Source organism: Beta vulgaris, chromosome 1 (assembly GCF_026745355.1).
Source record: "Beta vulgaris subsp. vulgaris cultivar EL10 chromosome 1, EL10.2, whole genome shotgun sequence".
In the NCBI taxonomy this organism is placed as follows: domain Eukaryota; kingdom Viridiplantae; phylum Streptophyta; class Magnoliopsida; order Caryophyllales; family Amaranthaceae; genus Beta; species Beta vulgaris.
Window position 1 is genome coordinate 43,131,759 of NC_079202.1, and position 72,089 is coordinate 43,203,847.

Below are 72,089 nucleotides of genomic sequence, written 5' to 3' on the forward strand. Positions count from 1 at the left end.
ATATGATTATTTTAATTCATAATATGATTTAAAAGATGTTTGATATAATATGATTCTTTTAGTTGACCTCATTCTTACAATCCTTAATATGATTCATAACTTCTTTCACTTGATTCTTTAAATTCATAATATTCATGGATTGAAGTATTGGAGTTTATACTAATACAAGAAGATATATTACTAAACTATAACACAATACTTTCATTTCTAATATAATTCAGCGCCTTAAAAGTTCTTGACCTCATTCATCAATTGAAGTATAGTAATACGAGAAGATATATTAATAAACTTTAACACAATACTTTCTTTTCTAATATAATTCAACTTCTTAAAAGTTGTTGACCTCATTCATCAATTGAAGTATTGGAGTTTATAGTAATACAAGAAGATACATTAATAAACTTTAACACAATAGTTTCATTTCTAATATAATTCAACTTCTGAAAAATATGATTCAAGCTCTTGAAAATATAATTTCTAATGTAGATAACCTGATTCATACATTTCCTAATACGAAAGGTACTATAATGTTACTTGACGTTACACAAACATACTTAACATGATTCAACAAAATACATACTTAGATCATACTTAATATGACTTGACATAATACATACGCAACATACTTAGGATTACTTAACTACCATTCCTTAATACAATACCAACATGAAACTTCAAAATGTTCACATCTTATATTAATCCCCTTAATTCATAACCACGTATATAACATCGCCATCAACCACCCCTTCACTAACGAAGGTACCTTCAAGATCAACAACATCTTGTTCATGGTACAAAGTAACCATTGCGGGATCTATCCCCTCCATAGAGGCCCATAACTCAGCTAGCCTACCAATTTTTATATTGTACTTCATGCGGAATACCCTAACAGTGGGCTTAGTTTGCATATCACGCATTGTAACCAAGTAGTAGTCCGGATCAAGGTCCGTATCAGCAGCAACACACTTTCCTGACTGTTTAGAAATTCACCCATACAAATAATTAGAATTCAAAAATATTGTAATTGTTTTTCGTACTTCATATACATATATTTAACTACAAATAATTGAAATATTGTAATTGTTTTTCTTACTTCATATACATATATTTAACTACTACAAATAATTAGAATTTAAATTTTGTAATTGTTTTTCTTACTTCATATACATATATTTAACCACTACAAATAATTAGAAGTGAAATATTGTAATTGTTTTTCTTACTTCATATACATATATTTATCTACTACAAATAATTGAATTGAAATTTTGTAATTGTTTTTCTTATTTCATATACATATATTCAACTACTACAAATAATTAGAATTGAAATTTTGTAATTGTTTTTCTTACTTCAAATACATATATTTAACTACTACAAATAATCAGAATTAAAATATTGTAATTGTTTTTCTTACTTCATATACATATATTCAACTACTACAAATAATTAGAATTGAAATTTTGTAATTGTTTTTCTTACTTCATATACATATATTTAACTACTACAAATAATCAGAATTATAATAATAAATTGTAATCTATCTTATTTTTTCACCTTCGAATAAGCGAGTACAATCTCATTAGCGTCGAACCCGTACACAAAAGACTTTGTGTCGGCCGTAAGTATTGACCCCGGCACATAAGATACAGGTCATCGGCCTCCACCCTACATGATTGTCATAAAAGGAATATAATTTCTGAAGTGGAGTATGTAGACCTAACACATATGGCACACCATTATCAGCAACTTCACCAGATTTTACGTGAACCATAATTTCTTCATTGTCGACCATCTTCTTGACAACTCTCTAATTTTTTCCTCTTTTCCACTACTACTGTTTTGCAATTCTATTCAATGAAATATAATGCATTTCATCAAGTATAGTGCCTTCTATTTGTAGATACACGACTTCACTATAAGAAGTTAGGTAGGTTTAGGTAGGTTTGCTCATTAAATACATTGTTAACTTAAAACCCCCAATTTTATTACAACATTTGTGGCTCAACACTCCCTTATTACTATCAAGATGACCGACCACTGATTAATTGGTGGCCCATAAAATATCTCTTACTCCTACTTTACTACTTTACCACTTTACCAAGCCCACATATCTCCTTACAACTACTTTACTACTTCACCCGGCCCAAATTTCTCATTACAACTACTTTAAGTCTTTACTAAATTACCAGGCCCAAATTTCTCAATAATAATACAACAATACCATGCCATTCATACTTGAAATTTGAAACATAGTTAATTCAATGCAATTCCTACTTCAAATTACAACATAGTAAATTCGATACATTTCCTACTACTTCAAATTAGAATAACATAGTAAATTCGATGTAGCTGTCGAGTAACTTTCAAATACACTTCCCCCATCCTCAGGTGTTACTAAAAGCCTTGTAAAGTAACCTATCCATCTCCATCAACCATTTCAAAACCTCTTCCTCTTGAGATTGATTGTTTCGTCTGAGAATATTCATTATACATAAATACATGATACAATAAACCAGTACTAATTACACAATAAAATTATATATAACCTTACCTGTATAAATACGCCTCCTGACGTAGCTCTAGAGGTACATGTCATAGTACCACTCGTCATGGTCGCACTCGGTGTACATGTCATAGTAGAGATCCCTTCCCCATCCTACTTACAACAATCAACAACAACAATTTCCTAGTTAGTTTCATTATATATTTCATTTCTATTTTTCATCTTCTTCATATAAAACTATAAAAACATTAATTTCTTCTGATTATAATCTTATTGACAATCTCATATTCTGCCTTGGTTTTCCCCCGGCACAACATGACGTTTCGTCGAGCCCTACTGAACCATTTTCCTTCTTCTTCGTCACTGCTTTCTTCTTACTTGCCTTCTCGCCACATGCCTTCTTCTTTCTGGATTCCTCCGCAGCTGTATAGTACCGGACACTTCGGGTTCTATGAGCCGCATTTCGGTTTGGGGGGTCTATGACATTCATCTTCTCTAAAGGATCAACCTCATGCGTTTCAAGATCCATTCTACGTTTCTTCCCCTTCTCCACAGTTGGAGGAGAACTCTTCTTACCCTTCTCCACCTCTCCATTTACTCCATTCCTAATCATCGCAACATTCTCATCAACTCTAATGTCTAATAACTGCAACGCCTCAGTAACTACTCCAACCAAATCCTCATAAACATCAGCTTTCTCACAAATGGGAACAAATAAATCAAACAACATGTCATACCTCCGTACCTCATCCGTTTTCGAAGGGTCATGATAAGCAACCTTAACTCTAGTATGCTTACGTTGCACATCTTTCCTCCATCTCCGTAAAATATACTTCTCCGGAACATCAACCTGATCATGCTCATACGCCATAATCATGTGCCTACACATAATGCCTTGGCACTCAAACATTTTACACGAACAACTAACATCCTTCGACATGCAATCAAAGATTACTTTGTAATTCCGTTTCCTCCTCGACGGAATTTCTTTCTTTGTCTCCCTACATCTAATCCACACACGATCCTCAACTATATGCTCCACAACATTACCCGATAACACATTCTTACCATGAAAAATCAAGTAGTTTGTTCGTGTACACTCCCTTTGCAACTCCTTGAATTTCGCATCGGTGTAAACCTTTTGAAATACATGTTCCACTACAAAATCTGTAATCAGCTGCCTCACATATCGGGTTGAAATCCCATCACGGTCCTTCTCATCATCATTAGCATGTATCTCCATCGCCTCACAATACCTTTCCGCAAACTCAAACAACCTTGTGTGCTTGTTCACATATCCATGAAAGAAACTATTAATACTCTCAACTCGTTGCGTCGTCTTCATTCCTGCCCAAAACATATGCCGCAAATATGCGGGGACCCATATTTCCCTTTCACGGAATAGTCCTTCAAACACCATAAGTTATTAGTTTCAACAATTATTAACATTTTAATCATTTCTACATAATAAGTATGCCACTTCTGATTTTTAAATTACCTACTGATGGAATCATTTCTAAATTACCTACTGAAGGAATCAAATCATACATATACAAAATCATATTACGAAAATACTGATACAATAAAGCACATACAACACAACCAAGTCGAAAAACATAGCACATCACCAACCAAGTCGAGTCAAAGCGGCATCCTGGTCTGTTAGGATTCCTTTCGGTGCCTTCCCACTCATACAACACAACCAAGTCGAAAAAAGCCACTCAAATGTCTCCGTACTCTCATGATACAATAAAGCACATCCAAGCAAAATGCTTTGCCCGTGATGATTTACCCCAACAAAGTTAGCGAACGGAAGCTCATACTCATTCGTCAAATACGCCGAGTAAAAGCACACCACATCACCAAACTCCTCATATGCTGCTCTACTCCGAGCATCTACCCACATTATGTCTTTCAAGGTATTTTTGTCATCCAACCGATGCATATGAAAAAAAATTTGATTATTTGCACTCATCTTTTGAAAATACGCAAGCATTGCATTTGCATCACCATCCTTAAGTTTCAACCGCTTAACCATACTCACCTCATTTCTCAAATCCCTCTCAGTAACAACCCAATTCTCGACACCATTCCTCTCCCTAGCTAGGCACCCATGAATCTGCGGTATCTTCAATCCGGAATTGTAGTCATTGAATAATCTCCTCCTAACATGGTTATACAACTCCTCCTTTCGATACATGCTAATGTGACGGGATTTTGATGGGGTTGGATCATGATTCTCATGTTCAACCACTACTTTCCTCAACACCCACTCCCCATTCTCATTCACACTAGCATATATATTGACCGGACATTCACACTTCTTTGATTTGTTCACATGCCCTTCATCACATTGAACATTATTACTCACAACTCTACTACCAACTCTACTACGACGCCTAACCGGTTTTCCAAAACACTCACAAGTCCACGAACCACTCCGCCTTTTCTTCTCTTCTCCAGATTTAGAGGAGTACGCTTGAGCAGCCCGCACAATCCCAAACCCTTCTTGTTTAGCATATTGCTTGTAGTAACTTTCAACCTCATCATAACTTGGGAAAACCATCCCAACAAATGGTTCACTTACAATCCCATCCTCTCCAATCCTACAACCGCTAACTCTTCCATCAGGAGTCACTGCTACTATCGAGCCTCCCTCAACCTGCACCTCCTCCACAGTATCTCTATCACCCACATACATTTCACCATTTAACTCATACAAATGAGGTGCCTGAAATTATTATCAATTTTAACACATAAAACTAACTTCTCCACAAACTGCATTATACCCTCAACTATAAATAACCAAATTGAATTCAATGGCAACAAAATCATTGCAAATAACTCATATAAATTTTTACCATAAGACCACTATTCATTTCAATGGCAACATATTATGTGTCAATAAATTACATTTATATTCAATAAATGATATGCAAAATTTATTCAAACCCAACAACAAAATTAAATGCCAACATTTACTGAAACCCAACACAATTAAATGCCAATCATCATCCAACATAAAACAACAAAATTTATATGCAAATCATCAACCAAACGAATACAACATCTTCCAACAACATTATTATTGAATTCACAAAAATCAATACCACAACAATAAACATTATCACATTTATTACATATATAACATACTTATAACAGACCACATATATACAATTACAACAAGTATTTGATCATCTCCTTTATGAAACAAAGTTCCATCAACTTACATCTTCTTCACCGCCATCTCCATTGTTGTGCATCTTTCCATCATGTTCAACTTGTACTACTCCCATGCTTGATGATGCTTCTATAATATCCATTTCTTACTTCTTTTACTCGAAATCCAAAACAATTTATTTGTAAAAATCAGATTTCAATAACCCAATTTTACCTAATAACTTTTTCTTTTTGCTCAATTCCCTTTTCTGGACTTCTGCCTGTTCCTCAAACCAAAAAACGGGAATTATTTCCCTTACTTTTATTAAAAACCCTGAGCTTAATTTTAATTACAAATTTGCCACCCGATATGGGAAACTATCAGCCCATATCGGATATGGGCAAATACTTCCTCCTCGAATTAAACCCTCCGATTGAGATTTCTCCAAACTATTCTATGATTGCATCCCCCAAAATAAAACCTTCATTACTAGGGATTATTTTTATTTTTTTTAATATTATCTCTTTCGTTTTTTTAGATGATTTGTTTTCACTTTGACATTATATAATCATATGGTATCAAATTATCAACCAATATATATATATATATATAAATGATGAACTTTTCGAGAGTATAGAGCGCGTCATGGGATTGATATGTCATCAATTTTATTTTTTACAAAAATAGAGTTCTATGTATATTTAAATATGTATAACAAGTTCTGGATAAGCGAAAATTAGAGTTTCGTGTTGAATGAACAACTTAAATTATTATATTATGTAATTTGTGTATAACTTTTACTATATAATTCGAAATATTATAATTTTTGTACCATTGGATAGTGATCAAAATATGCTTCGAAATAATATCCACATACAATATAGTTCTACAGAGTGCGCCACATAGGATAGTCATGTCATCAATTGCTATTTTTATTTTTTTTTACAAAAATAGAATTCCACATAAATTTAAATACACATAAGGAGCTTTGGATAGAGGTGTCAAAAACTGGGTCGACCGACGGGTGAACCCGCATGCGACCTAGACCCAACCTGTTCTGAGCCGAGAGTGGTCGTTTGGAAAGCCGACCCATTCCGACCCAGCGTTCACCCGTGCCCAGTTTAACCCGTGGAATTGATAACCCAACCTGAGTTGGGACGACCCAGTTTGACCCGTGTCCAGTTGCACCCGTGAACAATGACCCATACCCAACCTGTTTCCGACCCAAAATAACTTGCATCCAACTTCACCCGCCAATGATCCAGTTAAACCCATCCAGTTATCACCGAACCCAGTTACCACCCAACTCAGTTAGCACCCAACCCAGTTACTACCCAACCTAGTTATGACTCAACCCAACTATCACCGACCCAGTTCTGACCCAACCCAGTTATGACCCAATCCAATTTCGACCCTACCCAGTCACCACTCGACCCAACTAATCCCGACCTAACACCATTCTGACCCAACACCGTTCCGACCCAAGTAAACCCGACCCAACACCATTCCGACCCAATACAACCCGGCAATGAGTAAATGACTACTCTTTTTGGTAAATTTATATAATTTTTGAACATAAAATATTTCGTAACTACTTTTGGTCAAAGTAATTGACAAATATTATTTATCAAGACATAAATACATAATTAAGATCTCTATTATATATAACCACCTCATTTAAATTTGAAACCCCCACAGCCCCACGCGGTTGTTTTTTGTTAAGTTCTCCACTGTACGAAATTTTAACGATAAACCGTAAACCAAGTGGTATTATTAATGTTTGTTGTTTTGGTATATATGACATAAAAAGTTAAAAGAATTTGCCAAAAGAAAGAACATATATTAAATAAATATCTAATATGTATTATGTAATTGATTGTAATAACTTAAATACTTAATACTTAATAAGTATTGGAAATAAAATAAAATAAAATTAGAATTAGAGTATTAGACAAATAAAAAGAAAATAAAAACAGAATTTGACAAAAGAAATGCCAAAAAATTTCGTTTCATTACCCCTTTCCAAGTTTCCAACATTCATTACAAATCTAAATAAAAAGTAGAACATTACAGCATTACCTAATACTTAGCAATTAGTCATTAATAACATAAAGAAAAAATTACATAAGTCTACTGATTATAATTTACATGGACCAGCAAGGTAGCAAAAAATTACACCAAAAAATTACATCACATCCAGTGTCCCAGCAAGGCAGCAACTAATACGCTCCTCGGACGATCAGAAAACAGTGTTCTTCGGGGTCCCACTTCCCAGTGACGCAAGGGCTCATGCGTATCTCATGGCCATCACCAATGAGGGTGTGATCCCATTCTTCTTGAACCATGAATCGAGTGAAAGCCCCATCCTCACCCTCTACAAAAATCTCCTTGGGTATCTCGAACCCAACCATGTGAACAACACCATCACCAGCCATTTCACCACCACCACCAGCCTCTAAGCCATCACCAGCAGCCTCTAACCCACCACCACCAGCCTCTAACCCACATAAAATCACCTTTGTAAACACATTTTCCTTCTTTTTATTTTTTCCTTCCTCACTAGGTTTGTCATGCATTTTAACACCAAGTCCTCTACATCTTAGAGATGTCCTACAACCCACTCTCTCATAAATCACCTTACCCTTTCCTTTGTCCATTTTTGCAGTTGATGAACCTGAAATTATCAACTCAAAAAATTCTAAATAAAAGGAAATATTAAAAACACAAAGACAGATTTTTGAATGAAATAAGGCAGCCAAAGAATAAATTATCTAAAACAATTGGTAGAAAGAAGCAAAAGCAAGAACATTCAAAAATAAATTATCTTTAAAAATAAGTAATGATATGTTCACAAGCTAACCTCCTCATCGAGCACTCGACTGTACTTGACAACACAACTTCACAACACAAGAAAGCCAACAAAAGTGACACGAGCATCCACAATTCTTTGTCTTTTTAACAATACCAAAACCAATTTTACCAATAAAGTGAATATCATGTCCAATACTCCAATAAAGACAAAATAAAGGTAGCTCCACATCATGACACTTAGGGCAAAACATGTGTGTAAAGTAAAATGTAGCCAAAAACAGTCGCAAACAACCAAAGGGACGCTTTATAAACCAAACCAAACAACCACAATTAGCCATCCCACCCTTTTCTTCCAGACTCTACTCCCGACCAAATCTCATCATTACAAAATATAATTAAATCAATTTAGTCGGGGGCAAAGGTGGAAGACAAGAACGAACAACTACAGCTCTCAAGTAAAAATTTCACCTCATCATCGAGCACTCGACTCCAATTAACAACACAACTTAACACGACAAGAAAGCCGGCAAAAGTGACATAAGCATCAACAATACCAATCAAGTACGTATCATGTTCAATCAAGCCAGCAAAAGAAATGTAGAGATGCATTATGATACTAAGGGAAAAACATGTGTGTGAAGTTAAATGTAGGGGAAAAAAGTCGCTAACAAGTCAAACCCCAATTATCTTTGCGCAAGGGACATTAATTTATTAAGCAAAAGAACATAGAACAACTAAACCAAACCCAAAAATTCTGTTTAAGGCTTTATAATTTAAGGGTTAGGGCTAGGGTTTGAGTCTAGGGTTAGGGTTTGGGTGTAGGGTAAGGGTTTTGGGCTATCATTTAGGATTTAAGGTTAAACCCTTATATGTGATGAATTCTAAACAATAAACCCTAAAGAAATAACTCAAAACACAAACCTATAACATATCAACCCCAACCCATAACACAACAAACTCAACCCAGAACACAACAAACCCCAAACACAAACAAACCTCATAACACAACCAACCCAAAAACAAACAGAAACCCAGAAAAAACAGTAACAGAAACAAACCCAAACCCAAAACACAACACAAACCTAAAACACAGCCATCAACCATTTTCAATAGCCCACAACAAAAACCATCAAACAACAACCATCACCAAAACAACCATCAAACAACAATAGCAACACAGTTTAAGGAATTGAATCATAATCAATATTAGTAGGCTCGGTATCGTTAACAACTTCAAGAGACTTCTCATCCTCAACCTTAGAATAACCAAATATCCAGTTTTGGCAAGTCACAAAAGCCTCAACATTTTTTGGCAACAAACGCGTGCGATACTTTGTTAAAATTCTACCCCCATACTAAATGAAGACTCGGAAGCCACATATGTAATGGGGATAGCCAACACATCTCTAGCCATCCGAGACAAAATAGGATAAACGCCCACATGAGTTTTCCAATAGGCCAAAACATCAAAGTGGTCATCTTGGTCAGCAGGAGCATGTGGGGCATTGAAATATGATTCCATATCATTTTCAATACCCCTACTAGCAACAATATTGGCACCAAAACTCTAAAAAACAGCAAATTAAATAGTATCATCACTAAACTATTACCGAACAACAATCACTAACTTTAAGTAATCAAATGAATAAAATGATACACATAATAGCCAACCTTTCCAAGGTTGGCCTTCTTAAATGGACGGGCAAGCGATCTTGCAAAACTTGGAGTGGAGGACTCAGAACCAGTAGTCATAGAAGATGTAGTGGAAGAAGATTGTAGGTGAAAAAATAGTAGCAAAGTGCATATACAACCCAGTAAAGGCATCAACAACCTCTTTAACCTTACGATTAAGATCTTCGGGCAAATAAACAGTAGCATACAACTCATGAACAGAGTTTTTTTTTGTAATGGGGATCAAGCATGATAGCAATAGTAAGAATCAGAAAATAATTTTCCCAATACTTGTTAAATTTTGCATACATAGGAGCAGCCATAAGACGAATAGAATCAGTTGGGTTTTCTTGCACATAATAAAGAAGACTTTCAATCAAAACAATATTCTCAACATATAAGTTGGCAGTGGGGGTAATCAGAACTAGAAAAAAGACAAGTGATATCATAAATGGGTTCAAGAAAATCACAAACATTTTGGACAGTTTCCTATTCAAAATTACTTAAAGAAACATCTAAACCATGTTCAAGTAAATAATACCTATCTACAGCTTCCCTAACTTCTAAACACCTACGGAGCATAAGAAAAGTAGAATTCCAACGAGTACGAACATCACCAATCAATAAACCAGAAAAACTAGTATTCACATACTTAACACAATCATCAAACCTCTCTTTCCTAATGTTTGAATAAGAAACACATGAAACAACTTGTTGCAACTTCAAAACGGTTTTATCCATAAACTTAAAACTAACTTGGACAATCAAATTCAATATATGGGCAGAACATCTAATATGAAAAAAAATTACGAGAAAAGGCAACAAATTAGTTCTGTTCAAGTCCCTAACCATCTCTTGAATCATAACATCATTGGCAGTAGCATTATCACAAGTCAAAGAAAACATTTTATCTCTAATATTCCACTCATCAAACAAATCAGGTAAACTTACCCAACTCCTTACCAGTGGGGGAACCAGGAAAATGTCTAAAAACAAGAATTTTAGAACGCAGCACCCAAGAGTTATCAACATAATGAGTAGTCAAAATAGTAAAACTAACATTGTTAAGAGCAGACCACAAATCACAAGTACAACACACTTTTCCTTCTAAATTACCTATAGGTATTTTTAATTGAGCTTTAAGAGCAGCAAATTGATTAATTAGTGTAATGCTTAAGCATAGTATTCCTAGAAATATGCTTCACATTAGAAATCAAGTAAGAAAGTAATTCTCTATGTTTAGAATGCTCAACAATCAACAATAGATATCCATGACACATAATAGTTTCAGCAAACATACGACATAAAGTTTTTTGATCATAATTCCCCCCAGGTTGAGCAACTTTTACTTTTAAGTAAGCTTCACATTGTTCTAAGTGTTTGTTTTGGTTATTAGTACCTTGTGTTCCCTCAGCACGATAGGTCTTAACATTACAATGCTTACATGTAGAAAAAATCTTACCATCTTCGGTTTTAAACAAACTAAAGTGCTATCAAACCTTGACCGTACGCCTCCCAAACAGGACAGGGTCATGGGTTTGGGGAGAAATGGTTTCCTCCTCAACAGAAAGGGAATTGGACCCAATAATGGAGTCCAATGTCAATGGATGAACTGAAAAACAAATTAAACACATTTATATTTTGAACAAGATAGAGTCTAGGCATCTAGGACCTAGGGTTAGGGTTAGATCAGGTTTAAGAGTCAAGGTCAGGTTTAAGGGTCAGGGATTAGGGTTTAAAGACAGGGCTAGGGTCGGGTTTTAGGACAGGGTCATGGTCGGGTTATAGGGTAGGGTCAGGGTCGGGTTTTAGGGCAGGGTCAGGGTCGAGTTTTAGGGCAGGGTCAGGGTCGAGTTTAGGGTTTAGGATTTAGGGTTTAGCTCTAACATAAACCCTAAACAATAACCCCTAAACACGAACCCTCAACTCAAACCCTAAACTCAAACCCTCAACCCAAACCCTAAACTAAAACCCTCAACCCAAACCTTAAAATCAAACCCAAAAAACTCAAACACTAAACAGTTAAACCCTAAACTCAAACCCTAAACATAAACCCAAAACACAAAGCCCAAAACATAAGCCCAATATACACAAACTCAGAAATAAAAAACCCAAAAACAAGCCCATAAAATAAAACGCAGCTAAAAAACCCTAAGGCCTAAACAAAACATACCCTAAACACAAACCCTTAACATAATAGCCTAAAACCCAAACCCTTAACATGTCATAAACCCAAAACAGAAACCCAAATCAATAAACATAGAAAACCCGAACCCTAAACAAATCGAACCCTAACAAAAAGGTAGACCTAGATACTTAGATAATTAGACATCAACGAGAAATCACAAACATGTAATATAAATAAAAGCACAAACATGAAATCACAAACATCAAACATGACAAAAAACTGTATTTAAGATCGAAAAATAAATGAAACGTAACATAAAATTATAAACAAACATGTCATTACAAACATGTAACATAAAATTATAAATGACAAAAAATCAGAAACAGAAATCACAAACATCAAACATGTAAAGTTGTAAACAAGTCAGAAACCCTAAACAATTCAAGTTAAGAATTTAATATACAATTATACATGACAAATAATAACTAACACAGTAGATCTCAATTCTCACATATGACAAAAAATAAGATACAAATAAAAAACAGTATTAAGATCGAAAAATAAACATGATATTCCTAAAAAAATTCTATATCTCACATATGACAAAAAAAACAAGTAAAACAATCAAAAAATAAGATACAAATAAAAAATGAGTATAGATCGAAAAATAAACATGATATTCCTAACAAAATTCTAGATCTCACGTATGACAAAAAAAACAAGTAAAATAATCAAAAAATAAGATACAAATAAAAAATTAGTATTAAGATCGAAAAATAAACATGATATTCCTAACAAAACTCTAGATCTCACATCTCACAAAAAAACAAGTAAAATAATCAAAAAATAAGATACAAATAAAAAATTAGTATTAAGAGTGAAAAATAAACATGATATTCCTAAAAAAAAATTCTAGATCTCACATATGACAAAAAACAAGTAAAATAATCAAAAAATACATGATATTCCAGTAGATCTGCAAATTGGACCAGCACATAATCCTACATTCACATGCAAGCAACAGATCTTCCTAATTCTAAAAAAAACGAATTCTAGAACTCTAGAAGTGTAGAAAACTTACCTGGTGGTTGCGACACACTGTTTTTAAATATTAAATTTGCCTTTTTTTAGCTTTTTTTTTTTAGCTTTTTTTCTTCTTTTCCGACGATCACCGTCTTTTTTTTCCGACGATCTTCACTTCTTCACCAAAAGTACAAAACCCGGAAAATAAACCAAGAGAACACAAACCCGTAAACCGTATTTAAGAGAAATGAGAAATTTGGAAATTAAATATGAAAGAAGCGAAGAAAATAAGATAGAGAGAGAGAAAATGAGAGAGTAATAGAGATTGATCGAAAAAAGAGGCGAAGAAATCTCAAAGAGGGGAAGAAAATCTGAAAGAGGCGAAGAATTTTTAGGGTTTTTTTTAAGGTTTGGAAGGGGGAGAGGAGTAGAGGATGAGAGTTGAGAGATTGACAGCCGGAATGAGAGAGAAAATGAGGTGGAGACATGAGGCGTGTAAGGTTAAAAATAGGTTTATATACTAGGGATTAGGGTGGATGTTTAGGGTTAGAATTCTGATTCAATCTCAACCGTTGGATTTAAATATTGAGTGGCTAAGATTCATTTTAATGAGTTAATTTTAGATTTTTAGATTTATGATTTTAGAGATTGAAGAAATGAAGGTTCAAGGGCTCAGATTTAATATTAGCTAATCAATGGTCTCAAACCATGATCCTTGACATATTTTTTTGACCAATGAATATCAAGAGTGACCAAGCACATGGATTTCAAAATCTCAATGGTTGGATTTACTCTTTTTCAAATCAAATGGTTAAGGTTAAGTCTTAAGAGTTGTTAAGACAAGTAATGCTTTTTTCTAGTTTATATTTATAATTTTACATTTTTTATACCGATTGTAATTATAGTATTGATTTGTAAATTTGTTTAGTAATTACTAATTAGTAATATTATAAATTAATAAAAATTACAAATTTTAGAATTTTAATTACTATTTTTAATTATAAACAAGATGATTAATGTAAAAATTATTATGAATGAATAATGATGTATTGATGTGAAAAGTGAAAGTAGAAACAGTTAAGTATGAAACATGAATGTATGATTATTTAAGTAATGAAATAGACGGATTCCTAGTATGACTTTTGATAAAGATCTACAACGATATGTATGATTAAGTTGCTATACGACGATACATATAGCAACTTAGTAAGATACTGTCTTTTAAGATCCAAAACTAAAACATCAACGATGAAAGTCGATCAATCTATTCTAATTTCTAATGATGCTTTATGATTATTGCTAAAACCGTGTAATAACATCGATGATCAATCTTATGATCATTTGATGGTTTTGACTTTTGATTAATGTCGAAGACAATCAATCTTATGATCATTTGATTAATTAATTTATGCCAGGATTGTGAACCTTAACTTAACGAAATTCGATCATGTTCATCCTCTACTAATATAGTGTTTGTCTGTTTGATTATGTGTCATCTTCATAGACATATTGACATATTCGATTAAGCGATAAGTGATTAACGTTGATCATTGTTACTTCACTACTTGTTGAGTTGTTCCATGAACGATGAAAGTCTAACTTTTTTTGTTGCTATATAGTGACTCATTCAGACTTGAGAGTGAGTAAGTCACTAACTAACAAAATGTTTAGATTTAATAGTCTATTGACTCTAACACTATAAGTCTATAATCAATAATCAGTATGGAGTATGGACTATGGAGTATGGACTTATGCCTTAAGCCCTTAACAACTTAAATGTTTAATCCTTATGGTTGTTACTTGTTAGATGTTAGTTGTTACTTGTTACTTGAATACTTATGCAATCATGAATAAGTATAAGTGAATAACCGATACTTAGACAATAGGTCAATAGCCAATGCCCAATGGTGAGTGGCCCAATAATATAAGTATAACTTATATGTCTTACTTTAGTAACATTTAAAATTAAAAATATAAGTATCAAACTATTAATGATTTAATGTATTATTACAAAATTCACAATGACTCAATCACAATTCACGATATTAGTATAATTACTATAAAATCTTTATAAAGTATAATCTATATCACAATATCACATGTTATAATTTTATAATGTTTAAGTTATAACAATCTCGACCCAAATCAATACGCCGCGACGCCGCCAGTTTGATATTTCAGCTTATCCAAGAACCAAGTCCTATCGAGATCCGATTTATTCCAACCCAAGTCATTCCGGAAGCGAATTTAGTCTGACCCAAGTCATTCCGATAGTCGATTTCTTGAATACTCAATTAATTCTGAAGGTCGATTTATTCCGACCCAATTCATTCCGATATCGATTTCTTCCGACCCAAGTAATTCTGAAAGCCGAATTATTCCGACCCAAGTCATTCCGAAGCTGATTCATTCGGACCCAAGTTATTCCGATATCGATTTCTTCTGACCCAAGTAATTCCGAAAGCCGAATTATTCCAACCCAAGTCATTCCGAAGCCGATTTATTCCGACCCAAGTTATTTCGATATCGATTTCTTCCGACCCAAGTAATCCGAAAGCCGATCTCTTCCGACCCAAGTCATTCCTAAAGCCGATTTCTTCCGACCCAAGTCATTCCTAAAGCCGATTTCTTCCGACCCAAGTCATTCTGAAAGCCGATTTGGGCCGACTTCACCTTATTCCATTCCGATCCAAATTCACCCAACCCCAATACCCGCCGACCCAGTTCAAAGATCCCCTCACCTAGTTGAACCCGACCCAAGTTCACCCGACCCACCCAGTTCCGACCCATGACACACTCTCACCCAGATTATTCCGACCCAAACCATTCCGACCCAGCTTGGGTCAACCCAAACCCAGCCAGTGACCTAGATTGACACCTCTAGCTTTGGATAAGCGAAATAGAGTTTCGTGTTGAATGAACAACTTAAATTATTATATTATATAATTTGTGTATAACTTTTGCTATGTAATTCGAAATATTATAATTTTATACCATTGGATAGTGCTCGGATTATGCTTCGAATAAGATCTATATACAATATAGTTCTACAACTATGAAAAGAGAGTACCATGTAGGATTGACATGTCATTATTTTTTATTTTAAATATAATAAAAAAAATAGAGTTCTACACATATTTAAATATATAAAAGGAGTTTTGAATAGGGAGAAATTTACGTTTAGTTTTGAATAAACAACCTAAATTATTATATTATGTAAATTGAATATAACTTTTGATACCTAATTGAAAACATTATCCTATACTTCCTCTGTATTTTTTTATCTTTCTCACTTAGAATCTTGACACTGTTCACAATTAGAGAGAATCTTTTAGATTTTTCTCAATATATAAGAAAAAAATATAGTCATGCGGGGTCTTGTTTTATTCATCTCAATGAGTACTTTATTAATATTCAACTATTATAATTTTTTCTTATATGTAATGAAAGATATTTAATGTAAAATAAGTGCATTGACAAACGTGCAAAGTCAAAATAGGAAAGATAAAAAAAATACAGAGGGAGTATTTTTTACAATTGCAGAGCGCTTGAAATATTCTTCAAAAGGATAACCATCTACAATATAGTTTTACAACTCATGAAATATATTTAATTAGATGAATTATAAGACATTTTTCAGTGTTTCTTTTTTATAAATATAATAATAATTAAGCTATAAGTATAGTGTATAACATGTGATTATAGCATTTCGTTATAGGTCCAATTTACTAGATAGACATATTATCTTTCAAAACCTCATCCTTAATTGCTCCTTGAACCAAAAAAATTTAGTATTGCAACAAAATTTATTATGTAAAATTTATTGTTACAACAAAAACTAAAATCTATAGCGATAAAGTTATATATGTATTAGAATTTTAGATGATGAAAAAATTGGAGTTTGATATAAAAAAAAAAAACCTTAAAATATTATAGAGAGCTCCATCTAAGCATGTCATATTATTGTTTTTAATTTTTAATTTTTTTTTAAAAAAAAAATTGTGTTCACTATAGATATAAATACATATAAGGTGTTTTGGATAAGTGAACATTAGATTCTGATTTTAGATAAACAACCTAAATTATTATGCTATGTAAATTGAGTATAATTTTTGTTACAAATTCGCAATATTATAATTTTTTTAACCACTAGAGAGTGCTCGAAGTATGCTTCGAAATAAGTTTCATATACAATATAGTTTTACAACTTATGAAAATTTATTTATTTTGGATGAAAAAAAAATGTATTATTTATTCTTTCTTTTAATTACATGTAAAAATAACTATAAAAATAGCGTATTATATGTGACAATATCAAATATATCTTTGAAAATCATACTTCTAAAAATTGAGTTATATAAAGATAAAAATACATATTTATAATTTTTAACATATAGCATACCATGGTGGCATTCCATGAATCAAATGAAAGGTTGTCAACGACATTGCAAATGTATTATGCAATTCACTAATTATTTTATTCATAGAATATTTATTGTATATACAATTATTCATGTTTGTCTTTTCACATATATCTATATGTCTGATCTTATTCTTTTCTCCATGAACTTGATTCTACTAAACTAATTGGAAAATCAAGGTTCGCGTTTCTAGACTATTTGAGGTCACGGATCATAAAAAAAAAGTTTGATAAGTCTTGATATGGTCATGATTGATGAATATATTTTCTCTCTTAAATAGTAATTTTTTCTGTCTTCTTTTACTGCAACAATGAGTTTGCGCATGGTTTGTAAGAAAATAAATAAAGGATAGTTTAGCGTAGAGGGTTAAACTAGAATAGGGGATAAGTAAATCCTTAATAAAGTAAACGCGACTTTTATGAGACAATTTGAGTAATTAATGATGGTTTTATTAACATAAAGTAAAGACGATGTTGTCAACTATAGTTGCTTTTTTCACCAAAAGTGAATTGATTCGAATAGATGAAACTACTCAAAGTGGTAATTGTTGCAATATAAAAAGAATGGAGAAATTATATAACGATTGTGTTGAAAAATCTCATTTCACATCAACAAAAAATCAACAATGTTAACAAAAAAATTGCAAAAATAAAATAAACAATAACTCGTGCAACGCACAGGCTTCAAAACTAGTAACGTATAAAAATAAATATCAACTCACGAGGTCGCGACATTTGGCGTCTTCATTGGACGCCACATGTTACGCTTATTAAGTGCCATGTCACTTTTCCTAAAATAAATAGTGTTCCAAATTAATTAAAAATACATGTATATAGTTGAGGATAAGAAAAAATAAGGTTGGGTTCACAATGAAAAACTTAATTATAGTAAATCGATTATAAATTTTAATATAGAGTTTTGAAAAATATAATGGGAAATTTCCTCAGGTACCCCTAAGGTTTAACGTAATTCTCAAATTACCCTTCAGATTTGGGAAATTCCCCAAATACCCCCAAACTTTGACTTTATGCTCAAAATGCCCTTACTATTGGCGGAACCCTAACGTTGTTAGGGTTTCTTTCTCTTTTTCCTCTCCATCTTCATCTTCTTCATCTCTTCTCCTACAATTATCCATTAATGACACCTTAAACCTTCAATTTTCTCCTCTCCTTCCACCTACATGCCTCTATCTCTCCTTCCCATCTTCATCTTGTGAATTTCCCCATTTTTTATGATGGTGAATTCAATTATCTCTCCTCGTGAATTTTTCCCAAATTAATGATGGTTATTGTTGTCGTTCTTATTGTTGAAGTTGCCATGAGAATTTCAGGGTTTTAGAAATGGGTTTTACACACCATTTTAATAGATGTAGTCATAGAAAATTGGCCTAGGTTTTATTTTCCTCTTCTAGATTTTGGGGAGTCGGGTTTTTCGGGTTTGTGCTTGAACAGTATTATGAGAACAACAAGAAATGAAGTTAAAGGGGATGTGAAGTTTAGGAGAGAGAGAGAGAGATGAAGAAAGGGTTGAAAAAGGATTGATGGGAGACATGAGCATGAAGAGAGATGAAGAAGATGAAGATGGGAGGAGAGATAAAGGCATATAGGTGGACAAAGAAAGAGAAATTGAAGGTTTAGGATGTCATTAATGGAGGAGTGTGGGAGAAGAGATGAAGAAGATGAAGATGGAGAGGAAAAAGAGAAAGAAACCCTAACGACGCTAGAGTTCCGTCAGTAGTAAGGGTATTTTGAGCACAAAGTCAAAGTTCGGGGGTATCTGGGGACTTTCCCAAATGTGAGGGGTAAGTTAACAATTACGTCAAACCTTAGGGGTACCTGAGGAAATTTCTTTTGCACAATTGGAAATTATTTAAACAATACTTTAAAACAAGATCCATTTACAATATATTTAAACTTTATATTAAATTAACATATAAAAAGAAATATTTTCTATAGTATGTATTAAATAGAGGTGATCAAATAGCGGGTCGGTCTGGGTTTTTCAAGCCAAAAATCAGGACAGGCCGAAATTTAGGCTAAAATGTATTTTCGGCTTGGCCCGTCCCAAATATGAAAAAAATCAGGGGTGCATTAACACCCAAGTCGAGATTTTTGGAGCTGGGCTGGGCTACTATTGATCAACTCTAAAATACGTTCTAAACTGCAATTAGAATTAAGGCCCAAAAGCTAGTTCACGAGGTTGCGACATTTGGCGTGTTCATTGGACACCATATGTCACACTTATTAAGTGCCATGTCACTTTTTTAAAACAAATAAAGTTCCAAATTAATAAAAATACATATATACAGTGTAGGGTAAGATCAAATACAGTTGGGTTAACAATGGAAAACTAAAGTATAGTTAATCGATTATGACTTTTTGTTGTTGTATGTTGGACAAAAATACGGTCAAATAGGATATGTGAAAATTGCAAAAGTCTACATATTTTGCGTGAAGAAAATGGGCTTTACCTAGGTCACGACATTTGGCGTACTCATTGGACGACATTTGGCGTACTCATTGGACGACATTTGTCGCGCTCATTAAATGTCATGTCATTTTTTTAAAAATAAATAGAGTTCTAAGCTGATCAAAATACATATATAAAGTTTAGGATGAGAAAAAATAGAGTTGGCTTCACAATAAAAAACTTAAATATAGTAGTACTAAATCGATTATAACTTTTAATATATAATTCGAAAAATTATAAATTTTAAAACATTGGAAAGTATTTAAAAAGTGCTTTATATAATAAGATTCATTTATACAATATTTGAAATTTTATATTGAAGTAATGTACAAAAGAAAATATTTACTTGCTGGAGTATTAAAGTAACCTATTGCAACTAGAATTACGGTTTCAATTAGAATTAGGGCTTTTCCACAAAACCTATTCAAGTTAGAATAAGAATATTCATGGTATGTCACTACAAGAAAAGATGATATCAACGACCGCTAAAAACCGTCGCTGATACTCTAAAAACCGTCGCTAAACCATCAACGACGGCCAACCGTCGTTGAAATACAGTCGTTGAAAATATGGTCGCTGATTTGGGAATCAACGACCGCCAAGCCGTCGGTGATGAAATCAACGACCGCCAAGCCGTCGGTGATGAAATCAACGACGGTTTTCTTACTTATCAGCGACTGTTTATTATACCAACGTTGAAGATACGCCAACGACCGTTTAGAGCTGTCGCTGAATCAACGACGGCTTTAAGCAGTCGGTAAATCAACGACGGCTTAAAGCAGTCGTTGATTCAGCGACGGCTTAAAGCAGTCGTTGCACCTTTTAACATCTGCTTAAGGCGGTTGTTGATTATTCAAGCCTTTTATAAAGCTGAAGCTTTATAATTTGCATAAAGGAAGAACTTAAGAATAGAAAAGAATGAGGAATAACAATTGAATACTCAGTCAATTAGAGAATCCAACGCACTGAAATTATTTCAACCAAGAAGAAAAGGATGGAAGAACAAATCAATATCCCAAGCAAAATTGTAAACAGAAAAAAATTTGCCATTCCACAATAATGGTCAGAGTACTTTGGAAACTAAATAACTAATTTACACAAAACTCCCTAAAAATCAGAAGACGCAAGATTGAAGATGAACACAAAGAAGTATGCTCTAACAACAAAAGCTTCAAAGTCACATTTCTTCAGATATTCTATATTCAACTCTCGTAAGCCACTTCCCTTGATGGCTTGCTGCATCATCAGATAAATAACGGGCTCGTGTATGTATAACCTGCCAAAGTTGAAATCACCCGATGATTTATCGCAGAGGTCAAACCATCAATAAATTGCTAACAAATCACATTCAAGCGTAACCACAACAAAAAGTGTTCCTTGAGGGAACATGATGATTCTTTGAAAGCCCTGTATTCAAGTCACTTCACATCATTCCTAATATTCTAGATCTGATGGTTCAAAAAATCTGTCATCTTTTTTGATCGCAAATTAGTATATTTGCTCGCTACACATGCAGGTAAACTATACTTGCAGGAGACCTGCAAATATACTTCAAGAATTAACATTGCACACCCGCAGAAGTGATATCTCACAAACTTACCTAACAAGAGCATCTCCATTTTCCTGCCTTGGATGAAGTTATAGAATCAGTTGCTTCTTTCTGAAGTGTGACTTGGAGCATCTCCATCTTATAAAAATAAGATGAAAGAATATAAAAAATAGTGTATTAAACTGAAGGGAAATCATTTATAAAAATAACGAACCTTGAGAGCGTTGCCCACCATCTTAGAGAAAGCAGTGATTGTGACATCCTTCCCTTGTTGTTCTACCTATATTAAGGAAATAATAAACAAATCGTTGTACTCAAAGTTCAGTAATGGATATTATCATTGAAGAAGATCATCAAAAAAAAAAAAAACCTTCGCTTTCCCAATTGGAAGGGGGAAATTAGCGTCAAGAACTTCATCTGCAACAGGAAACGATTCACCATATCTACATAGGAAAACATCAAGATTTCATCAATTACACAAACAATCCTCATATTTTATGATATAGAAGCATAATTAGTCACTTACAAAAGCTCATTTTCTAGAAAAACAACAGGGTCTGGATCCCTAATGGCAGCTTTGAGCAACCCTCGGGCATCCTCTGCTGAATATGGAGCAAGTACTTTCAAACCAGGGCATGCACCAAACCATGTTGCATAACACTGCAGACAATAAAAGCATGAAAGTAATGTAATCATATCAAAAAAGCTAGGTCTTTGGATTACATTACTTCCATTAACAATCCTTTTTTCAGATCTTGTTTATTTTGAGTGGAAAAGAAATCAGCTTGTGTATGTTTCATGTTTCTACTTCTCACAACTAGAGGTATTCTCCAATTCTAAACTAGCAATTCAGCGTGATTAGAGACTGAGCAGAGTTGCTTCTAATCTCAATACCATAAAACATAGTATTTATCAATTTATGCTCATAAGCAAATGTAGGCAATACAATGTATTCAACTGGAGCCCCAAGTTCCTTCACTAGCTGTCATGAAACAGCAATGGAACCATAATCAACTCCCATATTCATTGATTAAAGTGGATGAAGCAACTAAAGACATAGCTAGTAAACAAGATATGTAGATGGAATCATATAGACTAATGATCAATTCTTCCGCTAGTATACATGTCAATTTTCTACATGTAAACATTTCACAAGGGAGACAATAAACAAAAATAATTAAGGAAGAAGTCAGACATCAATTGTGTAAGTCAACTAAAAATGTTCTGAGAATATAAGAAGCTATTAAGCACAAGCATGCTTCAATCGATATAGGTTAAACCACCTTTTTTTATGTCCTGTATTTCTATCAATAACCAAAAAAATTAAAATAATTTGACAAATAAAATCATATTATAACAATTCTACTCAAAATTGAACAGAGAATTTACATATTGAACTACAAAATGTCATGATAACTCATGGAAGGCAGTTAGGAAAGAAGATGAATTAACTTCGCCAAAATTTTCAGATTGGTATATCTCTTCGTTTCTCCGCCGACAATGTGACAGATTTTCAGTTTGGTATCCCCAAAAAAATCGAAAAAAACCCTGGAATTCGATGAACAGAAAAAAGACGAAGAAAAAAAAAGATAAAAACTTGAAATCAAAATCGCTTACCTTCTTAGAGATGGAGAGTTGAAGAAACCCTTTTTTTGGATTCTTTTTTTTTCTTGTTTCACTTTCTCTCTCCTCAGTCTCTATCTGACTATCTCTTCAATAAGCGTCCGTTGCTTTGGTGGATTGAGAGGGAGGGGGAAGGAGGAAGGAGGAAGGAGGAAGGAGGAAGGAGGAAGGAGAAAGGAGGAAGGAGCAGATATGAAGAGGAGAGAGATGAAGGATTAGGGTTTACCGGTTAAGGAGAGGGAGGAATGAGGAGAGAGAACAGGCAACTTTACTTTGTCTTCGTTTTTTTTTGTCATCAGCGACCATTTAATACAGTCGTTTAAAGTAAAAAAATCTAAAAATCTAAAATAAGAAACTCAACGACTGTTTTAAACGGTCGCTAAAAAGTAACGACTGTTTATCCGTCGTTGACCACTCTAAAAGCAGTCGGTAGGCAACGACGGTTTTAAACAGTCGTTGACTGTAAGAATAACGACCGTTTTTGTAACCGTCGCAGTGAAGCCGTCGTTGTTTTGGCTTTTTCTTGTAGTGTGTGAAAATTTCAATTGAACGAACATTTGCCAGCCCACGGGTCGTGACATTTGGCATCCTCATTGGACGTCATGTCACGCTTATTAAGTGACATGTCACTTTTCTTAAAATAAATAGAGTTCCAAATCAGTAAAGATACATGTATATCGTTTAGGATAAGAATAAATAAAGTTTGGTTCACAATAAAAAATTTAAGTATAGTAAATTGATTATACCTTTTAATATATAGTTGAGAAATTTATAATTTTTGTACATTTGGAAAGTATTCAAAAAATATTTCAAAATAGGATACATTTATACTATATTTAATTTTATATTAATGTAGTGTATAAAAAGAAATATTTACTCTACTAATGCATCAAAGTTACAAACTGCAATTAGAATGGAATTATCTTTTCTAATTAAAAGAATTCTAAGTTCTCTCTCTAGGGTTCTAGGGTTTGGGAGTAGTGTCTAGGGCATCCTCTCCTTTGTCTCGTTTTTCGTTCCTTTTGATCCCTTGTTGGGATTAGCGTTACCATGGCTGACGAGATCATTAGTAAATGCTCTAATTTGCGAATAACTGAAGACGAAAATTTTGTGGTCTCTTTGGAGGAGACCGTAGGGGACGATTCTTCCCATGCACTCGACTTAGCGATGGTGGGCAAAGTTATTGCGTCTCGATCTTTTAATTTTGATGCGTTAAAGCGTACTATGAATCAGATATGGGCAATTTCGAAGAACGCCTTATTCCGGCAAATTGAGGAGGGTCTTTTCGTAGTACAATTTGCCAACATGAGAGATAGGAATAAAGTTCTTAAGGGACGTCCATGGACGTTTGATAATCATCTAGTTATGCTCCAGGAGATTGAAGGGGAGGTCCAACCTTCTAATATTGCGATGACTCATTGTCCGTTCTGGCTGCGGATCTATAATTTGCCAATGGATTGTAGGTCTGAAATTTCCATTCGCACGGTGGCTGGGGGACTGGGGGAGGTCCTAGAGGTTGACTTTGATGGTGTTGGATGGGATAAATCTGCGCGGGTTCGAGTCATGTTGGATATCACCAAACCTTTGCGGCGAGTCCAAAAAATCCGTACTCGCCAAGGCAGCCTCGCCATCCTTGAGATCAAGTACGAGAGACTACCTTCCTTTTGTTTCTTATGTGGAGTGATAGGGCACATTGAGAGGGATTGTGGCTGTGCGGAGGAGGAGGAGGAGACAGTAGAGAGGCAGTGGGGGGCATGGATAAGAGCCTCGCCGCGGAGGGGTAGGCTCAAGATTCAGGAGGAAACCAAGGCTTTCTTAAGCTGTGCTCGCAAGATTCCTTTTCCCCCTAAGGAGAATTATGGAGAGGGGGGTGAGGTTACGACCACGAATCCTCCAGTAACGACTCAGGTGGGGGTGGGAGCGGAATATCCAGGTGGCCGTGGTGAAACAGAAATTGCGGCAGGTGAGGGGGCGAAACAATTGCACCCGCAGGAGTTTGGTGAGATGGAAGATTTTTGTACTGAGCCGGAGCATGTAAGTGAAGCCCCTGTCTTCTCTTTTAATGCTACGAATGTGAAAGCGACTGCACCAGCTCATAGGAAAGTGAAAATCATTAGCCGCCCGAAACTTTTGAACTCTCTTGACACGCAAATGGAGGATGCAGGGTCTACTATTGGTAAGAGGAAAGTAGATGCAGATGAGGTTTGGAGTAGGGAGGCCCTTTCGAAGGAAATGTTAGCAAAGAAGGTTCGAAGCGAAGTGAACGAGGCTGTGTTTGTGAATCCGGACAGTGGTTTATGGACTGTTGAGGCGGAGATTGGCGAGGACCAATCCCGCCCGGCATTATGAATCTATTATGCTGGAACTGCCGGGGACTGGGCAACCCCAAGGCGGTTCGTATGCTCCGCAGGTGGAGCAGGTCTTTTAGCCTATCTTTGGTCTTTGTTTCAGAGACCATGGTTACTAGCACGGTTGCGGAAAATAAAAGGAGGTCACTGGGTTTTGATAGTGCGGTGGGTATTGATAGTGAAGGTAACTCGGGGGGGTTGTGTTTGTACTGGAGGTCCGAGTGTATCACTTTCTCTCTTGTCTCAATGTCCAAACATCATATTTGTGGGGACGTCAATGAGGGGGATGGTTCGTCCTGGAGGTTTATAGGGGTGTATGGGTGGGCTCAAGGGGGTCAAAAGCTGCATACATGGGATCTCATGAGGTCACTCTTCTCCACTACCTCTCCAACGATATTTGGGGGGGATTTTAATGAAGTGCTGGGTGTTAATGAGCTGGAAGGGGTGTCGGGTGTGGATAGGCGGAGCATGTTTGACTTTCGAAACGTGGTTAACGAATTGCAGTTGAGGGATTTGGGTTTTTCGGGTCCGTGGTATACGTGGGAAAGGGGAAGGGTCCCTCGCACAAGGAAGAGAGAGAGGCTGGATCGTTTTTTAGCTTCGGTAAGCTGGATGGAGTTGTTCCCTAAGGCGGAGGTTGAGCACGTTATGAGATACAAGTCGGATCATACACCTATTCTGCTGCGGTTGCGTGGGAGAGTGCGTAAGAAGAAGGTGCGACATAAAAAATTTCGGTTTGAGACAGCTTGGTTGCTAGATGAGGAGTGTGAGGGAAAGGTTCGAGCTTCATGGGAGGGGTCGGTTGGTGCTGTGTGGAAGGCCCGTATTGACACGCTGGGGAATGACTTAAAGTGTTGGAGTTCGGGGAAATTTGGGAATCTGAATAAGAGGATTGAGCGCTTGGAGGCGAAGATCAAAGCTGCCCAGCAGGGCTCTTCGAGAGCTGAGGCTGACTTAGCAGCTTCTTTACAAGTCAATCTTGAGGATTTACTTGATAAACAAGAAGCTTTCTGGTTTTTGCGGTCGAGGGTGAGTGAGATAAAGGACGGGGATCGCAATACTAAGTATTTTCACCACAAGGCCTCACAACGGAAAAGCCGTAATTTTATTTCGGGGCTGTTTGATAGTACTGGTATTTGGCGAGAGGAGGAGGAGGAGTTAGAGGAGATTGTGTCCAACTATTTTACGTCCATGTTCTCTTCGAACTCGCCGTCACATGAAGCTATGGTGTCGGTTCTTGATGCGGTTTCTCCAAGGATTACAGGGAGGATGAACGAGGAATTGATTCGACGGTGTACGAAGGAAGAAATTTGGGAGGCCCTGAGTCAGATGAAACCTTGCAAAGCCCCGGGACCGGATGGGATGCATGCGGTTTTCTACCAAAAATTCTGGCACATAGTGGGTGATGATGTTACAGATGTAGTTACTGGGATTATTCACGGTACGCGGCCTCCCGATATGGTGAACAAAACCAACATTGTCCTCATTCCGAAAGTTAAGAATCCCAAGATGGTATCTGAGTTCCGGCCCATTAGTTTATGCAACGTAATTTACAAAATTGCGTCGAAAGTAATGGCAAACCGCTTGAAGGTGATTTTACCCGAGGTAGTGTCGGAGAATCAAAGCGCTTTTGTTTCGGGAAGGCAGATTACTGATAATGCCTTAATAGCCCTCGAATTGTTCCATTCAATGAAGCATAGGTCCTATGGAAAGAAGGGTAGCATTGCGATGAAGCTAGATATGAGCAAAGCTTACGACCGAGTCGAATGGTGTTTCCTTGAAGCTTTACTTTTGAAACTGGGTTTCGCGGAGCCTTGGGTGAGAATTGTCTGCAGTTTTGTGTCGTCGGTGCGGTACTCGTTCCTGGTGAATGGTTCTGTTTGTGGTTCTGTTACTCCTGCTCGGGGTCTCAGACAAGGGGACCCTCTGTCTCCTTATCTGTTTATCCTTGTTTCTGATGCTTTCTCCGCTCTCATTAGGAAAGCTACTGTTGACAAGAGCCTCCATGGGCTTAAGGCCAGTAGGGGTGGTCCAGAGATCTCTCACCTTCTTTTTGCTGATGACAGTTTACTCTTTGCTCGAGCTGACCGACAGGAATGCAATATTATAGTTGATATTCTCAACAAATACGAAGCAGCATCTGGTCAAAAAATAAATATCGAAAAGTCGGAAATTTCTTTTAGCAAAGGGGTCAGTACTGGTAGAAAAAAGGAGTTGACGGAGTTTCTAGCAATGAAACATGTAGAGAGCCATAAGAAGTACTTGGGTATCCCGACATTGGTAGGGAGGTCTAAGAAGGTAATTTTCTCAGAAATCTTGGACCGTATATGGAAAAAACTGCAGGGATGGAAGGAGAAGTTGTTGTCTCGGGCGGGAAAAGAAGTGCTTTTAAAAGCAGTGATCCAAGCTATCCCATCTTATGTTATGGGTGTGTATAAGTTCCCCGTCTCAGTGATACAAAAAGTTCACTCGGCTATGGCAAACTTCTGGTGGGGTTCTCAAAACCAGTCGGGTGGTATGCATTGGAAGAGTTGGGAGGTGCTATGCAACCCAAAGTTCCTGGGAGGACTTGGGTTTAGGGACTTGGGGGTTTTTAATGAAGCACTGTTAGGCAGGAACGCATGGAGATTAATGAAGGGGAAGGAGACTCTTTTAGGGAAGGTCTTCAAAGCTAAGTATTACCGACACTCGGATTTTCTTGGATCCACCCTGGGTGCGTGTGGGAGTTATGCTTGGAGGAGTCTGTGGGGAGCGAAAGCTCTCGTGAAGGAGGGGATTCTATGGCGTGTCGGTAAGGGGACGGAGATAAAAGTCTGGGAGGATCCGTGGGTGATTAACGGAGAGTCACGGTTCATAACTTGTCCTAGAGTGGAAGGAATCAACTATGTTTGCGACCTGGTCCAATTTGATTCGATGGAATGGGATGTGGAGAGCATACACCGCTCTTTCGACGAGCAGAATGCGCGAGCTATCCTGGCTATACCACTGAGCGAAAGGCTACCAGATGACACCATTACTTGGGCTTTCTCTGACGATGGAGTGTATACAGTGAAGTCAGCCTATATGTTGGGCAAGAAAGGCAACCTGGACCTGTTCCATAAGGCCTGGGTTCGCATTTGGGACCTCGATGCGTCTCCGAAAGTCCGCCATTTTTTATGGAGGGCCTGCAGTTCGTCCCTTCCGACTCGTGCGTTGTTGAAGTACCGTCACATTATTGATGACGATCTCTGTCCTTTATGCCATACAGCTCCTGAGAATATTTTTCATGCTTTATTCAATTGCCCATGTGTGGTAGAGGTGTGGGAATGGGCTAATCTGACCCACTTCATACCGCAAGGTGAGGGGCACAGCCTCCTTGATGTTTGGAGTGATTGGGAAGATTTGGAGGATGCGTCGCTTGTTAGGATGGGGTATGTTGCATATTATTTATGGTTCCGAAGGAATAAGGTGGTTTTTGAGAAGATTGAGAAGCCGAATAGTGAGGTGGTGGCCTTGGCGAATAAAGCAGTGTCGGACTTTGGCAATTACACTACAAAGATTTATGGTGGTACTCCGTGTCCCCGGACCAAGAGCTCTAAGTGGTGGCAGGCTCCCGGTGCAGGCAGGGTGAAGTTTAATGCGGACGCTTCGATTCAGGATGATGGTTGGGTGGGGCTTGGGGTCGTTGCCCGAAACTGTGAGGGTAAGGTGGTGCTTGCGGCTGTTAGACGTGTCCGTGCATGGTGGCCCCCTGCTGTTGCAGAGGGGAAAGCTCTTTGCCTAGCCATCAAGCTTGCGTGGGCCTATAACTTTAAGGATGTGGTGTTCGAAACAGATTGTCAAACACTTGCGGCTCGTCTCTCTTTGGGTGCTACCTACCTTTCTGATTTTGACAGTGTTCTTGACGATGCTTTGTTTTTCAGTAGAAATTTCCTTTCTTGTAGGTGGTCTCATGTGTTGCGTGATGGCAATAGTGTAGCTCACCATTTAGCTAGAGTTATTCCTTTTGGTGTGGAGCAAAGATGGGAGAACCACTGTCCTCGGGAAGTGGCTCCTTATGTGGCTATGGATCTTTTGACTATGAATGAATGATAGCTCACATTTTTCCTTTCAAAAAAAAAAACTGCAATTAGAATTAGGATTTCAATTAAAATTAGGTATTTTCTACAAAATCTACTAATGTTTGAACTAGAATATTCAAAGTTATTATATTATAACTTTTGTTGTTGTATGTCGGACAAAAAATACGGTCGAATAGGGTATGTGAAAATTTCAAAAGTCTATATCTTCTCTACGAAGAGAACGGGCATCTGCTCGGATCCTAATACTAAATTAAATTTCTTCCTTACTTTTCCTTTTCCACTTAATCTAATCACGTGAATAAAGTATATCTAGATGATAGTCAATAATTCAACTTCTATTTGTCTTCATACTTCTTTTAGCTAACCTCACAAATTACAACATGTTATTAATCATGAATATAATACTAGAAAAATATTACTCCAACAAAGATTTAAACTTTTTAGGGGGAAAAATAGTCAATAATTCAACTTTCGTTTGTCTTCTTACTTCTTGTAGCTTACCTGACACATGTACAACATGTTATTAATTATGAATAATACTAGAAAAATATTACTCCCACGAAGATTTAAATTTTTTAGGAGGGAAAATAGTCAAAAAGTACTTTAACGTACCTACTAGACAAAAGTAGAAAGAAGGACAACAAATAACATTTTGTTTTTTATTTATTTTATTTTTTTTGCAATTTTTTTTGTTAACATTGTTAATTCTTTGTTGATATAAAATGAGATTTTTCAACATCATTGTATTTATAAACTTCATCTCTTCTTTTTCTATTGCAACAATTACCATTTTTGATAATTTCATCTATTTGAATCATTACACTTTTCCTAAAAAAACGCAACTATAATTGACAATATCGCTTTACTTTATTTTAATAAAATCATCATTAATTACTCAAATTACCTCATAAAGTTGCATATTTAATTTTTATTTTTAATGTTCAATGCACAAGGAGGTGAGGAAGAAGCTATGTGAATGCAACAAGAAGCTATGTGAACAAGACGATTTTTTTGTTGTTGTTAGTTGCGTAGGAAACTCTAGTAACTTTTCTTTTGTGTAGGAAAAAAAAAGCCAAATATAGTCGTTTGTATAAATGAAGTTGTTTGTTTAGTGAAAAAAATGTCTTTGTTCAAAAAAATAAAATGGTTGAAAGAGGAATAATTGGTTGTTTATGAATCATGACTCATGTTTGAAAAAGATAGTTTCAAAAACTTACCAATTTGTGGCTTAAAAAAATCAGTAAGATTAGTTGTAATCTCAGATTTTTCCAAATTTCATAAACTAAATTGAAGTAGCTCTTCAATTGAAACACATTTACCTCAATCAGTAAACAAAGTCGGACTGGTGGCATAAAGGGTAAAAAGAGAGCAACTCTTCAACTTAGAATGTCTCAATCGCAAAAATTTTCCATCATTGATTACACTTACTTCACACAATTGAAACACAAATTTTTCACCAAAGTAGAAACATGTTTAATAAAACAACCAATTATTATGGGCCCAACCCATCTTGCAATATTTTTTATTGCTTTTGGCCACATGTATTATGGGCTTTTATGATGGACATATTATCTATTATTTTTAAGTCCATTTTGGCATGGGTTTTTGTGGCTTCTAAGAGATGGTGAAGACAGTTCCTGGCACCCCACAACATAATGGTGTTGTAGAGAGGATGAACAGAACCATTGTAGAGAAGGTGAGATGCATGTTGAAGATGTCAGAGCTTCCTAAGACATTTTGGGCCGAGACAATGAAAATTGTAGTGTACCTTATCAACCGCTCTCCATCTATTCTTTCAGGTCTTGATATTCCTGATAGAGCATGGAAGGGATGTGATCCTGCATATTCACATCTTAGAGTTTTTGGATGCAAGACATACATGCATGTGGCAAAAGATCAGAGATTGAAGCTTGATTCCAAGACTACTCCATGTGTGTTTGCTGGCTATGGTGATAATGAGTATGGGTTCAGGCTTTATGATCCAAGAAACATAAGGTAGTGAGAAGCGGAGATGTGGTATTCTTTGAGCACGAAAAGGGTGCAGATCTTCTGAGTGCAAGGTACCACACTAACTCAGATTCATTTGTTAATACTATTGATGTTTATTCTGTTCCTACTTCTATTTCTGTTGAACAGTCAACACGTGAAAATATTGAAAAAACACATGATGGTAATGAGGAGGTACAACCTGGTGATGGTGGTGATGTACTAGAATTTGATGATACTCATGATGATGCTCCTGATGATGATCAACCAGATGAAGAAGAGGTTCATGATCGGGGGAGCAACCTACCCCACCGGTGGATGATGTACAAGTTCGAAGGTCAATTAGAGATCAAAAACCTGCTTCTAAGTATCCTAGCTTAGAGTACATCTTAATCACTTATGAGGGGGAGCCCGAGAGTTTCCAAGAAGTGATGTCTAGTGAAGACAAGGATCATTGGCTCGAGGCTATGAAAGAGGAGATGGATTCTTTGATGAAGAATCAGACTTATGAGTTGGTGAAGCTTCCTAAGGGCAAGAAAGTCTTGAAGAACATATGGGTTTTCAAGAATAAGAAAGATGGTGAGAAGATAGTGAAGAGGAAAGCCAGGTTGTTGTAAAAGGATGCAACCAGAAAAAGGGCATTGATTTTGATGAGATCTTCTCTCCGGTTGTCAAGATGACTTCTATTAGAACTGTTTTGGGGTTAGCTGCAAGTCTTGATCTTGAGTTGGAGCAGCTTGATGTGAAAAATGCTTTCTTACATGGTGACTTGCATGAAGAAATCTACATGGAGCAACCTGAAGGCTTTGAAGAAAAGGGGAAAGAGAAACTTGTTTGCAAGTTAAAGAAGAGTCTTTATGGTCTTAAACAGGCACCAAGGCAGTGGTATAAGAAATTTGATTCGTTTATGACTAGTCATGGTCATCAACGAACTTCTGCAGACCCTTGTGTGTATTTCAGAAAATTCCCCGATGATAACTTTATTATCCTTCTTTTGTATGTGGATGATATGCTGATAGTTGGACAAGATGCAGGGATGATTAGCAACTTGAAGAAAGACTTGTCCATGTCATTTAATTTGACATCCCTGCGAAGCAAATTTTAGGCATGGAGATTGCTCGTGATAGGAAAGATGGAAAGTTTTGGTTATCACTAGAAAAATATATTAAACGGGTGCTTAAAAGGTTCAATATGAAGCATGTCAAGCCTGTTAGTACACCATTAGCAGCTCACTTTAAGCTAAGTAAGAAAGTTGTCCTACAACAGAGAAGGAGAAAGCAAGTATGTCTTCTATTCCTTATTCTTCTGCTGTTGGTTCTTTGATGTATTCTATGGTGTGTACTAGGCCAGATATTGCACGCTCTGTTGGTTCGGTGAGTAGATACTTATCCAATCCGGGTAAGGCTCACTAGGATGCAGTGAAGTGGATCTTTAGATACTTGTGTGGCATCTCTAAACTTTGTTTGTGTTATGGAGGTGGCAAACCTATTCTTGAGGGTTATACAGATGCAGACATGGCTGGTGATCTTGATAACAGAAAGTCTACCTCAGGTTACGTGTTCACATTTTCAGGGGGAGCCATTTCATGGCAATCCAAGTTACAGAATTGTGTGGCTTAGTCAACTACTAAGGCAGAGTATATAGCAGTTGTGGAAGCAAGTAAGGAGATGCTTTGGTTGAAAAGGTTCCTTCAAGAGTTAGGTTTGAAGTAAGGTGAGTTAGGTTTGAAGCAAGGTGAGTATGTTGTATTATGTGATAGTCAGAGTGCTATGGATTTGAGTAAGAACTCTATGTATCACGCTCGTACCAAGCATATTATTGTTTGATATCATTGTTGGCGAAATATGATCGAGGAGAAGAAAATGAAGCTGAAGAAAGTTCACACTGATAAAAATGGTGCAAACATGTTAACAAAGATGGTTCCCGGCAACAAGTTTGAAGTTTGTGGTAAGCTTGCGGGAATGAGCTTTAAGTTGTGATTGAAGCATTATCGTCTTCCCCGTGTTGGGCTGGAGGGGGAGATTTGTTATGGGTCCAGGCTATCTTGCAATATTTTTTATTGATTTGGTCACATGTATTATGGGCTTTTATGATGGACATATTATGTATTATTTTTAGGTCCATTTTGGCATGGGTTTTTGTGGCTTCTAAGAGAAGTTTGTAGAGGCTTTTGTGTAGACACTTAGTGGGTAAAAGTGGGAAGCAATTTTCAGATTAAAAAAAACACAAACAAAAGAGAGAGGAAACTAGAGAGTTCCAAGGGTGTTGTTCTGCTCATTTTTCTTCAGCACACTCCTAGTGTTTTGGTCTCCGGAGGAGATCCCACCGTTTGATTTTGCTGCAATTTTGTCAGCTTGTTGGGGACACACGAGGATACATTATGACCGTTCCAGATCGTTAATTCAAGCTCCGGTTCATCGGAATTGCATCTGGACAGAGCTACTATTTTTGAGTGAATTCTACACTTTTTGTTCTCTATTTTTTATTCTCTTATTACAATATTTTTGTTACTTGACCAACCACCAAGCGAAGCAAATGCAACGGGTACGAGGGACGAAATTGTTAAAGTTGAACAAATAGGTGTAATTGTTGAGCTTTATGGTGGTGAACTTAACAGGATCAGCTATAGTGATCCTATTATAGTGAAAAATATGCTAAACGTGCTTAATTGGGTGAAAATTTTTGAATTAAATTGTGCTATTTGGAACAAGACAAGATTCTTTACAATTGCACTATAAAATCAATGAAATTCAAAGGGATGTAGCGCAACTTAGTAGTGCGTTTGTTTAACATGCACGAAAGACGTAACGATCTGGGAACTGTCTCGGAGAGAGGCTTGGTGAAATAGACATGTCTGTGAAGAAGCAGACTATTTGCACCTTGCTAGAAAGACCCTATGAAGCTGTACTGTCCCCTGAGATTGGATTTGGGCTTTTCTTGCGCAGCTTAGGTGAAAGACCAATACATATTTTGTACTTTTACATTATTCACGTACACTACTTCGAATGCAATATAGTTACTCAAACTCACATTGTGTATATACTTTCTTGGAAAAATTGATTAAGATTTCAACAATCTTCCAAACTGTAAATAAAAAATTTATAAAATTGGAATGCGAAATTTATCAAGCATTGCCATATATACCAACAGATAAACAAATAAATAGAGGTAGATTTACATTTACTATATTGGGTCAATTGATCTCAGTGGTAGAGCACAATACAAGCAACATATTCGATTGAACCCACTTTTTAAATGATATAAATTAAATAGTAGGAACAAATCTCTATTACATAAGGCAACACATGGGGGACACCAAAAAATAGAAAAAGGAATAAAAGAAAAAAAAAAGGGGAGATAACTACCTGTTTCATTTGAATGAAAAAAGGGGGGAAAGTAGAACATTAAAATAAACATCAGTTTTTTGAAAAAATAAAATGTAAAGACGGTTTTTCTATCTAATTAATTTTATATTCTACTTCACATGCTATCGCACGCATTGCGTGCATGTAAGATTAGTAACATGCATAAGGAAGCTTCTTGACATGGTGGTGAAAACACAATTGGTGTTGTAGGTCATGGGTCAATTATATTTGCTTGTTGCATTTTTTTCATATTTTTGAACCACTTCAAATTTTTTGGGATTTTCTCTAATAGATATTTATAATTTTTAGAATTCTTTTGTAAAATTGGTATATTTAAACTTACTAAAAACTTATTAATACAGTTTTGACCTTCAAAGTCATTTTTTGTGAATAATAAGTCGATTGCAAAGAAGAGATTATATGTGATTGGTGCAACAATTGTATCATATTTGAAGACACTAGCCATAAGAAAATAATATCCTACCATGTAATCATGTAATGTCTAATTATTGAGTGGCCACAAAACAATAGATTGAAAATGAAGGTCATAAGTCCAAATTGGAATTGAGTCATTGACATTTTTTAGAGGACAAACCAGAAGAGATTATGCCAAATGAGAAGTTAAGGTATCAATCTCAAATTCTCAACCATTTATTTTACTTTATTATAGATTTGTAGTAGTGATATACTATATTGTATTACAATAGTATGTATATACAAGATTCGGCCAGATATAACAGCACTATCCGACCTTTTCATTCTCACCCCTTACAAGAAGGATCCTCAATTCTCCTCCCCTCTTTGTAACGGAATTCTCCTTATCTTAAAAATAAAAAAAATAAAAAAACCTAAAGTCTCAACCTTACAGCTTCATTTACACTGTCTATCTTACCCTTGACAGAAAACATACAAAAAAAAACTCCACCAAAGAATGCACCCATTCTTACACTCAATAGATGAACGTAAACCCGACTAGTTCAGCATATACTTGATGAACAAGCAAATTAAGCCAAGAACTGGGAGAATCAATTGTGGAACCGAGAAAGCAAACATTTACAGGAAAAAGAAAAATTATGTTTTCAATCAAAGCTTGATGAGTGGCTCCACCTGCCTCGGAGGTACTCTTCTAGTGAAACATGTTGCTCGATGCTGCTCATGGACAGAGAATCATCCTCGACATCGAGCAATGCTAGACTAAGGTGAGACTGGAGATCGATACGTGGAAGACCATCCTCATCCAGCCTGTCAATGTTCTCTAAAGCATTGACTTGTAACCTCGCCCATTTTACCGTATCAGGGTTTCCTTGCAGGAGCTTCAATATCTGGCTCAAACAAAAAGGAATTTCATAGAAATAATGAATAGGAGAATATAACAAAATGGTGATGTGCTTCTGTACTAAATTAAACTATCAAAAGCATACTTGTCAAAGAAACATAGTAATCAGGAAAAGTGAAAGTTGGATGTGCCCAGCCATCCTTTGCCCATGTCCCATGTTGGACAGTTAGACTGCCGCAGCCATCTAAGGGCTAGGGCCACACACAGCCCGCAGTCGAGCATCCCGGGCTGTGCCGGCACATGCACCACCTTAAGCATTTTCATTCTTGTAAGCTACAGATTAAACGTGCCAGCCAACTGGCCTCTGACGTGTCTTCCGCCAATGCCAGTCTTTGCATATATGGCCCACAGCCCACTAAGTGGACCCTAGCACCAGTGTGCCACATCATACCTCAAGTAAATCATGCTGGCGCACTGCCGCCTTTAGTAACCAGCACTTCCCACCCCCACCAAACCTACCCCTTGGGTTTATGAGATCAGAGTCCAAAAAGATAAAATTTCACACAGGGGTAGCAGGGTGATTAAAACCACTAGTTTTAGCCATTAGGATAGAATCTTGTTCTTGAAAATGAATGCTCAAGTAGATTGCAACAAATCATTTACGAAAACAGAAGTTATGCAACTTGTAGAAATGGTATTGCTATATCTGTATTTCTTAAGCTTGAAAGATTCAAGTTGCAACTTACAAGGCTCATGTGTGGCCGAGCTCGAGGTGCTCGTCTGATGCAAAGTGTGGCAGCCAAAACCATGCTCTCAATCTGGTCTCGGTTATAATTACTGCCCATGGAAGGGTCTAGCAACTTGGAAACTTTACCTCCATTTAGAATTGGCTTAGCCTAATGCAAAAGAACAATCATATTATCAAGGTGCACAAGAAAATGAAAAACCAAAAAACATAATGCACAGCGAAGAAAAAAACATACAAGCAGAACAACCTACCCACATAACTAGGCTCTCCTCGCCTTTCGGTAGTTGGTTGTTTATGGGTAATCTTCCTGAGAGAAGCTCAAGAAGCACAACCCCAAATGCATAAACATCAATTTTGTCCGTCACCTTTCCATACATGAAGTATTCAGGGGCCAAGTAACTGCAGCAATAGATTATAAATCTAAGTTCTAGCTGGAAGGGTAGAAAAACTAGCAACTCTCAAATTATATTGACAAATACATAATTTACACATGGACAAGCTGCGAATTTGGACAAATTATTGTTTAGAAAAGTCAGAAGATAATACTGATTAGAGAATCAACAAATTGAGTAGAAGTTACAGACCCAAATGTTCCAGCCACATCTGTACATGTAATATGTGAAGAAGTTGATGCCAGTTTAGCAAATCCAAAATCAGAGAGCTGAAGAGAACAAACGTAAGAAAACCATGAGTAACAAGTTGTAAGGTAACAGGAAAACATGCATAATTCAAGCAAAAAAGGTAATACCTGTGGCTCAAAATCCTCGGACAATAATATATTTGATGATTTCACATCTCTGTGAATTATTGGTTGAGTGTTGTGATTATGAAGATAATAAAGCGCCTCAGCTACACCCAAAGCCACCTTGAACCTCTCAGACCAACCAAATGCAACAGGATCTTTTTTACTACCTGCAAAGAATAAAGATGACAAACCATGACGCTCAAGAACCAGAAACATTAAGCTAAAAGAAAAAAAGTTTATCTGCCCAATACCATGAAGGTTTTCTTCAAGGCTGCCTCTGGATAGCAGGTCATAGACCAGCAGAAGATTACTGTCCTCAAAACAGAACCCAAAGAGGGAGATTATATTCTTGTGATGCAAGGAAGTAATTATCTGGATTTCCATCACGAATTCCTGTAATACATCCTCAGAAGGCTTCAAGTTTTTTACTGCCAATTCTTTGCCATCAGGAAGATAACCTCGATAAACTCGACTACTGCCTCCTTTTCCAATCAGATTTTCTGAAACCAACAAAAAACATTTTAGTATGAAAAATAATGATTATGAATATTCACAAGACATTTTGGTCTCAGAAATCAAACCAGGCATGAAGTTCGATGTTGCTGACTGGAGTTCAGTGTACTTGAACAACCTACATGTTGAGGAATACTTCTCCTGCAGACCTTCCAATTCTTTAGGTACACTTCTAGATTCTTCATCCAGAGTGATTTTATGAGACAAGACCTCACTGCTAACTGATACCATAGCATTATTCTGAACACCTAAATCACAGGAATCATCATCTTTCTCCTTACTGTTGTGTTCGGCTGAAGATGAAGTGCCAGTGGACGAATAAGGTCTGCTCGGCAATAATGTTGTCCATTGCACTACGGAGATATCACGAGAAGAAGATGATGTACAACCTTCTCTTGCAGACAACAATGTACGTCTAAGGAGTGGCCAACCCGGTCTAAGCTCAGGCAATTCTTTTACCAGTAATGATATAGAACTTGATGCTGCTTCCAACTTCTGGAACGGTACTAAAGCCTTAGAATTGTCCTCTTCGTCAATACTGCCTGGCTCTTCTGTCATGCTGGTGCAAGGAAGTGAACTATCTAAAGACATAGAATGAGAACAAACAGAACAATTCTTTACTGTCTCAGTATACGGTGTTCGCTCCAAATCTTCATTTTTAGCTTGATTACATTCATTTTTAGGTAGATTATTAGAATCACCATCATTGAGTATTGAGTAGATAGTGGATGATCGTTGTAGTCCTTCCAAGATACCATTCTGCTGATTATCACGGGCCCCTGATCAACATGAAAGTTTTAGGCATGTCACATTACGACTTACGCATAAACAACATTTAGAGAAGCTAAGTGGATGAGCTAGTTTGCAAACCTTTCGAGTTCTTTGCTTTTCCTGCAGCTGATGCAGTAGCTTCTCTTTGGAAGACAACTTTCCCATTACGAACAGCAAGAACCGAACAGTCCATGGGTAACTTCTTGGCACAATACTTGGCAACTGAAGTAGAAGAGCGGATAGTATGGTGTTTAGCTGTAGTACCGACTATAACTTTACTTGCAGCATACGAATTTGCTTCACGGACTATAATTTTACGGACTGACGAACCACGGCAAATCTTCATCTTAAGATCAACCTAAATAGAAGGAAGAAAATTAAGATATCTTCCAGCTCAGAAGTAGTACTGATTACGAAGTCAGATTAAGTAAGATAATGCACAGCCTTCTCTGGGGAATTTATCACTGGTGCCCTTGACTATTGGATTTTGCCATTGCTAGAATAAAAGAAACAAAACTATACTTAAGCCTTTATTTTTTAGACTCTGTATAATGTGTGAAAATATATTATTTAGATACTTTTCCTTCAAACAAAACACAGCCTTAAATTTTTCTGTCAAATTCGACACACCCACTTCAAGAAAAAATATACTCTAACAAGAACTCGGAAATATCTACAGAATAAAACTAACCTGTTTCAAGTTGCAAAAACCTTCATATACACCAAGAACAGAATCAAATGCCTTAACCAGAGAGAGAAACGATGATTTTCCATCTTGATCAAAAATTTCTGTCCGCAAACAAAGACCAATTAATCTCATTGCCACTAACAAACCAACAAAAAACTCCATTTAAGATTAAAAAAAATTAGAAAATACTACAAAACACCCAAAATTAAGATTCACTATTATAACCCATACTTATTCTAATTCATTCAATAATACAAACAAAATCATCTAACTTAAAAAAAATACAAAAAGATGCCAAAAACCCAGAAAAATTCCCTGCATTTTGGAAGTTCCCAAGAATAGTAAAAGCATATAAATTTAGAAACGTCCAAAAGGCAACAAAAACAAATTTCAAGAGTAAATAGAATGAGACAATTTGGAGAAACACCCAATACTACAAAATTCACCATTGTTAAATGTTAACCATACTTATTCTAATTCAATAATACAAACAAGATCACCCAATTTTATTTTAAAAAAGAAAAAATTCCCAACAAAAAATCTGCCAAAAACCCACACAAATTCCCTGCATTTTAACAGTGCCCATAATAATAAAAGGATGTAAAGCGTAAAAATTTCCAAAAATAGCATTTCAAGAGTAAACCGAATGAGACAATTTGAAGAAACACCCAATACTATAATTCTACAAAATTCACCATTGCTACCCATACTTATCCTAATTCAATAATACAAACAATATAACCCAATCACCCAAAAAAAAAAAAAAACCCACAAAAATCTGGCACAAACCCAGAAAAATTCCCTGCATTTTAAGAATACCCAGAATATTAAAACCATGAAAAAGAAACATAAAAAAAATCTAATAAATTTACCATCTTTGGCAAGAACATGAAGAGCAATTACAACATCACCAGGTTGAGCAACTTTAACAAGCGACCAAGTAAGAAGCTCTCTACTAAGAGCATCCATCTTCACCCCAACAACAACAGTATTTATGTCGGCATCTCCGGCGATGTGATTAGTCGGAATCATTTTCCGGCGAGTTGTTTAAACGGAAAATGTCAAAGAATTCTGACAAGTGCGATTATTATGATGTAGTAGTAGTAGTTTGTAAAATTGGGTTAATTCCATGTAATTTTAATATTTGAATGAATTTATATAAATGAGGTTGAGTTTGGTTTGGGGTTTAAGCTTTAACCGCCGTCTGGTTGCTTTTCAAGGTCATACACCATACAAATACAACGGATTAGAGGAGAGAGAGAGAGAGAGAGAGAGAGAGCGAGAGCGTAGTGAGTACTAAATATGGATACTTTTTGGTTGGAGGAACTTGGGAATTTGGGAAGGTGGCTTGGATTTTTCCGTGAGCTAATTGTGGGCCTTCCCGCTTTTAGTTAGGAGTAAATTTTTCGAGGTTGATGTTGGAAAAACAGTTATAATTTACCATTTGAGTCGATTGAAAATTAATGTAAGGAAAAAAAAAAAAGACCGATTTTGGATAAGCCAAAAGACTTGTATTGGTGAAAAGTAACTACCAAAATAACTCATTTAGACTCATTTTTCTAAAATAAAACACAATATATATATTATTCCCTCCATCCTGTAATATAGTGCCTATTTCATTTTTGTTAGGTCAAACTTGTTACTCTAGTTTCAGGATAAGGATTATATCTTTATGTTCGATCATTGACAAAGGTTCAAAGAAAGGGTGGGTCATTGACAAGTAGGCGCCAATGTATATCGCATTGAAATGAGCCCCAGTACCGGAGCGAGGGACATAATGAATCATTTCATCCCCATCCCGCTTTCATTACAGACTACGCTAGCAATTTTGGCTCTTATGTCTCTTTTGTTGGAATTTGTTGTTTCTTTGTAGTTGTAACAATCACTTAAAGTAGTGGAAAGAACAAAAGATGTGATCTTAGTTCTTGGGCTATTGAAGAGTATTACAAGTTTCCCCTAAGTGGGATAGAGGTAAGGAAGATAATAGCGAATTTTCCACAAACTGAATTCTCTGGAATAGAATTTAAGAGGCACCTTATGTTTCTTCCTATTCACTTTGTCATATATCCAAATGATATGGGAGTCCTTAACCATATAATTCTGGAAGATGCAAAGAAAAGTAGTTTTTTTATAGAATAGAGGCAACTAACTTGAAATTACTTGGAGATGAGGATCAATGTTAGCCTAGTGGTTATGAGGCCCTTCTTTTAATCCTATAACAAGAGTTCGATTCTCACCCCTTGTAAGAAGGATCCCCAATTTCTCCTCCTTACAAGGGAATTTTCCTTACGCAAAAAAAATTGGGGATAGTATACCTAGGATCTGGGGTGTATTTGATAACAAATTTACAGGTAATTTTTACAATTTTATCATGTTAAAACTTGGCTAGGTAATGCATGAAGTTAATACAGATGGATGGTTCTCAATTTAATGATTAGGAAATGAATTGAATGAAATCAAGATGATTGATTAATGCTTTCATAATACTACTACCTTTTAAAGGTTAAACTAGTATTTTGGCATGGACGATACCCCAAGTGAGTTACAATTATCAAATATATTATTAATAATAAATTTTCATAATTGATATAATTAGCTTTTCATAATATTCTGTCTAGTGGGAAATTGTAAAATGGACGTTATGACATGATAGGTTGTTCAAAAAAAAAAAAACTTCTAAGGAATCGGGGATAAATTTAATAATCTCAATGGAATTTGAGTAAGAAAATGTTACTACTTAATAAAAGAGTTAACGATCAAAATGTTTGTCTACATATTTTATAATTACATATAATTTTAAGTCTTTGTTATGTTTTACTTTGAATCATTAAGCATTGAAATTGTAATGGATTAGTGGTTAAACTCTCACATTTCATTTCAAAGGTCATGTCTTTGAATCCTAGTAACTACACGCTGTTAATATTTTTGATTGAGATTATAAAGATGTGTATTAGAAGCTTGACAAGAGCGTCACGTGGAACAATTCATTTGTATAGATATAATCCATATTTTATCTTATTTTACTAATTTAAAAGCACACTTTATAAAATACTATTCCGTTCGTTTTCTTTTATTGGTCTGTATTTCTCATTGGAAAATTTTCATATATTGTTCCTGTTTTGAATCTTTTTATATATACATAGTGTAATTTATGACTTAAATTGCCCATTAGTTTAAGTTGTAATAAATTGTGTTCGCATTATTTAGTAGTAATTTTTTCTACTCTTTTACGTCTCAGGTTTTTGTCTCATTGGTTGACTAAATTACATCGACTTAAAGGGCTAAAATCTTTATTTTTAATTGAATTTATTTTATTTACACTAGTGAAATCTTGCCAATTTCTTAGCTTACATTGGTTTCTTCCCCATCACGATTCCAAAAAGGAACAACGAAATAATATAGAGGGAGTAATTGTTTTAAAATCATTTTAATAGCTAATTACTTAAGCTGTCTAGAATTGCGGCAGCTAAGGACCTAACAAACGCTACCACAAAGCTACTTTTTTAATGGACCATTGGTCAATTCATGAATTAATCTCTCTTCTTTATCAATATGGGACACTCACATGTTTTACGTTATCCGGGTAGTGATTATACATTAAAGCTATTATCAAATATAATACGTAATAATTCCTGTTATTTATCATATATATTATAACTATATGTAATTCTATGTACCTTAAAAAATCAGACATAAATAGTTGTTACAAATCTAAAAAACAGTGATATTATAAACAAAAAATATTCACAAATATTTCGTCCCACACCCTAAACCGTCAGAAATTAAGCTGAATTTTTTTATTTTGGTAGGAACAACTAACACAAGAAAGGTTTTTGTTTTATTCATAAAATTGAAAATAAGGTTTGTACTTCTGTTCTCTTATTTAAGCATAATACATTATATAAACCTTTGTAGTGGCCAAATGGGACTATTTTTATTTTTTGGTTACTTAGACTATATCTTTATTTGTGGATTGGGAAAAAAAATGTATACATATCTTTATTTATACTTATATAGGTTGAAGTTGAATGGAAGTTGTGGAAACTATGTGGGTTGGTGGGGGTCTAATGAGATCATCTGATCATGTTTACGATATTGACTTTTATGATTTATTTTTTAATTCATTTGGGTTAAGGCCTCAAGGAGGAGAGGTGGTTTGTTTCTTGCTTGTTAGGAGCACCCACATAGCCCTCATTCCTAATTTGTCAATCAAAGAATCAAGTGGTTTCCAAGTATACAAAAACTATCTAGCAAGATTGCTTACGAAGAGCGATTAAGTCCTTATCCCTTTTTTTCTAAGTTTATCTTTTTATGTACTTTGAAGTTTCCAAGTTGTAAGGAAATTCTGTAGAATCACCATGGAATAGTAACATGCTTGTACTATTGAGTTACGGTGAATTTTAAATGTATGATGTGTGAGTATGAGTAATGATTTTAGAGAAGTTGGTATGCCATTGCCCACAAATTAATCAAGATTTCAATGCTCACCTTGAGAGTGAGTGAAGCGGATACCTTAATGTGAATTACTCATTCAGTTTTTTTTATAGGACGCATATGATAGTCGATGATGAACTTTGACCGTTAAAAAACTCTCAATCGTATTAATAATAAAATAAAAAAAGTAATAATTTAGTAATTTAAAAGAAAGTAATAATCTGAAAGTAATTTTTGTAAGACAAATCTAATGGTAAATTATTTGTAATATTTATTTGTCTTATTACAAGAGATACTTATAGTTAAAACAAATTTGTCTAAGAGATATTTATTAAGTAATTAATTTATATACCTCTCATTAGTAATTTTTTCAACTAAGTGTATAATGTTATTAAATTTCTCAATACAATTTTGCAATTTTTTTTAACATGATTACTTATACTATATATACCTCAATTATTTTTTATTAATTAGGACATTTTACTATTTAGGGCATATTATTTTAAATGACATAGTTTACCAATGTGTCTTGAATGGAACATTGACCCATTTGAGAAGTGGATAACTTTATTCACAATATATCTATAAAGAAGTAATATTTATTTTTACGACCTTGTGAAACTTTCATATATACATGAGAACTGGACAATTTTTTTGACTATATTTTTCATAATATATTTATAGAAAAGTAATATTTATTTTACGATCTTGTGAAACTTTTATACATAAAAACCATCCAAAAGAGATTGTTTGCAAATCAGTGATTTTGTCAAGCAAGTTTTTTTTTAGAAATTTCATATGAGAGAAGGTTGGCGTGTTTGCATATCCAAACTAAATCTCAAACTCAGTCAATTATGTAATTTTGAATTGATTGAAAAATTAACAACTCTCAAAGCACTCTATCATTATCTATGAAGGAGGCAAACTTTTAGATAAGTTATTCCACAACTGAATCTACATCAATCTACTATATATTAACATACAAATCACATGCTATTGTAAAATGGATCGGAATACCTCCAATTTTGGTCCGTCTACTTATAATACCCCCAACTATGAATTATTTTTGAATACTCCCAACTATTGGGGGAGGTCCACCAAAAATACACCATGACCTAAAATAACCGGTTTAACAGGTTAAAGATGTCACTTGTCGTGTTCTTATTGGTTTTACTTAATTTTTGTTGTTTTGCTTTTTTATCACCTCACCCTTACCATTTTCTACTCCCACCCTACTGCCGCCCATCCCCATCCTCAGCCACCAGTCCCCCTCCCCTTCCTCTTTCTCCTTCCTCCCCCACCCTTTCCTACCGAGAACCCCCCTCCCCACTTCTTCCCCTTCACACCACCCCCTGAAATCACCCCACCACCCACTAGTACCTTCCCTTACCCCCACTACCACCCTTTCCACACCCCAATCCCCTCCCCTACCCCCAGCAGCCCCCAACCACCCCAGAAACCCCCTCCCTCCACCACCTCGTCGAATTTCCCTCCTCCCCTAACCCAACTACAACAACAATACACAACACATGGAGAAAGTACCTCCGAAAACACCCATACAAGGTGATGAGAACCACCAACAACAATAGTAAGACAGAGGAGAGAGAAGAATACGAGCAAGATATAGAGCAACAGGGGAGCCGAAATTCAAGAAAAAGAGCCACCACGGCAGCGACGATGACCAACAAAGCAACACCAACAACTATACCACTGTTCCACACCAGCAACATAGCATCGCCAAGACGCGGCGCCGAGTAGTAGTGGTAGCATCACTAGTGACAGACGAGCAGCACCGGTGGCAAATACGCGAGTAGAGAAGAGATAATTGTGGGAGGTGCAGGGGAGCATCACCCCAATCAGCAACCAAACAACAACAATGACAGGGGTTAGGGGAGGGGTCGGGGGTACGAAGGGGGTTAGGGGGAATTCGACGGGTTGGTAGGGGGAGGGGGGCTGGGGTGTGGTGAAGGATTGTAGTGGGGTGAGGAAAAGTGGCAGTGAATGGTGGCAATGTCGTCTTGGATGTTGATGGGGTCTTATTTTATAATGGAAATCGGGCTCTTTTTTTCCCCTTAATAAGAGAAAAGGACCACAATTTTTCATAAAGAGTAGAGAAAATCAATACTAATCAATGGATTGATTTATTATTGATAATTATGAGAAGGTTGAATTTTTTGGTGAAAGAGATTGAGGAATATGATAAGGGATAGCGTGAATTATGGAGTTCGGAGATGAACCGTTTATAGAAAGCATGATATTTTTCAAATCGGGCCCTTTCAAATAAAACCAAATTTTTTTTGGACTTGGGCCCTGTGCGGAGGGGCTCTTTGCACACCCGCAACTACGACACTGGGTGGTGGGGGTGGTGGGATGAAAAGAGGAGGGGGTAGGGGTAATGGGAGTTGGTTTACAAAAGCTAATAGAAAAAATATTAAAAAAAAGATAAAAAAAATTACCTTGCTAACAAGTTACAGGTCATCTGATGCATTTATAACGGACCTTTCCAATAATTGGGGGTATTTAAAAATAACTCATAGTTGGAGTATTAAAAATGGACGTGCCAAAATTAAAGATATTATCCTTTTTTTTAAAAAACTAAGAATTCATTTACTATATCTTACCTTGCATTCTCTCCTACTTCTAATGAAATGAGATCGGGTTAATCTCCTCGTTGCCTTTTAGAACTAACTAAAAATGAAAAAAACATTCAGTTGCCCAATTTGATATACTACACCTCTACAATAAGACATTTTTAAGAAGCCTAATTTTATAAAATAACATTTTTTTATGAGTTGCATCACATGTGTATATTGTTTAATTCTATTTACTTGACATAATAACATTCCGTACATGATTTCACACAAGATCAGCATTTGTTTGACATTGCAAACCAGAGAAGGTGCATATAAATAAAACTTGGAAGATAAAAAAGGGCAAAAGATTCCGTAGAAGGTTAGATTCATTTATAAGGTGGGCAGCAAAATGGCCGACCATTAGCCCCCGTGACTCGTGAGTGCATAAAAGCTTAAAGCTCAGCGGAATAACTTGAGCAGCTGAAGGACTTGAACCTTTCACGAGCCATAGCTGCATTGCATGTGATTCCCACAACTATACTATAAATAATAAATTGCACTATGCGTGTCCTCTCATCAACTATCCATGTCATCATAGCACCAAAAAATATCCAAGTCATCACTGCCTTATTCTCGTGCGCCGAATACACGACGATACATTGATGATTAGGTAATATCTGAGTTTTCTTCTAATTTCCGATGCATTACCTAATAAAAGTGTAGAAAGTGAAAAGTAGAGCAATATTGTTTTTCAGAAATAAGTGAAGAGTGTAGGTTGTGGTTAACATTTTCTTTTTAGGTGTGTTCGGCAACAATAGTTGTGATGGTAGCTTTTAGCTATAAGAGTAGCGGTTAGCTGTTAGTGGTTGGTGTGTAGCTGTTAGCTGTTAGATGTCCAAGTAGCGGTGTAACATATTGATGTTCGGTAAAAGAAGCTGTCAAAGTAGCTGTTTAAGAATAAGTAGTTAAAAACTCAAATAAAACTTTAACATATAATTTATACACCACTAAAAGCTACCCAAAAGTTACAAATTGTAGCTTTTGACAAACACTATTAAAACACTACTTGTACCACTAAAAGCTACTTACACCACTACCTTGCCAAACACTCTTATTTTTTCTAATTAGTATTTTGACCAAGTCAAGACACTAAAAGCTACTTAAAAAGCTTGTGGGAAGAAAATTTTGATTTAATTATAAATCTAGCTGTCTGACTTGCATGGACTCGGTTCATATTGACATTAGGCTGTATCGTGTCAAAAGCAAACATTATTTTTGAACAATGATATTATGCACAAACCCGCTATATCATGTACAAACTCAATATATCATGTAAATGCTTAATATATCATTTATAAACATATTATATCATGCATGCATAAACTACATCATTTCTAAACAATCACTATATCATCCAAAAATCTACTATATTATAAAGAAACTCACTATATCATTCAAAAACATATATACTATATCATGCACAAAGTACATAATTTCTGAACTATTCACTATATCATTCAGACACTCATTGTATCATGCAGAAATCAATTATATCATTAGACATTAACTATAGCATGCAGAAACTACATCTTTCTGTATGTACGGTAAATCACGTGTCACGATATATACTACACATACATCGTCCTACATGTAAAACATTAAAATTTAATCTTCAATATATATTGCATATAATTTCACTATATTGTTTTACGTTAATAAAATCCACCATATTACATATAAGTTCACTATATCTTTTTAAAACTCAATATATGAATTTAATTTCAATTACTAACCAGATGTACACTAAATTTGATACGAGATTTCTACTTTCCTTCTATAAAATATATTTTCTACATTTTCTCCAGTCAAACAACCTCACTTCTTTTACTTTATATATATTTTTATATCAGTGAAAGACCTCTTTCAACCGTTGTTAAAAAAATTATATACTTTCACCATCTTCTAAATCTTTATCGATTTGTTATTTCTATGATCTTCCAAACATGTTTTTGGTCACTAACTAGTTATGTATAAATAAAAAATTTAGAAAGTTAGTAAATCCCTTTTTCTAACGAAAATGAATTTGATTAATAATAAGATATTAGTTGATAGTATATGACTTTGACTTATGGAGTTATAGCATATCAAGAAGTGAAAAGGATTGTCAAACCTGCCTTATTTTTTTCACTCACTTGTCATGAGTTCAATTCTCAGTTTTTTTTTTTTTTTTTTTTTTTTTTAAAGGGATCAAAAGGAGTGGACATTAGAGTACGTTGAACTCTAACTTTCTAAGTGCTTAAGAGAGATTCTTTTTGTAACTTTACCAATTTTTTTAAACCTATTACCAGGCCAAACAAGGAGCCCCATGTTATTACGTACATACACACTTTTGTAATATAGTGACATAAATGTTACGACTCAGGTAAAAATAACTAGCAACATTGGCCACATTATTAAAATATTCATATAAGATCATATTAATATTTACTTTAATATATTAAACTAGACCAGAAATTCCGATTTTTATCGAATTTTATTTATTTTATGATTGTCATTATTGTTTGATCTTGGCATAGAAGGAAAGGCACCATCTAGCTAGTTGCGTATCCAGAAAATTCAAAATTGGGCTGCAAAATAAACTTTATCTCATTATCACAATTAGTGATAACTAAAAACTAAAAAAGTTGATATTTATATTCATATAGAATAAGTGTTTTAAAAAAAGTGTTTCAAAAGTGTATTAAATTGGGATGTTTTTTAAAAGATCTAAAAATAAAGCTGTTGGTACTTCTTTTTACTTAATATTTGTAGAACACGACTATTTAAAGATTTTCAATATTTTTCTCCCTCCTCCAATACACAACATATCGTTCAATATCTGATTTTCAAGTGTTTGCGTCCTCACTGATCAATATTTTACCTTTAAATTAGACTAAACCTAAAAACTTGATAAGAATTTTAGAAATTAGGAATGCAGTTGCTCCTCAGAAGGACTACATAGATCCGACACACGCAACTAACTACGTAGATTAAGGGTAGTTACCAGAACTCGAAAGAGATAATAAATCTTGTCAACGACGTTATTACTTTTACTACTCTTTTATATTAATCCGTGGACTGTGCTCCCAAGAGCACAGTGAGAATTGTGCTCCCATTACGCAACATAGAACATTTATGAGAACGAAGACGAACATTTTATTGTTAAAGTGGAACATTATAAGAATTCACTTGCGAACGAATATTTTACTTTTGAAGTGGAACATGACAAGAGTTCACTTACGAAAACAAACATTTTACTATTAGAGTGAAACATTATCGTAATTCAATTATGAAAATGAGCATTACTGTTGAAGTGGAACATTACCATAATTGAGTTACGTAAATAGAACATTTTCTCATCAAACATAAAACATATTTTCACGAAAAATAGAAAATATTTTTTGTTGAAAAATAATTTGTAAACGAACATTTTTCAACTAGAACATTTGCTTGCCGAAAATAGAACAATTTTCATGGAAAATAGAACATAATTGTCAGCTGAAAAATAAGCTTAAAACGAACATTTATTGAAAAAGAATATTTTCTTATTGAAAATGAAACAATTTTCACGAAAAATTAAAATGAACATTTATTGAAGTAGAACATTTACTTATTGAAATTAGAACAATTTTCACGGAATATAGAACATACTTTTTCGCTGAAAATATGCTTAAAACGATCATTTGTTGAGATAGAACATTTACTCATCGAAAATACAACAAATTTACTAGGTGAACCGTGTACACCATGCTCTTCGCAGCACAATAGAATTTAATATTTTATATAAAATATTTCCAAAAGAATCAAAACAATAAAATGGAATATTATTGTGATCTCTTTTTATTGGCATTGACGGGTATTATTGTGATTAAATGAACACTATAAACCTATTAGTAAAAAAAACGAACACAAGTTACGGTTTAGTTAGTGCTTCCACATCCTTCCCGAGTGCACGTTTGATCTGATGTTTGACCTCTAATGGTTGTTATTAGGCATAATGATGACAATCCCACTTGCATTAATTAGTTTGTGGATTGCTGTTTGCCTCCAAATATACTTACTTACCACTTACCAGCAAGTGAGAAACCCAAATTGACATATCAACCAAAATCCGTTCCAAAATCCAAACATTCAGCATCTTCACATATAACAAATCCGGAGCAACTAGTAGTTGGAAGTTGGGACAGCACTAATAGCCCAAGCTTACCTTGCATGATGTAATTGTTAAATGACTATTCCCTTTAAATACAAAATAATCATAAAAACAAATATTTTATTTTCCTTTTATTTATACTGTACTCATTAATTATGGTTGTTCCCTCCTAAAATTTTGAAGTTCCCTCCTAAATTCTATCAATTGAAAGCATTATACTTCCTTAGTACTCCATCCGTTTCACAATATAAGGCACGTACGATGTTCGAGGTCGAACTTTGACCGTTAATTACTCTCAATTTATGTTGATATAAAATTTTAAAAAATAATATTATTATAGTATTTTTCAAGACGAATCCAACGGTATAATTTTTGTAATTTTTACTTATCGTATTTGAGAGATATTTGTGGTCAAAGCAAATTTTCGTAAAGCGTAAATGACTTATATTTTGAAACAGAGGGAGTATCAAATTACTTGCAACAAATCCATGGACACAGACTCCTAGGCAAAATTTCTTAAGATAAGATTAACAAGGGTAAGGGCAAATGTTTAGTGTAATTAACCACCACCAAGTACCACCACCAGTCCACCACACACTGCCGCCACCGCCGAAAAGCCCCCACCACCACCACATACTGCTGCCACCACCACACACTGCCGCCACCACCGAAACACCACCACAACCACCAACAACTACCGTCAAAAGCAAAAAAAAAACCACCGAAAATCGAAATGTGTTTTAGTTTTTTAATAAGGACATTCTGGTAATTTAAGGGGTAAAAATCATACCAAAAATGGAAAGAAAAAAATTATTGCAATCAATTTGAAACAACCATATTTGAAAACTGTTGCAAGTAATTTGATATGGAGGAAGTAATAGATTCAACATTTCAACTACATGCATATATAATTGTCATTTATCGTAAAACGATAATATGAAATAATTCTTCAAATTAAAAGCATTGTTTGGTAGGTGCCATATTTGTATATATAGTTGTGTTATTTCTAACAACGGAAAAGAGAAATATATATCTTAATTTATTAATTTTAGTTGGATTCTTTTCATTTCCTAAAAGAATTGGACGGTCCATTTCCCTAATAAATAGTTGGAAATGAAGGGGAAAAAAAATAGGATTATGCGGGAATTTATTTACTTTTACTGAATAAGGTGTCATGTTTTTAAGGTAGGAACAAAGAAGTGTAAATGAGTATTACTATAGAAATTTTGGGATTCTGATACGTTAATTTCGATCCGTCTCAGGTCCTTTCATTTATCTTTTGCTTTTATAAAGTTTTGTTCATGTTTTTGTCATCAACTTATCATATTAAAATTGGTAAATAAGATTTACCAAGAGCACATGCATATTCTAGAAAATTTATTTATCAAATTATTAATAAATAACAATTAGATTTAAAGAAAAAGCCAAAGCAATATTTACATTCAAGGATTTAATGTTCATATGTATGTAATAATGGCTTCAATCTCATTTTTTTTCTCAAATTGACATTACCACTAATGAAAGCCTAATGTTGTTATTCAAACCGATTTGTGGCCAACTTTCTTTCTCTTTCTGTAGTAACCGGTGCAGGACCGGATCAGAATCAGTTGGACTGGAATATGCCTTTTTTTTTTGGACCGGGACCGAAATTTATATTTTTTAAATTTTTTTATATTTTATTTAAATATATTTATAAATTAGTTATATTAAAAATTAATATTTTTAATAACAATTATCCTAAAGTAATAAATAGCAGGTTTCTAAATTTCCAGCTTTCTATCTCTTTTAACTTTTCTTAACATATAAACTTTTTTTTTTACTAAAATAATAGAAATTCCGGTCTAATCGGTCTGGACCGGAATTTTCCGGGTTTGGACCGGACCGTACTGGAAACCCGGAGTCGGGAATTTTTGTGGATCGAGGACGTACCGAACTGGAATCTCCAGTCCGGACATTTTTGTGCACACCCCTGATTGTCAATGGATAAGTGAATAAAGTTGTGAAGGAAAAGATGGACTTGTTGTGTCCACTTCATTTTCCGTCATTATCAGAAAAAATAATTGTAGATAAGAACTAATAGATCTAATAAGTTCAGATTAGTTATGTTCAACAAATATAAGCTAAAATAAAGTCTAATACTCTCACAAAACAAGGTCTAATAAGTTCAAACTAGGACTAATAAGGTCTAATAAGTTCATATAAGTTTTGCTAAGTTCAAAATAAATCTAAATAAGCAAAAATAAATTGAATAGAACACCTGAAATTAACAAAAGATTGGTTTTTTTAATGGTGCTAATGGAGTTAACCAACAGTTGGTAATATAAACCTTTATCATACAAAAATAGCCAGGTCATCACTAATAATATGATTATAACTCAATTTTTTTAGTCTCTGTTTCTGCCTAGAAATTGTCAAAAGTAAGTGTAGTGTTGAGAGTATTGAAATCCCGAGAAGGTGTGAAGAGCCAAGGAGGAGGTCTCCGATAATCCTGCAAAATACAATGAAAAACTGGCCCGGAGGTATTCCCAGGAAATCCCCTCCGACGCTCAAGTAAGTTGAGATTGAGGTAGAGAGAGAAAGTGAGTAAATATGGAGAGAGATACTCTGGTTTTGTTAGGTGAGAATTTCATACCTTTGTCTGATGAGACAACCCTATTTATAGAGGATGAGACCTGTGATAAATGAGGGCATTTTAGTCGGCTCCAGCTGATGGAGGATGATGTTCCCTAGAGGTAGGGGTATTTTAGTAACCTCTTCATAAATGGGCCAGTCCAGGAAATAGGCCCAAACAATTAGCCCCACGCCAAGTACTCGGAGTAAAAAATCTGTCATTCTTAGTGCGATTGATTGGCGAAAGAATAATGTTTTTGCCGAGGTTGAGTGATGCCTTGAGTTAGTTATTTGGCGCTACGATTAACCAAGCACGGGGGAACTCCCTACCCCCGAGTGCGTCGGATAGGACCCCTGAGTGTGGATAACCCCCTACCCCTGAGTGCGTCATAGGACCCCCGAGTGTGCACAGACAGCCCCATGCGAGGCCCCGAACGGGGACGGAGCTCTCAGGTCGCTACCACAACTCGGTAAACCCAACTCACTGTGAGTTCTATGCGTGTGGAGTAAGTCCCGAGGGAGCTGAAACTCCTCGGCAGGTAGCCCCATCCCCCGAGTGTGAATAGACGACCTATGCGAGGCCTCGAGTGGGGATGGAGCTCTCAGGTCAACTACCCCGGCTCTGGGGTGTCATGGTGCCATAGGGCCGGATCCGGGACAGTAGAGTGAGACCTCGAGGGCTCTGGCGTTTGATCTCGCGTGCAAGGTCCCGACCCCGAGACTTGTCGGGTGTGAGGACTCGGCTCGGTATGGAGGAGCCTTTCTCGACGGGCCCCGAGTTGGTTGTTACGGTCCGACTGATTGGTAGCTCAGGCATTTGAACCCCTTGGTGGGACCATGACAAGTAGGGGGCGACCCGGGGGTAATTGAGCCCTACCATTGGGTCCCAAGTTAGTCATGAGTGTACTTAGCTATTTTTAGCTAAGTGTTGAACCCCTTGTATTGACTAGTGAAGGGTGACCGACTAGGGGGATGATGAGCCATTCCCTTAGGACCCCGAGTTGGTCATGAATGTACTTAGCTATTTTTTAGTCAAGTGTTGGGCCCCTTGGATTGACCAGGGCATGGTGCACAACTCGGGGGCTAATGGGCCCTTCCCTTAGGACCTGGGGATGTTGAATCTCGACTCGGGGATGTTGAATCCCGGGTTTATGATTTGCGAGGGGGTTCATGGAAGCTCTCCCGACCTCGGGATGCTGAATCTCGAGTCGATGACTTTGCGAGGGGGTTCATGGAAGCTCTCCCGACCCGGGGATGTTGAATCCCAAGTCTATCACGTTGTGAGGGGTCATTGGAAATCTCTCCCGCCTTAAGACGTTGAGTCAGGAGATCATGAGCCCGACGCCTGCTATGTGTTGGGCGCCATTTAAAGGGGTTCTTGCTCTTTGTCCGAGTTGAATCTTTAGACCGAGAGGGGTCATCCCCAAGCCAAGCAGGTCCTAATAAGCAATACTTAGCCGTTTATGAGCCCCATGCTTCTCGAGTAGGTCCAATTGTCGTTACTCAACCGTTTTCCGGCTAAGTTAGTAGGATGCTCCTCTTATGACCGAGGAGGTGCCAATGAAGGAATTTCTTCACTTGGGGGGGGCTAGTGAGCCCCATGTTTCTCGAGGAGGTTTCAGGACGCTACTCGGATCCCGAGTGGGTTCAATTGTCGATATTTAGCTGTTTTTCGGCTAAGTTTATAAGACGCTACTATTATCACCGAGGAGGTGCCAATGACGGAGTTTCGCGACTCGGGGGGACTAATGAGCCATATGTTTTTCGAGGAGGTTTTACGACGCTACTTGGATCCCGAGTAGGTCCAATTGTCGATACTTAGCCGTTTTTCGGCTAAGTTAATAGGACGCTCCTCTTATGACCGAGGAGGTGCCAATGAAGGAGTTTGTCGACTCGGGGGGGGGGGGGGTAATGAGCCACTATGTTTCCCTAGGAGGGCTCACGACACTACTCGGATCCCGAGTAGGTCCAATTAACGATACTTAGCCGTTTTTCAGCTAAGTTAGTAGGGCGCTTCTCTTATGACCGAGGAGGTGCCAATGAAGGAGTTTCTCGACTCGGGGAGGGCTAATGAGCCCCATGTTTCCCGAGGAGGTTTCACGACGCTACTCGCATCCCGAGTAGGTCCAATTGTGATACTTAGCCGTTTTTCGGCTAAGTTAATAGAACGCTCCTCTTATGACCGAGGTGCCAATGAAGGTGTTTCTGTCTAGAAATTAAGGGTTCTGGTTCCTTTGCTTAGGGAGTACCGGGTCAGATTCGAATGTCCTGAGTTCAAAGTCCGTACGCCGGAATCCTGCAAAAGTAACGGTTAGACTGCCCCGGGGGTTGTTCCGGGATCGCCTCTCCGACGCTCAAGTCAGTGATCAAGCTTAGAGAGATAAAGTCTAGAGAGAGATGCTCTGGTTTGTTAGGTAAGAATTCAATACCTTCTCATTGATGAGGGGGTTGAGTATTTATAGTGCTTGGGATATCCCAACTGTAGGCCAGCTGGGGGCACTGACAGCTGGAATGCACCATCACAGGTGGGGCCCACTGGAGGCTCTAAGGCATTTAATGGGCTGGATTATCCTTGGTAAGCTTGTACCAGGAAATAAGCCCAAACAATTAGCCCCACGCCAGGAATGGGAAATATCGAGGCCTTGCTGAAATATTTCCCGTTTCGTAGCGGAACCTAGACAGTTTGGAACCCAGGTTGCCCTGCTTCTTAGGCAGGAAAGGAGGGCACATGCCGACCCAGTCTCCTCAAGGAGGAGGGGAGGCTAGAGTGCCGACCCGGTCTCCTCGAGGAGAAGGGTGGCTTGAGTGCCGACCCGGTCTCCTAAAGGAGAGGGGTGGCTTGAGTGCCGACCCGGTCTCCTCAAGGAGAGGGATGGCTTGAGTGCCGACCCGGTCTCCTTTAGGAGAGGGGTGGCTTGAGTGCCGACCCGGTCTCCTAAAGGAGAGGGGTGGCTTGAGTGCCGACCCGGTCTCCCTTAGGAGAGGGGTGGCTTGAGTGCCGACCCGGTCTCCTAAAGGAGAGGGGTGGCTTGAGTGCCGACCCGGTCTCCTAAAGGAGAGGGGTGGCTTGAGTGCCGACCCGGTCTCCTCAAGGAGAGGGATGGCTTGAGTGCCGACCCGGTCTCCCTTAGGAGAGGGGTGGCTTGAGCGCCGACCCGGTCTCCTCAAGGAGAGGGATGGCTTGAGTGCCGATCCGGTCTCCCTTAGGAGAGGGGTGGCTTGAGCGCCGACCCGGTCTCCTCAAGGAGAGGTGTGATTAGTATACGGCTCGGCCTAGGGACCAATGAGTCCAATGGTTGTCCGAGCCGGTATCCTCGTTCGCTTAGTCAGTCAAGGAGGACCTCCTTAGGCCGAGCCGGTTGGACGCGGCTCGGATGAGGGGCCAATGAGCCCCATGCTTGTCCGAGCCGGTGCCTGCTCTCGCTAAGTCAATCTGGGACTTAGGAGACTTACTCAACCAAGGAGGAGTGCCTCCAAGGGCCGAGCTAGGTGGACGCGGCTCGGATGAGGGGCCAATGAGCCCCATGCTTGTCCGAGCCGGTGCCTGCTCTCGCTAAGTCAATCTGGGACTTAGGAGACTTACTCAACCAAGGAGGAGTGCCTCCAAGGGCCGAGCTAGGTGGACGCGGCTCGGATGAGGGGCCAATGAGCCCCATGCTTGTCCGAGCCGGTGCCTGCTCTCGCTAAGTCAATCTGGGACTTAGGAGACTTACTCAACCAAGGAGGAGTGCCTCCAAGGGCCGAGCTGGTGGACGCGGCTCGGATGAGGGGCCAATGAGCCCCATGCTTGTCCGAGCCGGTGCCTGCTCTCGCTAAGTCAATCTGGGACTTAGGAGACTTACTCAACCAAGGAGGAGTGCCTCCAAGGGCCGAGCTAGGTGGACGCGGCTCGGATGAGGGCCAATGAGCCCCATGCTTGTCCGAGCCGGTGCCTGCTCTCGCTAAGTCAATCTGGGACTTAGGAGACTTACTCAACCAAGGAGGAGTGCCTCCAAGGGCCGAGCCAGGGGCCTAAGGTTTTGGACCACTGGCTGAGGTGACCGAGTGGGTAACCTTGAGCTGATGAACTGGCAATATTGAGCTGGTGAACTGGCAATATTGAGCTGGTGAACTTAATAGTTTCTTGGGAACCCAAATGCCACGTGGCAACGGTGGATTATTGGGGTGCTTGAAAACATGGTGGCGATTCAACTTCTGGTTATTCATGACTTTTGTGACGATTGATATTCCGAGGGGTTGTGCCTTTTGAACAGTTTTGGGCAGTTGGGAGGCCCATTAAGGTGTGAAGACACAAGGCCCGGTCCAAGTGTGACGTGGCACGCGGAGATCGAGGATTCTGCCTATAAGTAGGAGAGATGGGAGAGATTTTTGTCACTTTTACAATTCTCTCTCTCTCTCTAAATTTGAGTTTTCTGCTCTCTCTCTCTCTCTACTTTAGAGCATTTTCTCTCTCTAAGTCCGAGCCCCATCTTCTTCGTCCGACCAGGTACGCCTTTGTTTTGTTTTTTACTAAGTTTTTCTTCTCTTTCTTTTAATAAAATCGGCCGACCCCCTTCTGTTGATAAATAATGGGGAGCTCGTCCGAGTCAGTGACACCCCCTCCCTCACCTCCTTATAATTTAGCCGAGGAAGTGAGGGGTATGGGAATGGTTTTGGTGTCAACTTTAATAAGTTGCCCGGATCCCTCGGCGTGCCTGAGGCGCTTTCCCTCCCAAGTACTCCTTCGCAAGCCGAGGAGGAGGAGGCCGAGGGTACCATCCCCCTACCCTGGGAGGTGTCCCTGGCCTATCCTTCTTCGAGGAGTTACTTAGACAAATATTTGTCTGATGGTGTAGTTAGGATAGCTATGCCAGGAGAGGAAGGCGAAGCCTCTACATCGGGTCGGCTCGCGTATCCCGAGATCGACCCCAAAGGCGGTCCGGGCGCCAAATTTCCACTTCCATCTTTAATAAAGGCCCTATTGGAGGATGCCCGAGGCCAAGCAGCGAAATTCCAAATAAAGGACCCCTACATACTGGTCCGACCCGATGCTAGCCATACAATCTTGTCTCCGCCGCCCGGGTGCACGGCGTTTTACTATAAGGCCATGGAACTAGGCTTAAGATTCCCGCTGACCCCATTCGAGAAAGACATCCTGAACGCCTACAACATGTGCTTGGGTCAGCTCTCCCCAAACTCTTGGGGCGGGATCTTAGCGGTTCAGGTGATCTGTAACATCATCGGTGTCAAGCCGACCCTGACCCTTTGGCGGCATATGTACAAATTGTTCGAAATGCCAGCCGGGGACCATGGTCCGGGCTGGTGGTGTTTTCAGGCTCGGCGGGGCTATCGTACAGTTCTTGATCTCCCCACTTCTCAGAAGGGGTTCCGCCGAGGATTCGCCTTTGTGTACTATGGTGGGGAATGGGGCATCCCCACCGTGCCCCCGTCATCCGAGCCAAACCACTGTTTGAACTTCAAGGTGCCAGAGCTATCCGACGAGGAAGCCGTGGCCGCCATCTACTTTCAACTGGAGGCTAAGATAGTCGATGGTGGCGAGGTGTTCGTAGCGGGGAACTGGCTCCCGAGCTGCAAAATGTTCAAGAACGAGCACTTCCTCGCCGCATTCGGCCTGAGTCCGGCCTTTCCCAAGGGTAATTCGGCAAAAGGGGGTCCGGTTGACTTATATTTATGCTTGCTTTGATATTTTGCTCTAACTCTTTTTCCTTTTGCAGAAGCCTCCCTAGCCTTTCTCAAAGAGACCGACTCAGAGATGGCCGAACGATTGACCTCCGCTGCACTGAAGGCGGCTCGGATTAGGGCCGAGATGAAGGCCAACAAGATTAACAAGCCTTCCAAGCCAAAAGTGAGAACCCTTTCTTCCGACCCGGTTTGGCTTTAGGTTTTTCAATTTCTCACCATCTTTTAATGTGTTTTGCAGGATCCTTCCAACCCTAAACCGAGGAAGCGCAAGGAGCGCACCAAGAGAGGGTGGAAATGACGGAAAAGGCTTTGGCGAAGGCCCGAGCCGAGCAGGAGGCTTCCGCAAAGAAGGCTAGAAAGGAGCCTTCTGTCGAGGTGAATAGTCCTCGACCCGATTCCGGAGGTGGGGAGACCCATGTCTCGGTCCATCCCTCAGATTTCGAGCCTGTTCGGAGTCCGGGGTACGTACCGGGGGCCTCTCACCTTCTCCGTCGAGCGCTCTTTGTCCGAGGCGCCGGTCCCGTTTACCCAAATGTCCAAGACGGACAAGAAGAAGAGGATCTCCGACGCACTGGAGATCCTATGTACTCAAACTGACCGAGACCACATCAATGAGGTCAACCAGAGGAATGAGTCGAGTGAGCTCTTCCGCTCTTGGATGGACGTAAGTGAATTTTTCTCCGCCCTTTTACTTGCCTTTTATTAGCCAACTTCTAACTGTTTATTGTTCCTGCAGTTTTCCATCCGAATGACTAAAGTGGCGGAAGACCGGCTCGCCCTGGTACAAGAGGTCTCGGACCTGAAGCAGGCGGCTCGGTCACACTTTGATGAAGTGTACCAGGCCAAGGAGGCCAAACGATTGGCCGAGCTACGCAAGGAAGAGGTGGAGGAGAAGATCCGGAAGGGCGAGGAGGCCTGGCAAAAGGAGCAGACTGAGTGGAAGGAAGAGAGGGCCAATCTTTCCCTGGCTAAGGAGAATGCTGAGGCGGCTAAGGTCACGGCCGAAACCAAGCAGGCTCAAGCCGAGAAGGAGCTGGAGGAGGTCAAACTCAAACTCTCTGCGGCCGAGGCTCAACTGAAAGAGGCCCAAGCGGCCGTTTCTCGCTCTCGGGAGGAGTGGTTCCAAGCTTGGCAGAAGTCGGATGACTGTACCGATTTCTGCGCCGACGTGGGCCAATCTTCCATAAGATGGGCGAGGACGAGGCGCTTGCTAGGCTTAAGATAGCCTTTGCTGATTCCTGTCCCGGGGCCGACTGGAATTCAGTCTGGTCTCGCTACCAGGAGCTGGCCGATGCCGACGCAGCGGAGATTAAGGCCAGGATGGCTGAAGAGATGAGCTCGGACAGCGACTCTGACTCTGATGATGAGAGGAAGATGCTGGAGCACCGAGCCACCTCCACCAGAGCAACCTGCTGCCGAGCAACCTGCCACTGGTCCTTCTACTTAGCTTCCTTAGGATTTTTATTTTCTTAGCTTTGGCCTTGTCGGCCCTTTTAGCTTTTCTGCTTTCCGATCCACTGCTTTTGTAAACTCTTGGTTGTATTTTGCAACTTTTTATCAATTGGAATACAACTACTATTTTGCAACTTGTCATTTGTCGCATATTTTTCGTTATTTGCAATATTACAACATTCAATAGACAATAAACTGGTTAAGTTTTGCTTGCCTTTTTGTTCAAAATAATTAGACTGGTTAAGTCTCTTTCATTTCTGGGGTAAAAAACCGACTTGATACATGGACTGGTTAAGTCCGAGTTACAATTGATTTGCTTGCTAACCCGACCAGGTACTGCTGGCCTTACATCATGCCCCTAGTGCAAGTAACGAAAAAAAGTTACACATAGAATCTTTTGAGATTGTCTAGGTTCCAAGGCCGAGCCAGGGGGACCCCTTCGGGAGATTCGAGTCGGAATGTCCCTGGCTTGATGATTTCTGTAACCTTGTAAGGGCCGTCCCAATTTGCCCCCAACTTCCCTTTGAGATGGGAAAGTCCGTGGCTTCGACCTTTCGGACGACCCAGTCGCCTAGACTGATTGGCCGAGGCTTTACTCGCCGGTTAAATGCCTTGTGATTCTTTGCTTGTACCGGATGGCTTGTAGCAAAGCATTGCCTCGGGTTTCTGGCAATAGGTCTAAGTTGATGGGCTTTTCTTCTTCATTTTGGTCGAACTCATAGAAGTCATCCGAGGGAGGGAATTCCCACCTCGACCGGAAGGACACCTCGCTTCCATAGACCAAGCCGAAAGGGAGATGCCCCGTGGCTTCTTTACCGTTGTTCGAGCCGACCAGAGTACTCCAGGTAGGTCGTCTACCCATGCCCTTTAGCGCATCAAGGGATTCTTGATACCCTTTCAGGACAATTTTATTAGCCGACTCGGCTTGCCCATTGGTCTGAGGCGGGAGACCGCTGAAACCTTGTTTGAATGCCGAACCGGGCACAATATCTCGAGTCGGCCCCTGTTGAACTGTCGGCCATTGTCTGATACCAAGGCTCTTGGAATTCCGAACCGGGTAATGATGTTTCCTCCATATGAACAACTGAACCTGCTTGTCAGTAATTGACGCCAGTGGCTCGGCTTCGGTCCACTTGGTGAAATAATCAATGCCACAATTAGGAACTTCCTTTGCCCAGAAGCCGGGGGAAAAGGTCCGAGCAGGTCCATGCCCCACTTGTCGAAGGCAGGACTGCTTGAATGGTGGTGAGGGGAGTGGCGGCGCCCTCGGTATGTCCGAGTGAATCTGGCAGGAGGGACACCGTCGGACTAAGTCCGAGGCATCAGCTTTAAGGTAGGCCAATAGTACCCTGCTCTTAGCGCCTTTCCGGCTATAGTCGACCCCCTTGATGGCTTCCGCAGGCTCCTTGGTGTATTTCCGGAGGACATAATTTCCTTCCTCGGGAGTTATACATTTGAGGAGGGGATGAGTGAAAGACTTTTTATAGAGCTGCCTTTCATGCCAAAGGAACCAACCAGACTTATGCTTAATTCGGTCGGTTCTTTAGGATCACTGGGTAAGGTCCCGTCTCGCAAGTACTCCACAATTTCACCCATCCAGTTTGAGGATCGATTGAGTACGAGCTGCTCTTTGCATTTATGCTAGGTCCTTCAACACTTCCCAAGTTATGGTTCGGGGGCCGACCCTCAGCAGAACTAGCCATCCGAGCCAGTGCATCAGCTGCTGATTTTCCGAGCGAGGAATGTGGGTAATCCGGAATCCGGACAACCTTGCAATGACAGCTCGGGCTTTGGCCAAGTACATCCTCATGTTTTCCTCCTTGGCCTCATAGTCTCCGGAAATCTGACCCACTATGAGTTGTGAGTCGGACTTGGCTAGATTGAGGTTGCCCCAGCTAGGATGCATAGCTGATTCCGAGGATGAGAGCCTCATACTCGGCTTCATTGTTAGATCCGAGAAATTCGAACTTAACAGCATATTCAATTTTTTCTCCGACCGGAGTTTGATGACCAACCGGCTCCACAACCACTCTTTGTGGATGATCCATCAACAAGCAATTCCCACTCCTCTTGCGAACCGACCGGGGGTCGAGTTGCGCATTCAGTGATGAAGTCAGCGAGTGCTTGGGCCTTGATGGCTCTTCGGGGCTCGAACTCGAGCCCAAAATCTGCTAACTGGTCTGCCCAATCACTCATCCGACTCGAGTGATTTCTATTCTCAATAAGCTTCCGGAGCGGTTGTCCGGTTAGGACTTTGATGGGTGTGCTTGAAAATAGGGCTTGAGCTTCCGGCTCGCCATTACCAAGGCAAAGACCATTTTCTCAACATCGCTGTATTCGCCTCGGCCCCCCTATAGGCGTGGCTGATGAAGTACACGGATGTTGCTTTCCTTCTCGCTCGGCTATCAGGACGGCGCTAAGAGCGTAGTCCGAGACAGCCAAGTAGATAAACAGGGGTTCCCCCGGCAAGGGGGAGATCAGTTTGGGCAAAGATGCCAAGTGATTCTTGAGGTCAGCGAAGGCTTGCTCGGCTTCGTCATCCCATGCGAACTCTTTTCGCTTCAGGGCCTTGAAGAACAACAAGCTTTTATCGGCCGACCGGGAGAGGAACCGACCGAGTGCCGCTAAGCAGCCGGTTAGGCGCTGTACTTCCCGAACATTCCGAGGCGATTTCATTTCTAAGACCGCTTTGATTTTGTCCGGGTTGGCCTCTATACCTCTCTCATCTACTAGAAATCCGAGGCACTTTCCCCCTTTAACTCCGAAGACGCATTTTTTAGGGTTGAGCATCATTCGGTATTTCCTTAGGGTGCTCAGCGTTTCTTTCAGATCTGCAGGGTGATCCGACTGGGCCTTGCTTTTGACTATCATATCGTCAACATATACCTCAATGTTCCGACCCAATTGGTCGCTGAAGATTTTGTTACGGTACGCTGATATGTCGCCCCGGCATTTTTGAGGCCGAATGGCATCATTTTGTAGCAGTAGACACCCTGAGGAGTGATGAACGCGTATGAACCCTATCCTTCTCGGCCATGGGAATTTGATGATAGCCGGCATTTGCATCCATGAAGCTGAGAAGGGCGTGCCCTGCCGTTGAATCGACCAGCCTATCGATCTTTGGCAGAGAATGATTGTCTTTTGGGCAGGCTTTGTTTAAGTCGGTGAAGTCGACACACATTCGCCATGCCCCACTCGGCTTTTTGACCAAACCACATTGGCCAGCCATTCCGAGTATTGACACTCTTCTATGAAACCCGCTTCGAGCAGCTTCTTGACTTCTGCTGCTGCCGCGGCATTTCTTTCGGGACCTTGGTGCCTGAGCTTCTGCTTGATAGGTCTGAACCCCTCTTTGATGTTAAGCTCATGGCACATGATTTTCGGGTCGACCCCGGCATTTCTGTGGCCTCATAGGCAAAGACATCTTGGTACTCCGTGAGCACTTGGATGATATCTTGCCTTGTTTGGGGATCCATGGCCTTGCCTACCCTGACAGTCCGACCGGGGTCCTGGCCGATCGCGACTTCTTCGTCCTCTTCGGCTGGTGAGGACGTTCATATTGCTTGGGGTTTTCAGTTATGTACACCCCGAGGCTCGTTGAGGGCTGACCCCCTTCATATTTCTTTTTTTCGAGTCCTTTTGGACGTCGTTGTCCGAGTCCTTTTGGACGTCGTGTTTTTTGAGGCTATTCACATAGCACTCTCTTGCGGCCTGTTGGTCGCCTTGAATTTTTCCTACCTTCCCGTCATCAGTCTCAAACTGCAAGAGGAGCTGGTAGGTGGAGATGGCGGCCTTGGCCTTGTTTAGCATGGGCCTCCCCATTATTATGTTGTAAGGCAAAGGGATGTCTACCACCAAGAAGTCGATCGGTAGGCTTCTCCCCTTACCCTTTTCACCCATCCGAGTGGGTAACTTTATTGATCCGACCGCGGTGGACAGAGTTCCCCCGAAGCCTATGAGCGGCTGAGCCATGGGGTAACATCCCGTTCGGTGTACTTCAGCTTTTTGAGGCAGTCAAGGGTGATTATATCAGCGGATGAGCCGCTATCCACCAATACCCTCTTCACCTTTGTATTCGCTACCTTGAGCTCGATGACAAGGGGGTCGTCGTGCGGAACACGCAACGTCCGACTAGGTTCCCCAAATGTCATGACGGGGCAGCTAGCTCGGGGGAGCTGAACATCAAGCACCTGATGTTTAAGGTTCTGGAGGTGAGCCTTGCGCGCTCGGCCGGTTAGGCCTCCCGACGCAAATCCTCCAGCGATGACACCAATGAAGCCTTCGGTGTCCCCACTGTTCGACTGACCCACCTTTTGCTTTCCCTTTTCCTCGCTCGAACGCTTGAGGTAGTGGTTGAGCTTGCCCTGGTCGGCCAAGCCGTTCAAGGATTTCTTGAGCTCCCGACAGTCATTGGTGGTGTGTCCACATTCCTTGTGGTAGTCACACCACAAACTTTTGTCCCTCCGAGACAGATGACGTCCGGATGGGCGTTGGCCTGGGAAGCCAATTTTTGTCCCGGATGCCAAAGTAGATTTCCTTCCGGTTTTTATTGAATCGGGGGTCGTTGCCATTATCAGTGAGCCGATCCCCTCGGCCCCCTGTTCTTTGATGCTTAGGCTGACCCGCGTGATTCCCTTCATCCTTCCTTTTCTTGCCAACCTCGTCCGAGTAACGGCAGATATCCGTTGCTTGGATGAATCTTTGGCCCGAGCCATGGCTTCCGAGTAAGTTTTGACTTCATTCTCGGCAATGACCATCTGAGCCGACCCGGTTGGAGGCCGGACATGAGGGCAGCGAAGGCTACAGCGTCCTGTAGGTCGGTTATTTTGAGAGACTCTTCGTTGAACCTCTTGATGTAGTCCGACAAGGATTCATTCTTGTCTTGCTTACCCCCATGAGGTGAAGGCTGGTTTTTCTTTGCCTCTTTCCCGCTACGAACTGATGGATGAAGAGGTGCTCCAATATGGCGAAGTCAGTGATGACCCCGCCGGCAGTTCTTGGAACCAATTCAGAGCCAACCCTCTAAGGGTGGTAGGGAAGAAGCGGCACCAAGTGGCCTCGCAGCTTGTCTGACGCTCATTTGAGCCTTGTAACTAGCCATATGATCATCTGGGTCGGTTAGGCCCGCAAATGGCTCGATCGGGGGTTTTAATTTTACCCGGAGGTTGGTCCTAGGATTTCCTGACTGAAGGGGATCAGGAACTTGAGCCCTCCTCCAGCTAGCCTAGGGGGCTGAGAATGAGCCGAGTCCCCTTGGCCCTCTCGGTCATTTGCTTTCTTCCTGAGGAACTCCCGAGCGTCATAGCCTTGGCTGAGGCGCTTCTTGTTGTTAAGGAATTCTCGGGCATCTTGGGGTTTCCGACCCGCACCCCCCCTTGGGGATTTAGATACATGGGTCTCTGCATGCTGACGGGCCGACCCCTGTCGCGCTGACTTTTCTCTTTCCCGGTGGCTCGGGTCTCTCGCATCGGACCGTGGCCGGCTAGGCTGCGGGTCTCGATTAGAACGAGAGTTGTCCCTCTGAGAGCGGACGACCGTGCGCTCCCTGGGTTCATGCTGATTGAGCGGGACGACTTGTTGTGGTTGCCTCTGCTGAAGCATGGCCATCATGTCCATCATACCCTTTTGGAATGTCTCTTGGAGCTGAGCCGTGATAAGGGCCAGGTCAGACGCGAAGAGCGGCTGAGGCTCCACATGCTGGATATGCTGGGATACTGACCGAGGGTCCAAAGTTTGGACGGTAGGTGACCTCCGAGCCGGTGAGGGAGTCCGCTCGGCCTCTCGGTTATGCGCAGGCGAATGGCCTCGCTCCGGTCGGGGATTCGGGGGATCCCGATTATGTGCGGGCGAGTGGCCTCTCTCTGGCCGAGAAACCTGCTCGGAGGCTGGCTTGCCGCGAGTATTTTTGGTTGGTGCCATGGTCAATTGCGTTCTGAGCTGAGTAGCTAATGAATAAATCTGAGTGAGTGGTGGCGAAGTAATTTTTGTACTATCCCCACAGACGGCGCCAAACTGTTTCTGTCTAGAAATTAAGGGTTCTGGTTCCTTTGCTTAGGGAGTACCGGGTCAGATTCGAATGTCCTGAGTTCAAAGTCCGTACGCCGGAATCCTGCAAAAGTAACGGTTAGACTGCCCCGGGGGTTGTTCCGGGATCGCCTCTCCGACGCTCAAGTCAGTGATCAAGCTTAGAGAGATAAAGTCTAGAGAGAGATGCTCTGGTTTGTTAGGTAAGAATTCAATACCTTCTCATTGATGAGGGGGTTGAGTATTTATAGTGCTTGGGATATCCCAACTGTAGGCCAGCTGGGGGCACTGACAGCTGGAATGCACCATCACAGGTGGGGCCCACTGGAGGCTCTAAGGCATTTAATGGGCTGGATTATCCTTGGTAAGCTTGTACCAGGAAATAAGCCCAAACAGAAGGAATTTCTCAACTCGGGAGAGGGGGGGTACTGAGCCCCATGTTTCCCGAGGAGGTTCATTCGTTTGCACAACTATTTCACTAAGTGACATCGTACTCCTGGCATGGCCGAGGAGGCACCGCGAGATATGTGCTCGACTATGGGGGATAATGAGCCCCTTGCTTAGCCGAGGAGGTTGAGGTGTTCGGACAATGACAGTCGGTCGGGGCGCTCCTCCACGACCGAGGGGATGCCATTGGAGAAGTTCTTGACTCAGGGGGATGACGAACACCATCATACCTCCATCGAGTGCCTTTATTGGACCCGCTGATGGTTCAAGGAATTAGCCCCACGCTGGATGGTCGGATACGGTAGCCTCATTCCTTCCCGAAGCGATCGTCTAGCGGAACCTGAGAAAAATTCCCGGTCTGGAGTACCATGTCGGTCCCGGGAAGGGGGGAGGGTTCGAGATTTCGCCTTCTTTCTAGTTTGCCCTAATGTGCAAGAGCCCCAAATGTTATGTTTTTCTAGGCCGATCTAGCTAGGTGAGCCTCATGGGGGAACCGAGATGACATTCTCGAGTGCCCAAAATTTTCGAGCAGTGGACACAATGTTGTCCATTTGATCTTGTTAGGTCAATGAGTTAGACCCTCAAGTCTCCCGAGTTGGAGGAGAAGGAGCCCCATATTTTCCAAGGGGTACATATGTGTGGCTACCGAGCCAAGCTAGGCAACATACTAGCTAGGAGGGGGACCGAGGTGTTTTTCCCAAGTCGATCTTCTTTCTTTTTTGAGTTACATACTCTCCCGAATTGAGAAGGGTGATGACATACTTAACAAAATTTTGGCTAAGTATTGAGCCCCCTGGCAAGGCCGAGAAGGGTAATGCACCACCTCGGGGCTAATGAGCCCTCCATGATGATCATGAGTTGGGTGTTGAGCCCCCTAGCAAGGCCAAGAAGGATAATGCACCAGCTCGGGGACTAGTGAGCCCTCCATGATGATCCCGAGTTGGGTGTTGATCCCCCTGGCAAGGCCAAGAAGGATAATGCACCAGCTCGGGGGCCAATGAGCCCTCCATAGTAATCCCGAGTTGGGTGTCGAGATATTTAGCCAAATTTAGGCTAAGTGTTGATCCCCTTGTTGAGACAGAGAGGGTAATTGTATTCCAGAGATGTTCTCGACTCGGGGAGGCTATAGGGACCCCGTGCTTCTCCAGGAGGTGTTAGCGGAGAAGTTCCCGACTCGGCAGGCCTACTAAGCCTCAAGTTTCCCGAGGAGGTCTCTTTTGTCAGAACGACGCTACTCGGATGCCGAGTGGGTCCTAATAAGATATACCTAGCCATTTTTGGCTAAGCTGGTTAGGGCACTCCTCTCACGACCGAGGGGGTGCCATTGGAGAAATTCTCGACTCAGGATGCTAATGAGCCTCTGCTTCCCGAGGAGGTCTTGTTCGTCGGAATGCCGCTACTCAGTGTGGTATGACGTCAGGATGGGAGTTCTTTGATCCAGGTGAAAAGCTCTTGTCTTCCTTCAGTCGGGTGCCATGTTGTTCTCGGTATGTGACTTTGAGATGCATTATCCCCACAGACGGCGCCTAACTATTTCTGCCTAGAAACTGTCAAAAGTAAGTGTAGTGTTGAGAGTCTTGAAATCCCGAGAAGGTCTGAAGAGCCGAGGAGGAGGTCTCCGATAATCCTGCAAAATTCAATGAAAAACTGGCCCGGGGGTGTTCCCAGGAAAGCCCCTTTGACGCTCAAGTCAGTTGAGATTGAGGTAGAGAGAGAAAGTGAGTAAATGTAGAGAGAGATGATCTGGTTTTGTTAGGTGAGAATTTCATACCTTTGTCTGATGAGACAACCCCTATTTATAGAGGATGAGACATGTGATAAATGAGAGCATTTTAGTCGGCTCCAACTGGTGGAGGATTATGTTCCTTAGAGGTAGGGTAATTTTAGTAACTTCATCATAGATGGGCCAGTCCAGGAAATAGGCCCAAACAGTCTCTAATACATTATTTATTATTTTTGGTAAGGAAAAAGACCTACTAGACTTGTCCTCTCAAAAAGTCATCCTTTTTAAAAGTATATATAAAAAAGAATAAGATAATTCTCATCTCGAAAAAACCCTTAGCTAAATTTGATCAAATAATCTCAAGATTATTATTAAAAAGCATCTCTTACCATAAGTCCACAACACCAATACTAAACTAAGCACTACTTACTGACTACTATTATGATATTTATTTATTTTTAACAATTTTTCTACTTTTACGCTTTAAAATTTCTCTATTATGATAATTTTATGACCCGTGGCCACTAACAGCTAGCTAGTAATGTTCTTACCAATTAGAGCCCAATAAATTCAAAAAGGACTTAATTTAATGCCATTACTTGAATGTCTTATGAGCCACAAATGTGACTATCACAAGCTTTATGTTCAATTAATGTTTTTAAGGAGGCAAAAAAAAATCAAGGGCTCTCCTAATCAATACATTTGCCACCATTCATCTACTTGGGCTATTACATTCACGCAATATTTATTAACTATTTAAATAAAAAAACATGTGAATATCATTACTAAATATTTGATGTGTAAGAGGTTTGGTATGTCTCCCTTTCTCTGCACATGAACTCAGGATTTTTTTTCTTCTTAAGCCTGCCTCTTTCTCTTTCTCACATTAATATCTCAATTGTGCTTCCCAAATTAATTAGCTTATCTGCTTATGCTTATCTTTGGGCTTTCTAATGGACTGCTTCTAAGCAAACCTTTCAAGACTTTGCTATAAGTTTGGGCCGCGTAGAGTTCATGTTTCATATACAACTTATTTAGAATAAGTGGGCCAACAAAAGGGTTTAGGAGATGGGGTAACCACTATGGCTGCTGGACTTATGGCATCATCTCAACTTCGTGAAATTATTCTGGACCTTTTTTTTTTTTTTTTTTTTTTTTGACATGGGGTGAAACCAAACAACAACAAAACAAAGTAGCATGACACCTAAGCGTTCCTAAATCCTAACTGCTACAGCTATTTTATGGGCTTCTTGGACTTGTGCCCTATCTACTTTTTGTACTCGAAGTCTCGCACATTTCGAAGCACGGAATTTCCACCCTCACCATCTGGTGGTGAGGAGTTGATAGGAAGATTGGAACGTGAAAAAGATTGGACAATATCCGCATAATTTGAGATTTTTTCTGATTGATTAGAAGAAGACATAAACAACAGAATATTTAGTTCAGTGAAGGAAGGAGGAAGGCTGAATACTTGGCTTGTGAGGGAACCTAATTTTACAAGGTTCCAATTCATAGACTCATAGATTGGCGAACTGAATTCTAACCAAAATACAATAGTGCAGAAATTAACATTGATCATGGAATAGAAGTATAATCTAATAGTGACAATACACCAAAAGCAAGAGAAACACGCCACTAATCCAAGTCTATTTCTCGACACGTTGCATTTTATTGAGTAAATCTGTGCAATTAAAATTAGAATAAGAAAAAAGAGAGGAAAACTTATCTGAAAAAGTTTTTGCCCATGGAGCTCCAGCAACTGGTTTGAAATGGAGATGAAGTCCTCCGTGTCCTTTCGCCTAGCTAACTTAATAAGATCCATCTGAGATTCACGCTTCACTTCGATGGTTCGCATTTGATTCATCCGGGTTGAAATAATTTTCACCCGTGAATGTTTCACATATTTGAATCTATTTTGTGTAAGAATTTTGCTAATTTTGTTCCGTTTTTTGACAATAACACACCAAAGTGATTCACAGGTGTCGATTAATTTGCAAAAGGTTTTTTGGGGTTGTTGACGTGCCATTGCTATGGAGCTTTGGTATTTACAGAGTGTTTGAGCTACATCTATGGGGTTTAGTAGGGGCATTTTGTTGTAGTTGTTGGATGATGGGACATAAAGGAGGTGGGTGACACCAAGCTAATTGAGAGCTTTTCTCTCTCTTCATTTCTCTCTCTAAATTTGCTGCATAAATTTGATTCCCTTAACATTGATCATGGAATAGAAGTATAATGTGGGACTTAACAATATCCCTTCTGCTGCCTCTATCTCACCTGAACATGTTAATGCCACTATCAATAATCCTTCTCCAGCTGACTCTTCTAAACTTCCAATGAAAGAAGGAGTGGCTGGGAGTTCTCATCAATCTCCAAACCCGGAACCTGACCACTCTCTGGTAAATGATCTGTCAGTCTCTTGCCTCCTAGGCAAGCCTTTTGGTGACTCTATTCCGGTTTCAGTAGTGACAGCTAAACTTCGTAGAGAATGGAACATGCTCAAAGGCCATGTTACTTTTGTGGATATGGGCAACGGATGGATTATGTTTAAGTTTGTTAATAATGAAGATAAACTATCAATCTGGAATAATAGGCCCTGTTATGTTCAAGGTCTAATCTTAGCCCTTTTTGCTTGGCAACCTGCTTTCAACCCTTTCACATTTCAAATCCACACTCTAGCAATCTGGGTACGTCTTAATCTTTTGCCTCTTGAATTTTGGTCTAATAAGTGCCTCTCATGCTTGCTTAAACCTGTGGGTCCTATAATTAGAATTGATGATTTTACACTATCACGAACACGAGCACGCTATGCTCGGGTTTGTGTAGATGTAAAAGTCTTAAATACGGTCCCTGGATCATTGCTAGTGAATCTTCATGGACATACTAGAGAAATATTTCTCACATATGAAGAAATGTTAGAAGTATGCCCTCTATGTGGTGCTGAAGAACACACTTTAGATTCCTGCAAGGAAAAAGCCAACCATACCCTTCAGCTTGTGGTTGATAAACTTCAGGCTAGCTCTATTAATTCATCAAGTACAACCTCCCAACCTAAAGAAAATCAAGCTGAAACTGAAGCAGATGAATCAAGCG

At 39.0% G+C, this 72,089-nt stretch overlaps 4 protein-coding genes and 1 long non-coding RNA gene across 7 annotated transcripts; 1 reads left to right on the forward strand and 4 right to left on the reverse strand.

Annotated features, from left to right (window-relative positions):
• Positions 1-2,768: 2,768 nt before the first annotated feature.
• On the reverse strand, positions 2,769-3,926 carry LOC104894767 (protein FAR1-RELATED SEQUENCE 6-like). The gene has a single exon (XM_010681085.1). It carries the CDS (start codon positions 3,924-3,926, stop codon positions 2,769-2,771), a length of 1,158 nt encoding a protein of 385 aa, XP_010679387.1.
• A 204-nt stretch (positions 3,927-4,130) lies between these two features.
• Positions 4,131-5,829, reverse strand: LOC104894760 (protein FAR-RED IMPAIRED RESPONSE 1-like). Its single transcript, XM_010681073.1, has 2 exons — positions 5,737-5,829; positions 4,131-5,237 (listed from the first exon to the last, which is right to left on the reverse strand). The coding sequence occupies exons 1-2, from the start codon at positions 5,827-5,829 to the stop codon at positions 4,131-4,133; spliced, it is 1,200 nt and encodes a 399-aa protein (XP_010679375.1).
• Positions 5,830-21,115: 15,286 nt separating this feature from the next.
• LOC104894401 (uncharacterized) lies at positions 21,116-23,660 on the reverse strand. Of its 2 annotated transcripts, none has more exons than XR_007273398.2 (5): positions 23,356-23,660; positions 22,265-22,398; positions 22,109-22,181; positions 21,953-22,018; positions 21,116-21,465 (listed from the first exon to the last, which is right to left on the reverse strand). It is a non-coding gene; the product is annotated as an uncharacterized LOC104894401 (long non-coding RNA). The 2 variants fall into 2 exon arrangements; XR_008968705.1 differs by lacking the exon at positions 21,116-21,465 and adding an exon at positions 21,767-21,876.
• Positions 23,661-35,748: 12,088 nt separating this feature from the next.
• On the reverse strand, positions 35,749-41,226 carry LOC104894394 (protein kinase STUNTED). 2 transcript variants are annotated; one of them, XM_048643045.2, is made up of 11 exons: positions 40,735-41,226; positions 39,866-39,963; positions 39,274-39,532; positions 39,105-39,182; positions 38,472-38,984; positions 38,142-38,390; positions 37,894-38,057; positions 37,730-37,806; positions 37,397-37,544; positions 37,144-37,293; positions 35,749-36,443 (listed from the first exon to the last, which is right to left on the reverse strand). In XM_048643045.2, the coding sequence occupies exons 1-11, from the start codon at positions 40,892-40,894 to the stop codon at positions 36,201-36,203; spliced, it is 2,139 nt and encodes a 712-aa protein (XP_048499002.1). In that variant the 5' UTR covers positions 40,895-41,226; the 3' UTR covers positions 35,749-36,200. The 2 variants fall into 2 exon arrangements, with proteins under 2 accessions (XP_048499002.1, XP_010678918.1); XM_010680616.4 differs by having other exon boundaries at positions 38,472-39,182; positions 40,735-41,225.
• A 16,853-nt stretch (positions 41,227-58,079) lies between these two features.
• Positions 58,080-59,567, forward strand: LOC130592194 (uncharacterized). The gene is made up of 2 exons (XM_057396376.1): positions 58,080-59,304; positions 59,386-59,567. Exons 1-2 carry the CDS (start codon positions 58,518-58,520, stop codon positions 59,550-59,552), a joined length of 954 nt encoding a protein of 317 aa, XP_057252359.1. The 5' UTR covers positions 58,080-58,517; the 3' UTR covers positions 59,553-59,567.
• Positions 59,568-72,089: the final 12,522 nt, after the last annotated feature.

Bases quoted from the DNA above. Each gene is read 5' to 3' on its own strand.
- LOC104894767 (XM_010681085.1), bottom strand. From the start codon at position 3,926: ATGGTGTTTGAAGGACTATTCCGTGAAAGGGAAATATGGGTCCCCGCA.
- LOC104894760 (XM_010681073.1), bottom strand. From the start codon at position 5,829: ATGGATATTATAGAAGCATCATCAAGCATGGGAGTAGTACAAGTTGAA. The intron at 5,238-5,736 runs GTAAGTTGATGG...TAATAATTTCAG, and splicing joins GAGATGGCGGTGAAGAAGAT to GCACCTCATTTGTATGAGTT.
- LOC104894394 (XM_010680616.4), bottom strand. From the start codon at position 40,894: ATGATTCCGACTAATCACATCGCCGGAGATGCCGACATAAATACTGTT. The intron at 39,964-40,734 runs GTAAATTTATTA...GTTTGCGGACAG, and splicing joins TCATGTTCTTGCCAAAGATG to AAATTTTTGATCAAGATGGA. The intron at 37,807-37,893 runs GTATTACCTTTT...TGTTCTCTTCAG, and splicing joins CCGAGGATTTTGAGCCACAG to CTCTCTGATTTTGGATTTGC.
- LOC130592194 (XM_057396376.1), top strand. From the start codon at position 58,518: ATGCCAGGAGAGGAAGGCGAAGCCTCTACATCGGGTCGGCTCGCGTAT. The intron at 59,305-59,385 runs GTAATTCGGCAA...TTCCTTTTGCAG, and splicing joins GAGTCCGGCCTTTCCCAAGG to AAGCCTCCCTAGCCTTTCTC.